The sequence below is a fragment of the Gadus morhua genome, unplaced genomic scaffold (assembly GCF_902167405.1).
Source record: "Gadus morhua unplaced genomic scaffold, gadMor3.0, whole genome shotgun sequence".
Classification (NCBI taxonomy): domain Eukaryota; kingdom Metazoa; phylum Chordata; class Actinopteri; order Gadiformes; family Gadidae; genus Gadus; species Gadus morhua.
This window is the reverse complement of record NW_021963956.1, coordinates 34,463-106,551: the sequence shown is the minus strand read 5'-3', so window position 1 is coordinate 106,551 and position 72,089 is coordinate 34,463. Positions and strand designations below refer to the sequence as shown.

The 72,089-nt window shown below is 44.6% G+C and overlaps 1 protein-coding gene across 1 annotated transcript; it reads right to left on the bottom strand.

Annotated features, from left to right (window-relative positions):
* Positions 1-38,525: 38,525 nt before the first annotated feature.
* Positions 38,526-44,415, bottom strand: LOC115538227 (ubiquitin-conjugating enzyme E2 E1-like). Its single transcript, XM_030349884.1, has 5 exons — positions 44,271-44,415; positions 41,413-41,456; positions 41,103-41,252; positions 38,996-39,054; positions 38,526-38,684 (listed from the first exon to the last, which is right to left on the bottom strand). Exons 1-5 carry the CDS (start codon positions 44,354-44,356, stop codon positions 38,526-38,528), a joined length of 498 nt encoding a protein of 165 aa, XP_030205744.1. The 5' UTR covers positions 44,357-44,415.
* Positions 44,416-72,089: the final 27,674 nt, after the last annotated feature.

The window sequence follows — 72,089 nt, the reverse complement described above, 5'->3', positions numbered from 1 at the left end:
CAACAACACAGCTCCTGATGGGTCGGTGGCCAGGGCGCTGGAAGGATTATAGTGCCTCAGATTCGAGTTTGCAGAGAACTATGGAATTAATAACCCCTTCTCAGGACGGATGGAGAGCCTGTGAGCAGTGAGCGCTCAAGGAGCACCAGGTGTCATCCAAGAGTACATGGAGATCAGGTTGAACCTGTGAACACAAATGAGGATCCAACAGAGGCCCAACCCGATCCTACTGGACGGGTGGGAACATATGCCCTTGCCAAGGAGGGACGAACATTGGACTGTGATATATCAAACACCAGGTGGAGGCTCACGAAATGTGCTAGTAACCTCTTCATGTGAGCCGGCCTCGTGATCTACAAGGCTTGATGTCAGCCAACAGGAGCAACATCTATGACCTTGTCCAAAACCCCCCACCTGTATCCTGCGCACCAATAAATGAAGATCACCTGAGCCATTCAGTTCCGTGCAAACCTACAGACAATCTCAAGATTTCGAATGCTGAAATGTCCATGTTTGGGTACATTATCATGAAGCATATTTTTAAAATTATTAATTTTTAGTTTATTATTATGTCACATATTTTGGAGAATGATGATTTTCAATGCATGCTGAAAACATATTGTTATGATTTTTTATGAGGGTATTTTAGGTACACATTTGATTTGGTTGTATTCTAAATGTGGAAACATTGTGGTGTTATGTTTAGATAGGTTTTTTGATCTTTTTATGAATACTTTGCGGGCGTCAAAAAATATTGAACATAATACACCACATTTGGCAATCTTTTTCATCACCGGGTTGCGATCCCTGGCTGCAGGTTGAGACTCCTGCTTTAGATTAGTGTTTTTTCTAGGTAGCCAGATGTGGTGCTAGTCTGATCCAATCGCCGGCACATGATCTCATAGACTAATTGATAGATAAAGGGGACATGGGGATAATTTAAATAATAGAGATGGTATTATTGTTTTCTTTTATTGAGGCTTGGGCAAGCCTCAAAGGGGGGATATGTGGTGGAAATTAACCTTACATTCTATGTTAAACTATGATTATTATTAGGCCTACATATCATATAGATACTTTAATAGTGGAAAAGAGCTGATCACCTTTAGCCTAGATGTTATGTGCCATGTGGTACCAGTGAGTAGGTCCAGGCCATTCCCACCTGATGTGCCATGTGACACCAGTGAGTGGGTCCAGTCTATTCCCATCTGATGTATTCTCTGAAGACAATGCTAACATTCACACGTGTGCATCATCTCTGTTTGTATAAGGATAATATATGTTCTAAGGTCACATTGGGATCCAGAAGACATGAGAATATGCTGACATCCACACAGTATGACCCAGAAAAACATTTTATGCATATCAATATTTGATGAAAGTCCAACTTTGTATTGTGTAAGAATTGGGGATATAAGGAGCTGTCCGGGATTCATTCGGTAGTGTGTATTAGCGAATACCATTCGGCTTTGTTGTCTCTCGTTTGCGGGTGGCAATAAACTCTCCATCTATACTTGACCTGGACTCCCCAATTCCTCTTGCTTATAGCTAGTTGAAGTGAATTAGATAAGTCGTTATTATTAATGCCACCACAGGAGCAACAGGCCAGGGTGGGGGGGGACCTGCCCCCAGTGGAGGGTTTTATATAAGCTTCCCCTCAAAAAACGGACAGCTGACCTCCAGTGGAGGGTACTACATGGTGCCATCGCCTCAAATACTTTTATCTCGGTTTTAAATCCTGCTGTTTCAAACACATGTCCGTTCTGTGGCCTACGGGAGACAGTTTTCCATATTTTTACTGAGTGCCCGAGACTCACTGTTTTTTTCTCTCTTTTAACTTTGGTTTTTAGTCTGTTGAATGTGTTTTTTTCTGAAAAAGTTTTTATCTTTGGTGCTGGATACAAAAAAAGTAATATTTTAAGTGGCAGCTAGTAATTATCTCTTAGGAGATGCGAAAATGGCTGTGTACATCAGCCAGAGAAATAAGGTGGAGGGCAGAGCAGGGCATGAGGCCCCTCCTGTGTTCCTCTGTAACGTCAGAGCCAGAGTCTGGCTGGAGTATATGTTTTATAAGGCGTTTGGGGATGTAGATGCTTTTAAACAGCGCCGGTGTTACAATAATATTATTTGCTTTGTTGAAAATGATGAGTTGCACTTTGCACAGGATTTTGATGGATAAACCAACAATTTTTAAAGACTGAACAAATAGCACATTTCCTGATGTATTGTACTCTCAGTTGATTGTAAAAAAAAGTGTTTTGGAAAAATCTAAATCAAATCTCTCTCTTTCTCTGTGTTTACGAATTGCAAACTGTAATTCGTCGGGCTGTGGCTGTGGTCACATGATGGAGGAGGAGACCGGAGGGGTGGAGGTCCTGGCCGACCCCCCCCTCCTGGGGGGCGCCCCTCTCCGTCCAGGAGTGCTTCGCCCTGCAGGGTACGGGGCTTTAAGTGTCTCTGCGTCCGCCCCCTACATGAGAGGGGTCAATGCTATTGCTTATTAGCCACCAGTTAAAGGGCTGATTATGGTTCCACATCGACGCAACGATGAACCCGCAGACGCTTCCAGGCAGTCGTGAACCTGCTTCGGTTCTGCGGCGGCTTTTAGTGAGCGGACCAATCAAAGCCCTCGCTGCTGCGTCGCCTCGACGGAAGGTTAACGTATCGGGGAGGCGCGCGTCAGGCCCTTGCTGTGGACGTAAGGAGGGTCCGCGAGGACGTGTTAGGGGTCCGTAGACCCTCTTGGGCTGCGTCGACGTGGGACCCCGATCAGCCCCTAACAGATCCTTGGTTGGTCCCCCCCCCCCAGACCACGGGGCTGGGGTCCCGGCGCGGGGGGGTGGCGGCGGCCGTCCCCCTGGGGGGCCCCAACACCAGCGAGCTCTGCATGTGGTCCGAGTCCCACCACCACCTGGACGGCATCCCCCGGGACCCCCACCACCTGGAGAGGGTCCCGGGGGGCAGCTCAGGTCTGTGCACACACACACACTGCAACATGTTTGCACACACAAGCAAACATCTTGGAAAGACCTATTACCAAGCTGTGTCTTCTCAAAGACATGTCCTGACTGACCATCTTACTGACACGACTGACTGACTTACACACTGACACACACTACACTGCTAACAAACATAACATTTATTTTGATAAAATACTGAAATCCTTTTCTAGTATATTTCACTTTTGAATGAGCAAGAGAATACATATGAATTTGTTGGATACTTACCTGTTGATGTTTATGGAAAAAATAAAGATTAAATGAAATGTATTAATGTGAAATTATATGATTTTGAAATGGACTATTGAATGGACTATCGAAAGGACTATTGAATGGACTATCGTAAGGACTATTGGATTATTTTTTGAGAAAGGACTCTGAATTCCCCTTGATTTTTATAAGGGTTAATATTATTGAAAGAAGAAAGCCTTTTCTGGCTGGACTTTTCATGAACTATTGAAACAAATATGTGAAAAAAAAAGAAATGTGAAACATGAATAATATTGCAATGGACTTTTGAACTGTGTGGCTGCCATGAATATCTTGTTATGAATTGCCTTATTATGGCCAATTAGGGGCCGGAGTGTTGGAGCCATTTGATATTTATGTTGCAAATTAAGTGTGTAAGATTGATAACACTGTAGAAATAATTATAATATATGAGTTTATGAAATATGGTTTAATAGTATGGTAAATTATGGTTTAAAAATAATGTAATTCTATGTGTGAAAACGGATTGACTGCTGCAATCTGTCTGGCCAATGGAGTGTGACGTCTGACGTTGTGACTTGATGTACTGATGGGTTACCTATGACCATGTGGGGCGGAAGTGGCAAACAATTTATCAACCGTGTGAATGCGATAGGGACATATGTTTATTATTGACCAAGAAGGAACAAATAAATAGACCTATCATTTACGACGCGCGTTGTCCGGTTGCATCCGCTCCCAGAAGTGGCCGCTGGAAAGCTGCCACTACACACGCATTACAACAGGTTTGCATGCACGCACACGAATGCACACGCACACACACACACGCACACGAATGCACGCACACGAATGCACACACACACACACACACACACACACACACTACAACATGTTAGCGCACACACACAAAAATGCTTGAACGGACACAGACACACAAATACACACACTCACTCACTCACTCTAAAGCCTAGTCTTGACACACACTAAAGCCTACTCTGGACACCCACACAAACACACACTCTAAAGCCTACTTGACACACACACACACACACACACACACACACCAACCCGGTCTCACGAAAATACGTGACACTGTCACGTTATTTAATCTATTGAAACGTGATCAGGGACACGTATTTTCAAAATTTTCGTGTCAAAAAGCACAAATTTCAAACCCATGTATTTCAATTGGGAGTATTTGTCGTGTCACTAAACACGATTTCCAAACTAAGGTTCTGTCCGGGAGCGTTCTCCCTAATGTCCCTTAAAGGCCCACTATGCAACTTTTTTAGCCAAAATTACATTAAGTATGCAGGTTGAGAGTTATGCTGATCCATTTCTGGGTCGATTGGTGGGTGTGTCATTTACCCATGTCGCCTCTCCAGTGAAAAAGCGCATATGCAACTTGCTCTGTTCGGACCGACACAATCCGGATGTGACGCAGCAGATATCCTCGAAAATGTAGTCAGATTGTAGTTTCGAAAATGCTTTACGGAACAGACACACACCCAAACATGGCACCGGCTAGATATAAACAGCCAGTTGCGAGGCAATTGTTGCATTCATCATGGATAAATCGACTGATAAGGGACCCAAAAGGCGACCGTCGGTGGAACAAAAGAAGAATGGACCAGAAAAGAGATCAGACACGAGTGAAAGGGGAACTATGCAACTTTTTTGGCTTGATTTACCTTAATATAACAGGCTAAGAGTCATTGCGATGGTTCTATTATACATTTTTGTTCGATTGTTCCTTGTTTCGACTCACCCTTGCGCATCTTGGCGGAGAAAAGGAATATGTTTCTGCCGGCGACCCGCCGCCCACTCTCGCGGGAGTCTCGGGTCTCGCAAAGTAACAAATTGTTTTACGGCACAGACCCCCAAACACGGAACCGGCTCGATATAAACACAAGTCACTAAGGGATTGTTATATTCATCATAGATCAGCCGACTAAAAAGAGACAGAGAAACCCAATGTCGGAGGAACAGAAGAAGAGAAAAGGGAGACCGACCGGCAGAGATGCCAGACACGAGTAAACGTTGGGCAAGCTTTTCAGGAATAGCGTGAACTGAAAGAAAAAGAAGACTGCAAATCAAATTGAAATTGAAAGTACCCTTGGGTGAACTTTGTCTTCGTGGTATTCTTGATGTTGATAGTCTCTGTACAAATGTGTTTGCTCAACCATTTTGTTGTGAGCCCTGTAAAAAAAAAATTCTCGACCGTTTTGTTGTGAGCCCTGTATGTTTCTGGCTTGCTTGGTTGCAACCATATAAACACCTTTGTTTCCATGGGTGTTTTGCTGTTCGTCTGTCTCGTCCCCCAGATACAGACTGAATCCCCGAACCCAGGTTCTTGTTTATTTAGATTATTATGTTGGCCAAACCTCTTACACTGATTGTTCTGTTCAACCTAAGATAAAACAATTATAATCTAGGATATAAATTCTCGCGTCAACTATGAAAAAGGATGGATTTATGTTTATTGCAATACAAATACACCCTTTTAAAAATGTATAACCTTGCCTACACTCTATGAACATCTACTTCGGACATGGCTCCACACATTCGCCGGCTTCTTTGAAAACAAATGCACATGGCTCGCGTAGAAGTGCATGGGGAAGGGTCGTCAACGAGTTGTTACGACAGTGTTGTGAAATATCTACTACGAAGCTGTAGAAATGCACGAAGTTGCATAGTGGGCCTTTAAGGAGCTCCGTACAGAACATTTATTGTTAAAAAATTGTCTGTGATAACTAACAATATGACAGCTTTTGGCCACCCGTTTCTACTTAAACTTGTCTGTGAACAATATGACAGCTTTAGGCCACCCGTTTCTACTTTCACCTTTGATTCTGAGAAATTGTGACAATTCAAGGATATATTAAATGCAGGTGCGCTGCTCTGTAGGCAAACCGCGAAGGAAAAAAGGGTAGCTGCTTCATCTGTTCTTTTTAGAATTGTATGTCTTGATGTTTTGATCTAGCCATAGATCTATTGTCTTGTTTTTGGCTATGTGAATGGAAGTCCGCGTTGATGCCTCGCAAATCCAGTGTCGCGAGCGGACGTGACATCTAGAAATCATACCGTATAATAATGGGTTATCATTAATATTGATGTGTAGGGGTTGATTATAACTCGTGAATAATATTGTTTAAACCACAGTCTGGGGGAATACTCGTATTCTGATTGGCTGCAGGGTGTGTATTATCTCCTGATATAGGCCTACAGACACCTGCTAAGTAGTTCCAGTCAGTGTTTAGATTCTCTGCCCGAGCCCGAGCCCGACCCGACCCGACCCGCGGACTTTCATAATCTTCGCTCGGTGAATGTGAAGGAGGTTTGGTCGGATAGTTATGACGAAGAATCATAATGTGAATCGGAATATTCTATAAATGTCTTGATAACATCTTTCGTCTCAACACTTCTGCTGCAGCCGCTTAAAGTCTCACTCCGAGAACCTTAAAATATGAATCAATCAATGCAATCGCCTGGAAGCGTAGATGTTGAAGGACACCTTGTTCTCCCTCTTACGCCATCGGGAAGATATTTACATACTTCTGATTAACTAATGAATTGATTCAGCTATTCCCTCAGAAGTCTGGGGTCAAAAGGTCAAAAGGAGCCGGCACCACGCCGCTCATGAGACAACAAAAGTTTATGTGTGTTTCTCTCATAACTTTTTGTCATTATTAAAGAGAGGCCTGATTCTCAGATATGCAGGTTGGATGGCTACGGTGTAGGTCTGGGAAGAACTTCAGGCCAAAATCTGGCAAGCGAGCCGCTTGGTGAGTCATTTCCTGTAAGCCACAGGTTGAAGCGTATATGCGTCCTTTGAGACCCCCTTTGATATATAAGAGACCCCAAGGCTTACTTAAATGTTGTCGACTCAGTCACCTATTGCGTCACTTCCTTTAGGGCTTCGGCCTCCTAATTGATCATTGTAGTATAATTGAATGCCCTCTTTCATATATATGATACCTCCACCAATGGGGCGTGGCAGCAATTATCCAAATCCATATGGGGAGGGGGGGGTGATGCTTGTGGACAGTAGGGTTGTACACTAGACATAAATAGGAAGCAAACTCAGGAGAAGGAATGACCTCTCATAAATATTTCCAGTAGTTCCAGTCAGTGTTTAGATTCTCTGCCCGAGCCCGAGCCCGACCCGACCCGCGGGCCGGGTCGGGCCGATATTTCCCACCACTATCCTCGGGCCGGGCCTTTGGTCGATCGTTTTTATTTTTATTTTATCATTGGTTTATTAGCCTAATCTGAGGAGAAATCTATGCCATGAACAGAAATATTATAGGTCTTTATTACACGGGTCTTCTCAATGCCGTGGAAAGCTCCGTTCACTTGCAAGGGTCCGGTGACTTGTCAACCCCTCTGCTGATCAACACTACGAATGCTGGTAACGAATAAATTGTAGAAAAGACACAGCATGTGAAGTTATTTTTTCGTTTTGGCAGTAGCCGTGTAATAAGCGGGCTAATGTATAGAACGTCGCCGGTCAATATCGAAAATAAGACCCTTCAGGGCGAAGCAAGACACCTTCGCTGCGCGTCGGTGTAGCCTACTGTTCGCCCTGGTGGGGCTTATTTTCCCGATAATGACCGGCGTTCTATGCATTACCCCTTACATATATATTCAGCAGAGTAGACTAAATGTGAACAAGTTACAAATGTATTAAAAAAAATGTTGGGTTGAAATCGGGCTCGGGCTCATAATTACAGTTAATCTGTCGGGGCGGGCCGGGCTCGGACAGAACGTGCACGGGCTCGGGCTTGGTTTTCTTTATTAATCGAAGGGGAAATGCAATAGGCCTATTTTAGGACCGAATCACCGTTAAACCTGTTTCTAATAACATTTCTGGCGAGAAATATACTTTTTACTTGCATAATCTTCAGTCAGTGATTGTGTCTAATCTTTAGTTTTATAGTTATTAGGAAGATTTTATCGGCTCGCTCGCATGTTTCAACGACGTCAGGTTGCTAGGGACGCTGCTTTCGCTAAACTAGCAGCTCACGTGTTTCCTGCGTTTGTGTTATTAAACCGTTACTTTATGTAGCCTAACTGTTAATGATATCATCTTGTTAGAAACACGTATATCTGAGAGCCAACCCAGTCGCCAAAAGCATACGTTGACAGTGTACGTTTTCGTGAACACTGGATTACGTCGCATTTCAACATAAAATAGCGTGTTATACACACACACACACACGATCTCTCTCTCGCACAATGTTGCTCTCTCTCTCTCCATCTCCCTCTCTCTCTCTGTCTCTCTCTCTGTCTCTCTCTCTCTCTGTCTCTCTCTCAATATCTCTCTCCATCTCTCTCTCTCACTCTCTCTCTCTCTTTCTTAATCACTCACTCACACAAACAATTGGTCTCTCCCGCACGCGCACACACACACACACACACACACACACACACACACACACACACACACACACACACACACACACCAGGTCTGCCTTTCTCTTCTATTACGTATTTCTTCGTGGAAGGAGGGGTCGAATCCAAAGGAATAGCTTTAAAGAGACTTTATTTGTATAAAGTATTTTCGGTATGGTAAACTGATGCTCTGAAGTAAAGAGAGATTGGAGATGTGCCTTAGCACGTGCGAGAGTGTTCTCCTAGCTGATCCTAGCCACAAACCCATGTATGGTAATCACTGCCGGGAGAGTTCTAAGGTTTTCATGGCCAGGTGGACTTCTTTATGGACTCAGCGAGGACCGGAAGACTTGGAGAGGAACCGGTGTGACGTAATCCTCGGTTTTCCTCGCCTGGTCTGTGATGCTGCCCTCTGTGGCTAAAGTATCTATTGCAGCCTTCAGTAATGTCCTGCTTTTCCTTGTGGCTATGTGTAGTATTTACGGCTTATATATTTGGTCCTACCCCCTATTAGTTAAGTGAGGGAAATACAGCTTGTGTTCCTAAAATACGTAACAGTCCCTCCTTGGTCATCTTAGATGACCATACAATAATATTTTAAATCATAAACACCATTTACCACACCGAAAACATAGTCAAAGTAGGATCAATCATCAACACCATCAACCGTCGCGGAAAGACCTCTTGAAGAGAGGGAAAAACCACTACGCGTCCCCATAATACTGAGACGGCATTCACCTTGTGGGTCTTATTGGAAATACAGGTCATTATTTAACAATACAACAATGAACATAAATCTTGTTAACATACAATCACATGGCCAAACAGCACACAAACAAAACTATCCATAGAAATCCTGAGCTAATACTTTTTGGTTGTGTGCAACAAGGTCATAAAATATTCAACTGGTGCAAAAGTAACGTAAAAATTGGTGGTCATAACACAATTTTAAAATTTCAAAATGATTGATAAACTAACATGGCTTTGGGGGGTTCAGGTGATCTTCGTGTATTGGTGCGCCGGTTCATGTGGGTGGTTTGGGCATGGATTTGGGGAGTTCAAGTGATCTTCGTGTATTGGTGTGCCGGTTCCTGTGGGTGGTTTTGGGCGATGTTATTATTGTAGTCATTGTTTTTTCTGTCGCCGTCGGGTCTGTAATTCATGAACCCAAGACTCGTCCCTCCTTGTCAAGGGCTCATCTCAGAGAGGTTACTCCTACACCATGGGAGCCTCCACACAGGTTCTCCGTCGTCGTGTCAGCAACAGGTGGCCTGTAAAACAATCGTCTCAAGGAAGATCAACAGTACCATTATCAATGCAGCGATTCAGAAATAACGAGTTGTACTCGCAACCAAACAATACTATATTATAACAAACACAACTTGTCTTGGTGGTTCAATAATTAATTATTCAAGTAAATCCGGGATATTGATTATCTTATATACAGGCGCTTCTACTAGAATAGTAGAGGTGTTGACTATTCTACATATTACAGCTGGATATGGTCGGGCCCCTCAGGTGATGTATCATTCACTTTCATCGGATCATATCTGATCCCCATGTAAGCCTGAATGGCACTTGGCGCTTCTGTAGCGCCCACTGCTGTGGGGATCAGCAGATGCAGTAGCCCTCGTGCACAGGGAATACAACGGCAGCCGGTGACAATTAACAAGGTCTCTGCATTTATTCCCGCAACGGGCACTTACTGGATCATGCTTTTCCACCTCCCAAACATATTCTCCATCCAACCTGTGAAAGGGTCATTAATGCCGGAGTTCTCTGCCAATTCTAACCTGAGGGATTGTAATTATGCCAGCAACCCATCCAGAGCTGTGCTATTGGGGATAAAGTACAACACGTTGTGCCTATCATCGCATTTATCCCTCCTTGCTCTGTCAATAACATTTCCATATCTATATATATATATATATATATATATATATATATATATATATATATATATTCCTTTTAACTTTATGTGTTAAACTGAACGAAGTGTTGCTGATTATGATACATGTAATTTATCTAAACAATATATATATACATAATTTTTATATGGTGGACAAGCAAAACAGAACCAATTCAACTCCTGTCGTTATTTGATCTCCTCATGTGACTGCTCCTTGCTCGGCGGAGGCAGTTTATCGGCTCCGGCTGTGTCTGCATCTGGTTCTGGAACTTTTGTTTCTATTGTAGAAATACAAACTCATGTACAGCAGTTAGTTGTTCAAAAACATTTCCTATAATTCTATTTTTAATTGTTCTAATGGAACTCCATTATGGGACCCTAGAAATGTAAGTGTAAGCATGAATCTAACCGTAAGCATTACGTGCAAAGTTAGCTGTGTCAGAGTGATACACTGTACTCACCTTGCTTCTGGAAACATAGGACCTGAAAATTGTATGCGTTTCAAACATGTTTGTATTATAATTGATCTATTTAGTGCTTGTGCGGATTTTAAATTTTTGTTTTGAGTGTCCCATTCCTTATTCTGAGCTGATTTCAACCTTCAACCTTGATTTAATATTCACACTACATCCCTCCTTGCGCATTGCTTCAGCCATGCGCATTAGAATTAACCAATTCTAACAACGGTGTAGTGCAATCAAGTTGAAGTTCCTTTCCTTAATCATCTGTACCTAAACCAATCCATTATGAAGATATATGAAGACCAGTACATACAAAACCAAAGGTCGATAGTTGTGGGTCTATGCAGCCGTCTTGAGACCACGCTGTTGTTAAATGCAGTAAACCGTAAATGTTTCATGAGTCAGATGCGCCGTAACTTATCAGAGTAAAAATAAATAGCAGACTATGAGACGCTGACGTTGTATCAAAGCGTTACAGCAGTAGCAGTGGCATTTGAAAGGTTAACCCTCTACTGCTGAATCTAAATTGAGCCTATGTTGTCCCTGGCGAGCAGATGTATTGCTAATCCCTTTCCTATCTTATAAACCTAAAAAGATGAAAAAAGGGAAATTAGAAAGTTAAAGTTTGTATGTTCAATATCACTTCTTTGTAACCGTATCTGGTTCCAACAGCTACCTTTATTATACTACCCGATTGTCCTACACTATATGCACATCTGGGCATTAAATATAGGGTGATATTCTAAAACAAAACAAAACCTGAACCTAAAATAAAAATTCAGAAGTTATTGGATAAGGCAAAGTTATTGAAAGTTAATTATAATGAACCATTTTCCAATTATCTTAGTTTTATATGTGGTATGCTTTCAATATCCCCTCGTGTATGTAACAGTCGAGTAACCTCCATTATTTTGGTGGCTCTGGCACACACAAGAGGACATTTACACATGGTATATGACTCCACCATTTGTTTTCATTCTATATTTTTACTTATTTTTATTTTCATTTTATTTTTATCTCTATATACACATTCGTAAGAAAAGCACGAACGAAGATGCATCATAACATGCATCAACAGACCTAAAAATAAGCATATTATTCAACAATTTGAGACCTCAGATGGGATTTCTTCCTGCGGAGCCCTTCATTTTCTAAAGGGTCCGCAGAGAGGTCTGCTGAGTGGCCAGGAGTTCTTACACATTCAGAAGTGTTGCTGAGGACAGCTGCCTCACAACAAACCAAAAGCCTTTGTTAACCATATGGTCATCTAAGTCATCATTCCTTAAGATGTCATAAATATGGGGTTGGCCGTTCCTTATCACTTGCGTCTCTGCGCTTCTCTGGGGATCAAGGATAACGGGCCCAAACCAACACAGGACAACAAAGGAACAGAGTGAGAACTGATTTCCACTAACCTCAAAGGATTTTGAACGACCCTGCAGAATAACAGGGTGACAAGACCACATGGGAAAATACAAACATACAAAACTTAAATTTGAACATTATCAAAAATATCTTAATATTAAAAATCTGCATTTCAATATTAGGCATCATACTTCTGTTGTTACCGTAACGTTTTTTATAGTTTGTAATGAAATATATATTTTAATCGTTCTTATTTTGGTATTTTTGGACCTCGTCAGGTTTGTTGAACTATGCATTTCTACCGCTTGTCCTCAGGATCCTCTATTGGGGGGGACCCTTCTGCTCTCCTATGAGGCAGGTTATCCCAAAACTCTTCTAATAAGAATTCCCAGGCCTGGTTAATCCCCGGACTTCTGTGGACGAGCGGTATGCATGCTATGGACAACTTTAAAGGTTAACCGTTCATGATGCGGAGTTTAGATAATTATTCCTATCTTAAGATCACCGTGTAATTGTCGTATAAGGATCTGGTTTGATGCAAGACCCCTGGGTTGGTGTCCTTTTGTAGGACTTCTTTCGGTTCTGGAATCCGGCATTCCTAATTGTTGAATACAAGATATTGCATGCATATTGGTGGTATGATATTATATCTATTGCAATCGCTCCAATGGAAGCAATAGTTGACCTTTGAACACCTCACGCAGTGTTATTCAGTCTATTCGTATGTAGTAGCTGATTATAGTAGAATTTAACCCATGTACCTTTAATATTCGCAAAAAACGTATTGTAATTGTGTCTACCGCAGTTGAGCTAACTCCCTCCTTGGGCACCGTTTAAAACCATGTGTACCATTTATTAATTAGACATATTATTCTAGCAGTTGAACCAGCCTGGTTCTCTACCTGTCTTGCTACACAAAACGCATGTTGAATAGACAGAAGCGCTCAGCAACCTGAAAAAAAAATAATAATTACTGTCGTGTTTGGCATTCGTTCTTATACTGCCATTTCCTGGAGAGAGAAAGAATTAAGATCAATGCAGAGAAGTGTGAGTGTTTGGCAACTATAATGCTTGTGTTGCCACCTCCTAAAGAGTAAAGAGAATTCATATTTTATGCACAGAAGTAAAATGATGATCGTGGGCAACTGATCGTTGTGTTGCCACTCCCTGATTAGAAAAGAGAATATTTGTAGTAATGTTAACGATTAAAAATGATGAATGTCGGGCATCCATTACTGCTCGGGTTGCCAAGGCCTGACGAGAAAAGAGAACAAATTTAGTACGAATGCAAGAGATCGGCTACTTGGAAAGCTGGGGGTCGTCTAGTTGGGACTCATAAGTTATATATTTGTGGTACATTTGGAGATGTTGAGATGTAATTGGGAATAATCTTGTGTTAACGAGTAGGCGGCACTACCAAGAACTACAAATATGGCTGCGGTGCATACTACATACGTATCAGCCGACTACAGAAACTTCTTTGAGTTCTATCTGTCCGGCTGAAAATTGTGGTACCTTATAACATAAGGCTACCACTTAACCGCAATTTGTGTTCTCAATACACTATGGCTCTGTGCTGTGTGTACATTTATATGTACACAAGTTATCATTGTTAAAAATAGCGACAGAGAGAGAGATGTGTCGTGGGAGAGGCTGGGGGGTGGTCTTTATGATGAGGGTTTAGAGGGAGGAAGATTGGTGGTGGGGGATGGGGTTCATTAAGACAGTGGAGGAGGAGACGCAGAGAAAGACGGGGTTGGAGTGAGAGAGAGATGGAAGGCCAGTGAGGGGACAGGGTGTTAGACTGGGCCTGGAGGGGGGGTGGTGGGGACTTTTACGAGTGTAAAGGGTTAGGAGGGACTCGTAGATTAATAATTCATCGTTTTTAATAACAAAATATCAACAGACTTGAATGTAAAAGTAATCATGCAGTCTTGGATGTTATTAGCGGATCATCAGATAGGTGGTATTTACTCTGACCGTCCGCAATGGAGCTATTGCTTAGGAACACAGACCGTGCCGGCCTCAGGAAAGTTCAGAAGAATGGGAGAAGTTAAAGATAATAATGATTGGAATGATCGTTAATGTTCTTTTGTGGTTCGATCTTTACAGAGACCGATAGTGGAGGACCTTACCTCGCACCCATAACCATGAACAATCGTTAACGACAAGTACTCAAAACGACGCCAGTGGGGCATTTAAGACAAAGCTATTCTGTGGGGAAGGGGGGGTCTTTATGAGGGGGGGTGGGAGACAGGGAAAAAAGGGTGGGGAGGGAATTTACGAGAGGGGGTTGGAGACAGGGAAAAAAGGAGGGGGAGGGAATTTACGAGAGGGGGTTTAGGCGGGGGGAAGAGACGAGGAGATCTACGAAGGGGGATCAAAGGGAGGGTACAGGGGGGGGGGTTTGATTCACTACCAAGAACTACAAATATGGCTGCTGGTGCAAACTACATGCGTATCCGCTGACTACAGAAACTTCTCAGAGTTCTATCTGTCCGGCTGAAAACTGTGGTACCTTATGGCATAAGGCTACCATTTAACCGCAATTTGTGTTCTTAATACACTCTGTTTCTGCGCTATGTGTACATTTATATGTACACAGATAGCCCTATGAGATCCTTGGATGATAAGGGGAACTACAAATAGAAGTCAATGTTGTTAAAAATAGCGACAGAGAGAGAGAGAGATAGAGAGAGGTGATGTGGGAAGGGTGGGGGTTCATTCTATTCTCTGGGGAAGGGGGGGGGGGGTCTTTATGGGGGGGTGGGAGATAGGGACTAAAGGATGGGGAAGTAATTTAAGGGGTGAGGGAGGGCCTACCTTTAGACAGGCAAGCAGACAGAGAAAGAGCGAGGAATTGGGAGTTACAAGATTGTACAACGTTAATTACTTTTCAATATTCCATATTGAAACTGTGGAACAACCTTCCTGGTTGCCCAAAAGCAATACGTCTGTACAAACAAAGTGGATTTACGGATTTATCACATGTATACATAAATATTGTTCTCCCATAGATGTTGAATTCTATTAGCTACAAAATTATAGCCAAAATATTATGCGTCAGAAACTATTGCTTCACTGATGGTTTTCAACTTATTGCTATTCATTTATTGATTCGTAGAGGATGAGGATGAGGGCACTTAATGAACGTGCGGAAACTGTAGTTATGAACTAGATATTGATATTTAAATCAAAATCAAACTAAATACCTCAAATATTGGAATGAAATATACAATCCAATACTTCCAGCTATTGACTAGTGAAATGTGACAATTATAATTGCACCATTGGCTGAATAAGTAGCTGCCGAAACACTGTTATCATTTGAAACAGATGGATCTTTAAGGGAATATATTTATGGAGAGAGAACATATTTCGACAGACAGACAGACAGACAGACAGACAGACAGACAGACAGACAGACAGACAGACAGAGCACACCGGGGGTCCCTTTGTGCAGGCTACTATTGCCTTATCAAAACACCCAGGTCAAAAATGACACTTGTTGCCTTCAATAAGTGTGTGCTTGGAGAGAGAGAGAGAGAACATATCTCTAGAGAGAGAGAGAGAGATAGAGCGAGAGGGAGGGAGTGAGATCTGCTTTTGTCCCAGGTCAGAGATCATGCAGTCTTAACAAAAGACTTACCATTGCAGACCCTACCTATTTGCAGAAGAGAGAGAGAGAGATAGTGAGTGAGTATCAAAGTGAGTGAGTGAGTGAGTGAGTGAGTGAGTGAGTGAGTGAGTGAGTGAGTGAGTGAGTGAGTGAGTGAGAGAGAGAAAGAGGGAGCTAGGGTGAGGGGGAGAGAGAGCGAGAGAGATCTGCTATTGCCCAGGTCAGAGGTCATGCAGTCTTACCAAAAGACTGACCATTCAGACCCTACTGACCTGCAGGAGAGAGAGAGAGAGATGAGAGAGTGAGTGAGTGAGTGAGTGAGTGAGTGAGTGAGTGAGTGAGTGAGTGAGTGAGTGAGAGAGAGGGGGAGAGAGAGAGAGAGAGGGTGAGAGAGAGAGAGAGAGAGAGAGAGGGGGGGGAGAGAGAGGGAGAGAGAGAGGGAGAGAGAGATCTGCTTTTGCTTACAACTATTCGAGTTGTTCCAGTCCTACCGGACTGTGCAACCAGGCAACAAGATGGCCCCGGCGCCGAGAGAGAGAGATCTGCTTTTGCTTAGGTCAGAGGTTACGAGTCTTAACAAAAGACTGACCATTTATCCCCTACCGACTTGCAGGAGAGAGAGAGAGAGAGAGAGAGAGAGAGATGAGTGAGTGAGTGAGTGAGTGAGTGAGTGAGTGAGTGAGTGAGTGAGTGAGTGAGTGAGTGAGTGAGAGGGAGAGGGAGAGAGAGAGAGAGAGATCTATTTTTGCTTACAACTATTCGAGTTGTTCCAGTCCTACCGGACTGTGCAACCAGGCAACAAGATGGCCCCGGCGCCGAGAGAGAGAGATCTTTTTTTGCTTAGGTCAGAGGTTATGCAATCTTAACAAAAGACTGACCATTCATCCCCTACTGACTTGCAGGAGAGAGAGAGAGTGAGTGAGTGAGTGAGTGAGTGAGAGAGAGGGGGAGGGGGAGAGGGGGAGGGGGAGAGGGGGGGGGAGAGGGGGAGGGAGAGAGAGAGAGGGGGAGGGAGAGAGAGAAAGAGAGAGAGAGAGGATGTAACACTTAAGTTGAGGCCCCCTGTTGCTCTTGAGCAATGGCGTTTGTTTCAAAAAGGGCTCTACAAAGACTGTGGAGGTACGAACAAAGGAAACGCACGTTTCCAAGACGCGTTGTCGCTTTAAATCATACACCACGTGGTACATCCAAAATGCTGCAGAAACAAACTAGTTTTGGATCTCTATAAGAAGTATGAGATTCCTGCAAGTTTGTCCCCACGGCGGGTTAGCGAGGCACTTGATAGCAGATGGGTTATACTGCGTAAGTCTACCTCTACGGCTGCGTTATATACTATACGATCTTGCAGTTTCGATTTTCAATGGACCGGGACTGGAGGAATCAAACCCATTCAAACTCCACAGCAAACAAAGCTACGCCACCGGTTTTATGCAAGTAAGCTAGATTAACGTTAATATGACCTTTCCTCGCTCCACCGTAAGAGTTTAGAAGTTTATGGTCGGTAATAAATATACCTTATGGTGGCCCGGTTGAACTCGAAGCTTATCACCAAATAAATAACACTTAACCACAGGTAGTATGTCTCCCACGTTGGTACAAACATTTAGATCTAATCAGGATTGGATACAGTCTATCGACAAACCCATATAAAACACACTCCCAGCCCTTTACTTCGTGAGCTCGTTATTCAATTTCAATCTGTTAGCGTATCCTAGGCCGTTCGTCTAACCGGCTGTATGAATTTAAACCAGTCCGAGATTACACGTCCCCGCAACCAGTCGAAGGCAGTACAAGCTATTCACCTAAATGTGACTATGTCTAACTATACAGAGTTCAGTCATGGACAACAGGTTCTGTTTACCTTTCTTGTGGCGCCTGTAAGTAGCTTGTACTGCTCCCGACGGCCCCGCGGTCGCAAGTCTCGGTCCGGGACCTTCCAGGAACGTCCGGGTCACCAATGTATTACGTATTTCTTCGTGGAAGGAGGGGTCGAATCCAAAGGAATAGCTTTAAAGAGACTTTATTTGTATAAAGTATTTTCGGTATGGTAAACTGATGCTCTGAAGTAAAGAGAGATTGGAGATGTGCCTTAGCACGTGCGAGAGTGTTCTCCTAGCTGATCCTAGCCACAAACCCATGTATGGTAATCGCTGCCGGGAGAGTTCTAAGGTTTTCATGGCCAGGTGGACTTCTTTATGGACTCAGCGAGGACCGGAAGACTTGGAGAGGAACCGGTGTGACGTAATCCTCGGTTTTCCTCGCCTGGTCTGTGATGCTGCCCTCTGTGGCTAAACTATCTATTGCAGCCTTCAGTAATGTCCTGCTTTTCCTTGTGGCTATGTGTAGTATTTACGGCTTATATATTTGGTCCTACCCCCTATTGGTTAAGTGAGGGAAATACAGCTTGTGTTCCTAAAATACGTAACACTTCTTACTGTCTTCTCTACTGGCCCTCCAGCCCTTCTTAGTGGTAGAAACACGGTAGAGACTCTTGTCGTGAAGCATCCAGCCCTGAAGTGTCAATTCATCTGTTGAATGTAAAAGAACATCCTGAACAAACAGAGAACTGCTAATCTTACAGTCTTGGTTACGGACACACAACCCTGAGACCTGACCTTAACAGACCACATAGAAGCATGACCTCATTAGACGACAATAGAAACCTGACCTTAGTAGACCACGATATGAATCACAGAAGCAAAGGGTGTTTTTGAAATTAATGCTAATGACGCGATTGATTTAATAACTTGGATAAAACCCTCACCGAGTTCATCCAGTAAGTGCTCTCTCCCCTCTATCCAGGGTGACGGTGAGCCTAGGACAGGACAGAGGAATAAAGAAGATATGAGCTCTAAAACAGAACGACATCGTCTCTAAACATCGCAGGACCCACAGCCAACCAAACACAGTCATAATATTAATACTATTTAAAATAGCAATAACTACAGTTATCAATATCATTATCGTTGCTATTGTTACAATTATTCATATTAGTAGGCCTAACACAAATTCTAACCTACAATAATGATCATTATCACTGCTATTAATACAACTAGAGGTTGAGCATTGCACGCTCAACCTCTAGTTGTAATTAAACCCATAGCTATAATGTGGAATCCCCAGTCGATTATGTAACACATTTCTGAGCACATAATATAATTACATTTTGCCTATAATGTTACTACGTATAACATTTAGCTTCAGCTATTACGTAATGAAGCAAGCATAATAATTTCCTCTCTACGTTATGAAGCAAGCATCTTTTGCCCGCCAACGGAGCTTCATGCCAATTCATTCTCAACCATGACTGAGATAACCACCGTAGCATGTCTCTACCTGTTGTGGAAGAGGGAGGGACGGCGGAGAACCAGACGCAGTCGGTCCATAATATCGTAATGACCACGGAAGAGGCAGTGAATGAAGTATTGATTACTATGTGTGTGTGTGAATTGACTATATGCTCTGTAAGGTGACCTTGGGTGTCTTGAAAGGCGCCTCTAAATTAATTGTATTATTATTATTATTAGACCGCGATTTATTAGATACCACCGCTAATAAACTGTTGGAACACACAAGACCGGTAACCATAGCAACGCAAGTAAACAAACCCCTCGAAGCCCAATCCCGACGCGCTACGGCCGTCCGGAGGCTCACACAGCCTTTGGCCCTGATAATATATATTATAGGATTTAGATATCTACGTACAATGTGATATTATTTATATATAGAGCTCCAAGACTCCCGCCGATGCACCCGGAGTGTTCTAGAATATATACAGAACACGGCCAAAGGCTGTGTGTGCCTCGCCATGGCGATACATCCATTGAAAACAGGTTGTGAGGGCAAGATTGCAGATTGTACATTGGCTACCTGACGGGAGAGATGTTTTTTTTTTCATTAACCGAAGAATGCGTCATTGAGATTAAACATCACTTCAAGTGATCTGGCCAAGACAGGCGGCAGTAGCCTACAGTCACGCATAGCCTACACATAAAACATAAGAAAAATAAAACAACTAATACAGTCGGCAGGGGGGAGGGGGGATTTCAATATCACAAGACATTTCGGGAGGCTAAAAGAGGTGGATAATGTTTAAAGAAAAATAACTGTTTTGCAAAAAAGTGTCTATGATAGACATAAGGCTCAGGTGGGAGAGTGTGTCGACGGCGGGGCTGTTATCTCAATCTTGCCGTTGTCTTGAAATATATCTGCATCCGCGCGTTTAGTGTGTGTATGCACGTGCATGTGTGCATGTGTGTGTGTGGTGTGTGTGTGTGTATGCGGCGTCCTGCGCTGCCCTTGTCTTCAAGAGAGTCTAGCTGCAGACATCCACCCACACGCTCCAGACATCCACCCACACGCACTTCTGCTGCAGACAGAAACATCCACACGCCGGAAATCGGATAATAAAAAATAGAAATCGGAAAATAAAATAAAAATCGGGCGTTACGTAATGTGTTTACATAAATGAACGGGCGTTAAGTAATGTGTTTACATAAATGAACGAAATAAGTTATAAAATCGGATAAACGCTTCCGGTTTTGGACGGAAGACCTGACACTCGCTGTTGACTTTAAACTGGAGATTATGGCTCTTCTCTATCTGTAAATACACACACCTTATTCAGAATTCCCTCTGTGTTATACTGCAATCATCTCAATTTAATATTTGATAGGACACAAACTGATACTCGTATTGTAAAGCTGAAGAGCATCAGAGATTGAGGCTAATAATTATTTTAAATACTATGTATGAGTGGACAGGAATAGTGAGAACAATTCCCCTTTAGCGTCACCTTTTCTGACATATTTATATTAGGTCTAGCTATGTTACATTCTGTTGTCTTAATATCATAAGGTTCGACTGCATTCCAACATAATTTATCATATGTTATTAGCACTTTTGCATTCCTAAATTCTTACTCTGAACCATCATTCATTTAATATCTGGCTCTAATTGTCTATAATATTGTCTTACCTTGTGCTGCTGGACCACCTTATTTGCCCATATTTAAATACGACAAACTCAAGTCTGTGTTTTAACTTAGCTCTGTGTGTTACCAAAGTGAATAAGTAAAGTCATACAAAAAATCTATACATTGTAAACGTTATAACACTTTATTAAGAACACTCAACAGATAACTGAACTCAGAACCTCAACACACACACACACACCCACACCAACACCCCCACACACCCACACCCCCACACACCCACACACACACTGTTACGGCTCCAGGACGTTAGCTTGCTACGTCTAGGGGGGGGAGTAGGGGAACCATAACACATGTTACTGTTAGGCTGACTGGGAGAACAACAAAACAGGGCACAACAGCAAACTGGGTACATAAGTGTGTTTCTTTAGCTAGCGATCCGCCAAGGGGAATAGGGAACTATAAGCGGAGCCAAATCAAAGAAAACAAGATAAAGTGACAACTAACTAGTGCACACATACAACCTAGCTAATACATACAGAGGCTGGCCCCGCTTCTAACCTGATGTGATAACAGAGTAAATCTACGTGATGGTAGTGTAAACCCAAGGGTATCTTACCTATTCACCTAAACCCCTATGGCATCTTACAAACAAAAGGCAACAGCACGACACAGCCAACACACAGGCAGACAATGGCTTCCCCCATGGAGACAAACAGGTGCAAGTTATCAAGGCCTGATGACACTGATTGGCCAACAGACAGCTCCCAGATTGGACAGGGGGTTGGACGATGGTGGAGGAACAGCCAATGGTGTGAGACCTACAGAGAACGAGAGCGGAGACACAGGAAAACAACCACACACGTAACGCACACACACACACACACACACAGCAATGTCACTGGCTGTCCACCCAGCGACCCAGAAACATGGCGTTGACCCGAAGATCCTCCTCAGCTGCCATGTTAAGGAAGACCTCCATGTCTTCCTGAAAATCAAATGTGAAGAGCAGGGGATACTTTTCTTCTTCATCAGTTGAAGAACGTATCCTTTCCAGGAGCTCCTGCTGTTCTTTTGCGTCCATATTCGGAAATGCGGGCTCGACCACCTTCCCCCTTAGCAAACCTGCATTCTGACGCAGCCAGGAAACTCCAGCCACAATGTTGTCAAGTGGCCCGTTTAATGGAAAATGAAATGCCACCAAGTGGGAATCATTTTATACTCAATTATATTATTTTTGCAACCAGTTAGTTACTTAAACTAAGACTTGGAACTGTAAGGTTCTACACCCCGGACTGCAGACAAGCCCATCCAGATAATAACACATCAAATTAGACAACAACGGCACTGTGGTGGGAAACATAACTGGAGGGGGTAAGTCTGTCTACAGAGAGGAGGACCTGAAACTGTTGAACACTGAGTGAGTTGAACACCAGAATAATTTTGTCCTCTTTAAATACTTAAAATAATGAAAGACCATCACACCTAGGAGGATGGCACATTCTTTACAAAAGATTATTGTCATGACTGAATGGTGGAAGATTCAGGGAAATTATCATTGATCTTTGTGTCTAAGATCAATGCAGGCAAAAGATAGAGGAAAAAAAGTCAGTGACTTATAAAAGTAAGCAGACAAACATTCATAAATATTGTCTACAGACATTTACACATACATTCTTATATTATTTCTACACACATACATATATCACCTTTAAATGTAATGGAATGTTTTATGTGGGATTCCAGGTGGCACTGAAGCTTCGTGTTTACGGTTGGTTTAAAAGTTGGGCATAGGGGGCAGTGGAAAAGTGTGCAGCGTTTGACTTCTGGCTTTGAATCATCCCTAAAAATCGAGTGATGCATCTACAAAAGACAGATTTTTTTTTTTACAATTGATGTAATTGTAGAAAAAATTAGATCAAAGACGATCAATTCTCACAGCACAGCAAACTATTTAAAGGCCGGTAATTCAGTAGTGGTTGTAGTCTAGACGAAAAAGGCTGAAATAGAAAAACTTAACATTTATTAGGGGTGTGCAGCAATTATTGTCCCTTCAGAGCATCAACTTTAACTATTATTGGCATATAAGTAATGATGAGATATATTTCTACCTCATACTCATCTCATCTCATTTTCGTCCGCTTATCCGGGGTCGGGTCGCGGGGGGAGCAGCTCAAGCAGGGGGCCCCAGACTTCCCTTTCCCGGGCCACATTAACCAACTCTGACGGGGGGATCCCGAGGCGTTCCCAGGCCAGTGTTGAGATATAATCTCTCCACCTAGTCCTGGGTCTTCCCCGAGGCCTCCTCCCCACTGGACGTGCCTGAAACACCTCCCAAGGAAGGCCCCCAGTTGGCATCCTTACCAGATGCCCGAACCACCTCAGCTGACTCCTTTCTAAGTAAAGGAGCAGCGTCTCTAATCCGAGTTCCTCACGGATGGCTGAGCTTCTCACCCTAAAACTGGAGCTACCTCATACTGTACTTTACATCTGTTTCTCTCTGTCATTATATGTTTTATGAACTGTCTGAGCCCCATTACCCTATTGACTGGGGGACATTGAACATTTAGAATCTGAGACAGGATAGTAGGCTATTACATAACAGTAATTCATTAACTTTTATCTGTTTTATTACATTTTTCATCTCTTTTACCCCTTTTAACTGAACTCAGTGCTATGATCTCTTAGCTATAAACAGATTGTATGAACTAGACAGGCAGATCGAATATTGAACGATCGATTTTGTCTATTATATGATATCACACTTCTCAGCCACCGCTGCGGAGATGAAAGCTGATAGGTGCAACTCTAGTTAAAGCGAAACGAGCTGCGTCAATTCAATTCGTGGTAATTATTTTATTACAACTTAACTCTGTTTTGGACTACAGATGACTGTCAAAAGGCCAAATCTTAAAATCGTTTATGCTCCCAACACATCTACAAATCTCTAAAATCGTTTAATAAGACCGACTATAGGCTACACAACGTTTACAAAAAACATTTGCCTATCTTGCAAAAATGACACCTAGCTAGCGTTTGCCACCGTCAGTGTGGAATAAAACAACAAATGCTTCATATTGGTGTAACGTTCTGTTATTTGTTTGATGAAAAAATCTAAACTTAATGAAACTAATAGATCGGTAAAAAAATGCAAGCCTCGTGCATTTATAATTGTATCGCTGTGTTTTGAATAGTCACCTACCATAACCTCCAAGTGCAGCTGAGCCGAACGTCACATCTTCGTGGCGTGCAGTGAGTCCCGTTGTTACACCGAATTCTGCGACCCACCGAAAAGTGTGACCCGAGGTGGCGCTGTTGAATAATGTGCAACTCGCGCTCCAGACATCCACCAGCACGCAATTTCCGGCGTGTGGGTGGATGTTTCTGTCTGCAGCGGAAGTGCGTGTGGGTGGATGTCTGGAGCGTGTGGGTGGATGTCTGCAGCCAGACCCCTCTCCTTGTCTTGAGAAGTCTGCATCAGCGCGCCCATGTGTGCAGTGTGTGTGTGCATGTGCGTGTGTATTCGTGCACGTGTGTGGATTGTGTGTGTGTATGCTGTGTTTATGTATGTGTGTGCGGTGTATGTGTGCTAACCCTATTATTATCACTAAATCTAACAAAAACTATATTTAACATTATGATTGCAATTAATACAATCAATGATATGATTATACTGTATTGTAATTCTATTCAGGATGATATGATTTAGACTCACTGAAGCGCAGGGAGATGAGGAGAATACTCAGCAGTCCGATGCTCACAATGACAGTGATGTGAAACCATAGAGCTGTTCAGGAGTAGGACGCACGCACGCACGCACGCACGCACGCACGCACGCACGCACGCACGCACGCACGCACGCACGCACGCACACACACACACACACACACACACACACACACACACACACACACACACACACACACACACACACACACACACACAAACTTTCACTTTGGCTAAAAAGGTTTTCTAAAAATAAATCATAAATGCATTTGGAGGAAATCATACTTTTTTGGATCATTGGTTTGGACTGGATTATTTCTTTTAAATTCTCTATGCAGGGGCACCTACCAAATCTTCTCTTCCTGGTCTCCTCCCGGTCCAAAGACGTGTCCTCAGGTTCCCCAGAGAGTCCAGGGTCCGGTTCAGAGATGGTGACCATTGTTACTCTCTGACGGCTTCCATGGCGTCTGGACTTAGCCTTCTTCTTTGCTCTACCAGCTGGAAAAACAACGTCCCTTGTTTTCATTCTGACCAATTATCAGCTTGCACTCTGATACCATCAGTGAAAGGAATTATTTTTCTTCTACTGCACACAGACTCACGAACGCACTCATGCACACGCAAAGGGACACAGAGTAATTTACACACTGATATATTCATACTGCGTGGCTGTCATTCACAGTCCAGACACCCTACGGTCTGCAGAATCCCTCCCCGTCTTGAAGAAATACCTGAAGACATCTACTGAGAACACCTCAGTAAGTGATGACTGGTACTGTGGCTCTCGTGTTTAGAACACACTTAAGCAGAGCAAGTACTGATCTCTAGCATACATATTATTATTCCCTCATTATTGTCATAAACGCAAACATAGGTATACAGTAATGCACACAGAATTACATACGTACACACAGTAATGGAAGGGCCTGCATGTGGCCTGCGTGTCACCAGGGTCTTTCACATCGGCCCACGCAGAAAACACAAGGACATGTATTGTGGGATGATTTAAGATATGTTCATATTAATGACAAATTTTATAGAATTATGTTCAATTCAAAAGTACACCTGATATAACTTCAGTTAAATGAGAAGCCATTATTAAAACACATAATTCTTGATTCAATTAACCATTGTCACTCTAATGTCACGTGGCACTACCATTAATAATAAGTCATGAGAAAACTAAACTTGTGTTCTGCTCCCTAAAGTTTCTCTGCAATCTGTTCTACGTATATAACGAACATATATCATGAATCACACACCTACTTGAGATGCCTATCAATAGTCTGTTACTCATGGGCATAATCACAAGTCAAGTGAGGTTAATGTGAGCTTTTTGTCTCAAACGCACAGATCTTTATTGAGAATAAATATATGCGGTCATTGGTTCATCAGGTCGGACCCTTTGGCTAAAAAACTTTCTAAAAGTACATTTTATATGCATGCAGTTGAACACACTTTTTTTTTACTGAATTATTTATTTTAAATCTTCTCAAAAGGGCACCTCCCAAATCTACTCTTCCTGGTCTCCTCCCGGTCCAAAGACGTGTCCTCAGGTTCCTCAGAGAGTCCAGGGTCCGGTTCAGAGATGGTAGCCATGGTTCCTCCCTGACAGCTTCAAATGCGTCTGCTCTCAGGAATCGGCTCTGCTATATCAGCTGGAAAAAACATGTCACTTGTTTTAATTCTGACCAATCATCAGCCTGCAATCTGATATCATCAGTGTCAGGAAGTAACAATTTTTTTCTTCTACTTTTATCAGATGTCTTCATTTGACTCACGGACAAATGCAAACACAAACACACACAAACCCACACGATTTTTTTTTAATTGAATATAAAGATAAAAGATATAGCAGACAGCTTTTCAACTTTTCTATCACAACTTTGTGATTGAGTGAGTGAGTGTGAGAGAGAGAGACATTGGCCCTCATTTATCAAACGAGCGTACGACAGAAAACGTGGGTAAAATGGACGTACGCTCATTTCAACGTTGAGCTTGGCATTTATCAATTTGAACGTGAGCGCAGGCTGCGATGAAATCTCACGTCAGGTCTGAGCTCGTGTACGCAAGTTTTTTTGACGCAACATACGGGTATTTCAATGATGAATAGTGCAGCACAAGTAGCCCATGTTCAACATCTGTATTAATTACTAATAAATTGGAATTAGCCCAGCCGTTCAAACAATTACAATCAAGTCAGGCCTAATTAAAAACAGTATTGCTATGAAAATAATTAGAATGTGACAGGTGAAATGTTTATTCAGCTGTCTATATTAACAGGAGCTTTGCCAAATAGGTGATCGTGTCTCAGCGATGGCATATCTGGCTCTGTTAAGGACCTCAACGCACAGACGAGAGATTTTTTCGAGACCGCGCCGATTTTTTTAAGGAGGGCGATATGGCTCTTGAGTCGTTTTCGTCTCCCAAGGCATCTCCTGATGGAGCTATGCAATGCTTTGGAGCCACAGTTAAGGCGAGAAACTAGGCGATCAAACGCAATACCTGTGCAGGTTTGCTCTACCTTGGGATTGTTGGCCACCGGGATCTTGCAGCGGGAGATCGGGGACAGGTCTGCTATTTCCCAGCCAAGTATTAGCCGAACCATGCCAGCAGTTTTGGCAGCTATAATGTCCCTCTCCGAACGTTATATTAAATTCCCATATAATAACGATCAGCAAACTGGAATCAAACAGGATTTTTATGCTATTGCTAGGTTTCCAAATGTGATTGGTGCGGTTGATTGTACTCATGTGCGTATGAACCATCTATTAATGATTACGCGTACATCAACCGCAAAAGCTACCATTCAGTTAATGTTCCGATTATTTGCGATGCCAGAATGTCAATCCTGAACATGGTAGCCCGATGGCCTGGGGGCACGCACGATTCTTTTATTTTCCAAAATAGCAACGTTGGGCATCGTCTACATCAGGGCGCACTACATGGTCAGAGTCATCTCGTGAGTTACGCTGCAGTCGCACTGCACCGGCCTCCTCCCGTTTCTTGCTTGGCCGGCTTCACAGCCGCAACACGTTTTTTGGTGCTGAGCTTCATGTCGGACCATTTTTTCTTCATCTTATTCGGAATTAAATAACTTTAACGGAATGCAAACAATAGCATATATGTGAAATGTTTTAAGCTGGATAACAGAAGTTGTACATTTAATTTATTATTTAATTAATTTAATTAACAAACCTCTTCCGTAGCCCGACGAACATTGGAAACACTATTCACTGCAACAGTTATTTCCTTCCATATAGCATTCTTTTGCTGGCCTTTAATGCCAGCTTTTAGGCTACCAAATAAAACCAGACGGTTCGCATCCACCAGTGACCCGAGCGTCTCCATTTGGGTCTCGGAAAAATTCCTCTATTTTACCGTTGGACGTTTCTCCATGTCGTAAAAGTTAGGGGCGAGACTTCTGAAGACGTGCTTTATATGGGCGTGTTACGTTAATTACGATCGATCTCAGCCGCCGTATTTATCAACACCAAGATCCTTCGTACGCTGGGATTGGTGTGATACGAAGGTTTCGTAAATCTCACATGGGTCCTATCGTAAGATGAATCATGCGTTCAGATTTGCGCTCATTTCTACGTTTGTTTGATAAATGAGGGCCATTGTGTGTATGGTCTAAAAGCAGTACGGGTTGTTCCAGTACTTGATGTTAACTCATTTCTGTGAAGCCTATATCTTCTGCTCACAGGGAATTAACATCCACGCAAACCACGTTTATGTGGAACTTCAATCATTCACTCCTGTGTGTTTGTGTGTGTGTGTGTGTGTGTGTGTGTGTGTGTGTGTGTGTGTGTGTGTGCATGTGTGCGTGTGGGTAACACTTTAAAACAAGATACGCAAAAAATTGGGTAGTTACTGAGGAACGAATAAGTAAAGAATGATTCATAACTCCTCAGTAGTTACTGAATAACTGTCCCTTAGGGCCCCAGTTAGGGCCCCAGTTGTTCATCATTCGTTACTCAGTAACGAATACAGTATCCCCTAGTCTGTTTACCAGTAACTCCTCAGTAGTTACTGAGTAACCGCCACTTAGGGCGCCGTTAGGGCCCCAGTTAGGGCCCTGGTCGTTCATCATTTGTTACTCAGTAACTACCCACGTTTTTGCGTACCTTATTGTAAAGTCTTACCAAAGCATTTCTATGTTTGTGACACTGTTAGGATGTATATCATGACTTCATCATTAGTCTGAGTAACAGCTGTGTTGTGGTGACGCCCAGAGCAGCAGGAGAGAGCAGACTCCCCTGGACCCAGCTGTGTCTCCATGAAGGGTGACTGGTCTATGGGACTTCCTGAACAGTTTAAAGATGGAAAGTCGATTGAGAAGAAGTGAGGATTTAAACATTGCTCAGAGGTGGTGTGATTGAGAGGAGGGATGTGGCTGTTTTAGTGATGTGGTTGACATGGTGTGAATGATTGCAACTGTTGGTTCTTTTGAATTCAAACAACATGAACTTTTTTTGAAATGTAAGCTGACAAATTTTTACTCGTAAAAGTGACTTTTGTGCTTTGACAAGTAAAAGGTTAATGTAGTTATCCGAGGGAAAAGGCCTCATAAAAAAGTTAATGTTGACACACACACGCACACAAACACACACAAACAGACATCTTTGCTGTTGTGCAAGCTGTGATGGATACTTGCAGACTTGCAGTCTTATATGGTAATAGTAATGAAGAAACGTATTTACCTTGAGATCTTCATTTCCTCCTTTGCACCGTTGCGTCTCCAGATACGTAGAGCTACAGGACGCTAAACCCTTTGATAACCCCTTGTTATCTGTGGTCTGTGTGTGTGTGTGTGTGTGTGTGTGTGTGTGTGTGTGTGTGTGTGTGTGTGTGTGTGTGTGTGTGTGTGTGTGTGCGTAATCTTGTTTTTTTTTCCATGTCGTCAGAATAATTATTGAGTGTATTTCACAATATATTCTCAGCCATGGCAACATGTCTGTGTTTGGGGGGATGGCTCTGTGGGGGAAACTCCCCGGCCGTCCGAGCAGCCTTGAAACACCACATCCCCATCAGGTCAAACAGTTTAGAACGCCCTGGACCAGAGATCTGATGGGCTTCGCAGGCCGCTTCTTAAAGGACGCCCCCTGACCCTAGCCCCCCAAAGGGCAGGGAAACCCCCCCTAATGTCAGGGAACCTGGAGAAGGAACCCAGAAGAGGGATCCCCAGGGATGGTAAGAGTGCAATAGGAGACGTAATAATGTGCAGGCGTAATGGTAGCATAACAAGTGCTATCTGAGAGATAGCCTTTATTAATGGCTATCTCTTGTCTTTATAGTCCAACACTTAAAAGCCGTTGCTTTAGTTATTTCATGATATTGTTTTATTTGTACTTAAAGGATTCATTAAGTACAGAGAGAAAGAGAGACAGAGTGATAGAGAGAGAGGGAGAGAAAGAGAGAGTGAGAGTGAGAGTGAGAGTGAGAGAGAGAGAGAGTGAGAGTGAGAGAGAGAGAGACAGGTGTTCATTCTTGAGTGAGAATGAACACCTGGACCTGGACTTGTTCCTCCGATTCCTCCTGGGCCTGACTGAAGTCCAGTTCTCTGTGGTTTCCCCGATAAGGAGACAAAAAATGTACGAACCCGACGATCTGAGTCATTCGGGACCGCGTTTCTCTCTCACAGCGCAGAAGAGAAGAGAGGAGAGGTAGAGAAAGAGAGAGGGGAGATGAGGAGAAGAGATGGGAGAGAGGGGAGAAGGGGAGGGAGAGCGACAGACAGAGAGAGAGAGAGAGAGAGAGAGAGAGAGAGAGAGAGAGAGAGGGTTTAAATCGGTTTAAATATCAGAACCATACTGTGGATTAATTGTTCGAGTTTGAGATCGTACACAAACACAGTTTCACATCAAAAGGAAAGAAAACGAAACCAAGCACTGCTTCGGGACCACTATAGTTCTAGTTCTAGTTCTATATATAGTTCTGACCGAGACGCTCTGAAGGGTCCTTCCTGCAGACCCCCCGGAGAGGAGCCCCAGCAGCAGCAGCAGTTCCCCCCCCCCCCCCCCCCCCCCCATGCTGAGTGTGGAGGGGGGGCGTCTGGTCTCCTGAAGGTCTGAACCGGGACTCGAGGGGAGGGAGGAGGCGGACCCGCTCGACCAATGGGAATTCAGAAAGGCGGTGGCGTCATTAGTTACCAGGTGGACCTCAACAGTCGAAGTGGAAATAAGTGAAGCAACCGAACGGACAGAAGAGCACCTTGAGGCTTGGTAGACCTCTGTGTTAACAGATTAAACACACACACACACACACACACACACACACACAAACACAGATTAATTTGACTTTTGTAGGAAAGTCAGCACTAAATCATCTAGGACCACCACTCGACTCAGAGACGAGGTGACGGCTGTCGGGTCCCACTGACCGTCCCAACCCTCAGCCTAACCTTAACCCCTCCCCTCTCCCAACCATAACCTCTGACCTCTCCACACACCTAACCCTAACCCACAGACTCCCCTCACTACCATCCTACACTTCGTCACCACCTTCTCCCGTAGAACCCTCTCCCTACACCACAGCATCAACTCTCACTTCACAACCGTACAAGAACATGCAACAACACAAAATCATTTCTGCGTACAGGAAAAACAAAAACCTCAAAGATCTCCTGGTCACCTCCACCTTCTCCCGCAAAGCCACACAACCACCACCGTCTACCACACACTTCAAACCACACAACTCCATCACCAACCCACATAGCCACACCACTCTACCCATCCTTCACCCCCAAGCATTGATTCCCCCAACACAGTCTACATCATCACATGCACACACCGCCATCAACAATCCATTGGAGAAACGAAACATCTCATGATCATCTGACTGAAACATCAACTCCTCGACATCAAACACCAGCACCCACAAACCACTCTGGATCAACATTTCACACAACAACCCGTCACCCACCTCAACATCGCTGGATTAGAATCAGACCCTAGATTGACCACCCAACAACGCAAACACATAGAATACCAAAGGATGACCCGGTTACATACACTCACACCCACAGGCCTGAAGGAAAAATCCTGAACCATAACACACATTCACCACAACCAGCATACACCCTTCACCTATTACACATCTACTACACCCACTCTATACGTCCATCTTACACTTTACATACATTCATCATTCACCATCCATTACACTTTTATCACTTACTATCCACATCACATTCACCCTACACCTATTACACATTCATCATACTCCCATTACACATTCATTATTCATAACACACCTATTACACATTCATCATACTCCCACTACACATTCATTATTCATAATACACCTATGACACATTCATTACGCCTGCATTACACCCACCACGCACATTATTCACTCTGACCTCTGACCTCCCCCCTGGAGCCCCATGCGACCCGGCCAGAGGACTGGCTCTGACCTCTGACCTCCCACCTGGAGCCCCATGTGACCCGGCCAGAGGACGGGCTCCTGATCAACTCTCATCATCACATCACTCATGATCACCGAGCGTCGTGTCCAGGAATGTTTTAATAAAGCGCTGAGAGCAGAACGCTGGGACTCCTGTGAGCTCATTACACCCAACATACACAACGCCTTTAGCTTCATGTTAGCTTTAGTGATAGCCACCTCGGAATAGAGCGCCATCTAGAACGACCTCACACTCTAGCCTCAAGGTCAAGGAGACCAACTGGAAATACAAGCCGGTATTAATTATAATTGTTAAACTGGGATTCTGAAAATATAATTTCAGTTCTGATGAACACTATAACAATATTACTATCACTGATGAATACTGTTAAAATATTACTATCACTGATGAATACTGTTATAATATTACTATAACTGATGAATATTATCACAATATTAGTTACCAGGATGGCCTTGCGGCGGTGGAAGGATTGGAGGCAGAGTGAACGATGTTAGTAAGGCCGTTGGCCTGAATTTATTCAGGCACAATAATGTCCATCAGGAGGCAAAAATGAAAAATGAATAAACAAAAACAATCAATAATTCAAAATAACTTTCAATTATCTAAACTTTCAATAATCTGAAACAACCGTCTTCCCCTCGGCATTAATTAAGCCCTTGGCTGATCTAAGGGCCAGGTGTTGTCACCCGCTCACCTCAGACTAGTGGTGGTTCGGTCGCGAACTGATTCGTTCGAACGAACGAATCGTTAGAACGAACAAACCGAACTGGTTCTTCTCTCTCGTTCGCCTCGTTCGTCTCGTTCGTCTCGTTCGTGATTCAGAATTGACTCCTCCCAGACCCACGACTCGCTGACAGTTCGTTCACTCACTCACTGTGTGAGTGGCGAAGACGAGAGACCGAGGCGACTCACGAGAGCCAGACAATCGTATGCAAGCCAGAAATAAACCGATTCCTTGGGGAAAAAAACGAAGGGGCTTAGTGAGCGTACGATAATACGATTAAATATCAGTGAAATGGTAAATGCATGTTGTCTTTGTATTTTCTGTGTCGTGCCAGATTAATAAAATATTTGAACGTCTCGTCAATCTGTCTTGTTCTTTCGTGGTTCGTTCTGCTGCACGCGACCTGGGACCCCCACCATGGTGGATCTTGATCGATTCTTGAGTGGGGGTGGCCATCTTCACAATAGTGTTGTTACTGTTAACCCAAGAAAAATCAAATATGCCCAGAATAAACACAACTCTACACAAATTACTTTTAAACTCCATCATTGCTAAATCAAGTCTATTATCTTGCTGATTTGTTAAGCTTCCGATAATCAACTACCCCCCCCACCCACCCCTCTGGGTTTGATTTGTCAAACTTCACCTTGAATGTTGGGAAGGGGGCATTTTGATCCTTGGCCTATTAATTTAAGGACATGTCATTATGCATACATTAAATAAAGCTGTTGAATAACTCAAAGGCCATTGAATAAAGATGCTAACATATTTAACCATACACAATGTTGTATTTGCTAGTTTCACACATTTTTTTTAACATCCATCACCCCCCCACCCCCAACAGTTGGTGGGTCTCAGTTGAACTATAACTTAAACTCTGAACTTTAACTTCCTCTTGTCTCGAGTCTCTTGATCTTCATCTGCGTTATTATTATAACAAAAGATAAGAGGTCAACCATGTCGGGACGAAAGAAGAGCATCGTGTGGACTCATTTTAACACAACCGAGGGTTCAGTGTTAGCTACCTGCAATATTTGCAAGAACAAAATCTCGTTTAAAGGAGGGTCCACAGCCAATTTGCACTGTCACATCAAGACCAGGCACCCTGGGGCCCGGCTTTGCGAGGTGAGGAGAGAGGAGGAAGAGGAGGAAGAGGAGGCCGAGGCACCGTCTGCGGCACCGTCTGCGGGATCATCGCAAACCACAGACTCCAGGGGCAGAGGCCAGGCTACGCAATCCAGGCTGACCCAGTACATGTCGCGGCCGATAACACCGCAACGGCAGAAAAACCTGGATGAACAGCTGGCGAAAATGGTGGTCTGGGACCTACAGCCATTTTCATTTGTGGAGGACCGGGGCTTCAAGGCATTTACAAAGGCCCTTAATCCCTTTTACACCCTACCAGGTAGGAAGACCGTCTCCAAGGTCCTGGTTCCTCGGTTTTATGCCACCTGCCATGCCGGAGTCAAGGAGAGAGTGGGACACGCTGCAGCTGTGTGTCTGACAACAAACTGTTGGACATCCAGGACGACCCAGAGCTATATGTCCGTGACATGCCATTTCGTGGAGAATTATGAAATGGTCAGCTGTCTCCTGGATTGTTTTCAATTCAGTGAGCGACACACAGCGGACAATTTGTCCGGACATCTTTTGAGGATCACGCGGGAGTGGGAGATCCAGGACAAGGTGGTCGCCTGCGTTTCAGATGGAGCGTCGAATATAACCTTGGCGATTCAGAAATGCCGATGGAAGCACCTGCATTGTTTTGCCCATACATTGAATCTGATAGTTAGGGGGGGGTTGAAAAAGCTGTCAGAAACAGTGGATATGGTCAAACAAATTGCGGACCACTTCTGTAACGAGTTCAACGAGCGCTGGACACAGGCTTGGCTTCTTCCACCAGGAAGTTCTTTTATTGTCTTTCAAAAACGTGCAACCAAAGACAATTGGCCAAAATGTAAATTATATTCTGCTCAACGCGATCTCCGTTGGCGATCGGCTCCTTTCTGCTGCCAATCCTTCCTGGATTCCCCCCCCACTACAAGACAAAAGCAGGCACATAAGTACAAACACTCCCTGATTGGCCTGAGTGCCGACACCTGCCCGCACTCAGGTCTAATCCCCCCAGCCAAGACGTCGCACGTCCCCCCACACTTCCATCGCTCCTTGTCGGCGGAGAAGCTAAGGGCCACTCTGCTTCAAATGGGTCAGCCAGACCTGAAGGTTCTGCAGGATTGCCCCACCCGGTGGAACTCAACCTACTTCATGTTGAAGCGTTTTGTGAGACTGAGGGAGGCCATCATCACCACCCTGGCTTTGGTGAATCCAGCAGTGACCACCTTGACCTATGATGAGTGGGCGGCCATTGAAGAGGCATGCGAGGCGCTTCAGCCATATGAAGAGGTGACAGTGGAGATCAGTGGAGAAGGGTATGTATTTTATCTATTTATTTAATTTATGTAATTAAATTCATTGGGGAATAATAAATGACATGACATATATGACACATGGTAATGGCAATACATAGATAAAAGGTCAATAGATAAAAATATGGTCAATAAATAGATATACATACATAGTATTTAAATAAATACATAAATACATGGATAATAAATAGAGAAACCAATTCATAAATATTTTATTCAAAACACATTTAAAAAAGGTTCCACATAACAAAGATGACCCACTGTAACTGTGTCCTTTCCGTGTCCTATCTGTAGCTACGTGACTGCCTCCAAAATCATTCTTTTGGCACGGGGTCTGCAGAGGGTCAATGCAAACCACCTGAGGTCCGGATGCTTCAAGCAGCCTGTGGTGGTGTCCCTTTTAACCTCACTCAACGCTGAGATGGCAAAGCGTTTCCACAGGATCGAGTACAACGCCTTGCTGTCTGATTCAAGAAGAAGACCTTCTCTGATGACCAGGCAGCCACCGAGGCCATCCAAAGGCTCACAACTGCTGCAGCACAGGCGACTGTCTCCAATCCATCCCAGCAGGAAGCTCTGGTGGAAGAAGGAGCTGCGGGGGGACAACCCACAGAAGAGAGCATGGTCTGGGGTGACCTCGTCGAGCAGGTCTCAGGGCTCGTTAGTCACCTTAGTGCAGGTGCGGAAGCGTCCCTCGAGATCCGGTCCTTCCTGTAAGAGGCACTGATCCCTAGGTCCTCCAACCCTCTGACCTGGTGGAAAAGTAGATCGGTGATCTATCCACGGCTCACTCAGCTGATGCTGGAGAGATTGTCTGTAGTCGCCACGTCAGTGCCATCTGAATGCGTGTTCAGCAAGATGGGGCTGATCATTTCAGACAGGCGCAGCCGTCTGTCTCCCTCCAAGGCGCAACAAGTCATGTTCCTGAATGCGAACCTGAAGTGAACATTCAGGCTTCTTCAGTTCCCAGAGGTTCTTGGGTTTTGTTTCTGCCATCACTGTTGGTCAAAGGACAAAAATGTTTGTTAAATGGCAATGTTCGGTTTTGTTCCCTACCCCTGAGGATGGACACTGGGTTACAGCGCCCCTCACAACCCCCCCACCACACCCCTTTCAAGTGTATATTGTATATAGTTCACTGCAAACCTATGGTGGCATCATGCCTTCAGTGTGCATATTGTAAATAGTTCTCTGCAAACCTATGGTGGCATCATGCCTTCAGTGTGCATATTGTATATAGTTCACTGCAAACCTATGGTGGCATCATGCCTTCAGTGTGCATATTGTATATAGTTCACTGCAAACCTATGGTGGCATCATGCCTTCAGTGTGCATATTGTATATAGTTCTCTGCAAACCTATGGTGGCATCATGCCTTCAGTGTGTATATTGTATATAGTTCTCTGCAAACCTATTTTGGCATCATGCCTTCAGTGTGTATTGAACAACCGCACATAAAAAGGTTGCACATATTATATTGATATTTTATCGTATTTGTCTAAGTGCATACTTGACTCTTGTGTATAATTCCCAATTATTATTGATGTATTTGCACTTTTAATCTTGCTGAATTCTACAAGGCAAATAAATTAAGTTACAACTTAGTTCCCCTGCTCCATTCGTCTTTGTAAGGAAATGTTCTATTTTGTCTTTATTATTTTGTCAGAATGCACCAGAATGCTTAGTTTTATGTGAAAATCACAATAAAATCTACTGGGAAGGATGCCCCCAGAACCCCCTACAGGGGTTTGGTTTACAAACTTTTAGCCCCCCCTAAAATAAAATTCACCAACCGCCACTGTGTGTGTGTGAATAATTTTATTATTTATATATTTTGATATTATTAAAACGTTTTTTTTTAATCAAATCTATTAGATCTCAGAATGATTTCATAGTCAAAAATATGTTAAAGTTTGTGTTCCACAGTTGACACAGTAGCTCATTCAGTGTTGAGGGATAGGCCTATTGTAGCCTACGGTTAAAAAGGAAAACTCAAATGTGTTATATTGGCTTTGATAATATTAATAATAATACACATACTATTACGTTCTTAATAGGGTAACTAACTTGTAACAGTATCGAATTACATTTTCAAAGTAACCTTCCCATACTGTAGCTGAATAAATGGCACACACTGTTGCATGCACTGCACCAGGAGTAGGTTATAGTTATAACTAGGCTTTACTTAGTTAGCTTCAACGATACATGAAGTAAACATACTTGGAACGTCCATGTAGGCCTACGCAGCAGCACTATGCGCAGATGCCGCATAATATGCGGCACGGCATATCATTATTAACTAACGCATTATCTCTGAGGTAAAGTAAAGCCTCAGGTGGTTCGTTACATTTTCTTGTCGAGTAGCCTGGTGTTTACATTTTAGGGTTAGGGTTACACATTGTTCGTTTATCTCGGGTATTTTTTTAATATATACAATTAAGGATATTGACTCACCTTTCAGGATAAAGTCAGCAGCTGATGACCGACTTAAGTTCCACGATCCTTTGAGAGTCTGAGTCTGACAGACTCAGATTCGATTCACCATTCGATTCACCGGAAACTCGACTGAACCTGTTCAGTCGAGTTTCCGGTAGCACTGAGTCTGACTGACTCAGCTGAGAACCATGCAATGGGTGCATTCCATGATGCGATTCACCGCTACCGGAAACGGAAACTGGACTGACCGAACAAACAAACAAACGAACGATTCGCGAACGACTCATCTTGGCGAACTGACTGACGCGAACTGGTTCACGTAAACGAATCATTGAATCCACCATTAGTGTCGAACAGCTCGCGAGAGATGTACTCCTCCGGCACCTGATAGGTGATCTTTGGGCCGAGAGTAGGGTGAAACTCATGGCTGCGGCTGCCCACTGTGAACCTTGCACGTGTAGGGGTTGCATACTCTCTCGTTGCGTTGTGTGATTGAGACCACGATGGAACCATTGGCAGCCAGCCGTTTATTCTGGTGGAATATTTGACAAAGAAAATGTCAAATATTTTTTAATACAAATGCAGCACAGAACTTTCTATTGCTGTTCAGAGGACCCTCTAGTGGCGCTTGAACACTAGTCCTCTAGTAGCATTTGAGCGCAATTGGCGCTTGAACACGTCAGCATCCATCGGGAGAATCAAGTGAAAACACAAGGACATAAACCGTGAAAATGAAACATAAATAAGAAAATTATGCAAACGATTATGAGAACATTGAAAAAAAAAAAGGGTCCCTTTTGTATTACAAAGGCATTCTTACAACATATGCTCACACACTGTTTAAAAAAAATAATTATCAATATACATGGCTTTGGGGGTAGGGGGGCCGGGTCAGGCCACGGTGTCCCTCTTCAGGATCCTCCAGCGGTCCTTCAGCATGACGCCCGTGCGGCCGTTGTAGTCGTGGTCCAGCAGCATGCGCTTCCAGTTGCCCTCGCCGTGCTTCCTCACGGCCTTGGTCAGAACCTCGTCCAAGAAGGGTGTCCACTTCTGAAAACAAAATACCATCAGCACATAAAAGCAGAAGCTTTCAGCAGACCCTCGTCCATGAAGGGCGTCCACTTCTGAAAACAAATTAGACACAATCGTCACATGCATCGTCTGGTCGATTAGCAGAAGCTTTCATCAGGAGTCTCCAAAAAGAAGTCTCAGTCCTCGGCACACTTCTTTAAATCAGCCTATTCTATATTCTGTATTCTATTCCTCGTGCAATAATACTCTTTGGGGTGAAGCATCTCCACACAGAACCTTATTGCCAAACAGGGTCCTCAACACGGATCAGAATCCCACTTGAGGCTCACCTTCCGGCCCTTCTTGGGCGGCGGGGCGGTGGCGGACTGGGCGGACAGCCGGGGGCTCTCTGCAGAGACGGTGGGAGGGGAGAGTGAGGGGAGCTCAGCTAGCACCAATCAGCTTCAAATACTTAGAGCAGGGCTCTTCAACAGGGAGTCCGCGACCCCTAGGGGGTCCGCGGAGGTACTGCAGGGGGGTCGCGAAAGTTTTTGTTGATTCGACTTTTTTTTTATATTCCCCCGCAATTGTTTCCACAAATCGAAATGTCTTTAACTACACATTAACATGATCCAACACATTAGCCGCGTTTACATGGACACTTTTGATCCGATGGAGAGAGCTTTTCTCTGCCTGCTCCTTCAATTAAGAAGGATAGTTTAATATGAAACACAATTTATCTTCAGTTTGGGGGTCCTTGGCTGGGAAAACGTTGAAGACCCCTGGTTTAGTTTATTCGTTTAACAAAGAATTAGTCTCACCATTCAACATATTTAGATTTCGAAGTTGTAACATAGATTTGGAATTTCCTTGTGCTGGCTCCTTGAAGAAGAGGCCCTCTGTGGCCCAACGGTTGGCCAGAGAGGTAAAGGAGAGAGTGGGGATTTCTCCCAGAAAGAGCAAGAGGGCAGTCATTGCCCTGAGAAGACTAACCGTTTAATTCACAGCGTGGTCTTACCTTCACAATGACAAATTAACAACACAAATGAAAAGATTATCCATGGAATAGTCCCTTCCATTTCGGTGGAAAACTTTCCAATTCTTCTGTAAAATATTAGCAGTGATACATCCTTTTAGAAGTTCACGTGAATGTAAAAGCTCCAAGGTGGATAGGCAATCTTCATATATTGTATTTATTTTTTTTAGCTCAAAGCCAAAAAACAGCCAAGAAAGCGTAGGTCCAATCCCATAATATCCTCTGCAGCACTGGGACTTTAGCTACAAAACGATTTATATGGTTTGAGATTTTCTGGATGTGTCGAAACCCGTCAATATAGGGAGTGGTCTTGAATCCTACTTCCTTCTGAGGCACACTTGGTGAGTGGGGCTTCAGTTTGTAATGTAAACTAGATTTATTTTAACACACTTATATATATATATAAATGTTTCACCCTACTCTCGGCCCAAAAATGGCTCTACCACTACTTTAAAAAATTATTGATACATAGATAGAGTACACAAAAATTCAAGTAAAGGACGGTGTACATCAGTAATAACAGGTTTTGCAGTCATATAGATATTCAGAGCTCTGAGAGAAGATGGGAAACATGATGCATAAGGGCACTTTTCCATAGAGTGGTCAGGTCCCATTGGGATTTGATAAAGTGGTCTTTTTTATCTTTAGCAAACACTGGATTTAGGGCACATTACTCCTTGCAGAAATGTCTTGCAAATGTCTTTGTACCGGTCAATCCAGAGGTCCAGAGCTGCTCCTCCTCAGAGTCTGTCTCTTCAGGTGAGCAGACTCTCACCTGGCCGGACTTCTCTCTCCTCATGAAGGCTGGAGCCACAAAGGACAGGCCTGAAAACACACACACACACATAGTGCAAGAATATGATGATATTCTTGCACTATTGGTGGATCTTTCCGTTGCTCTATAGCCTTAGATGGCAATTAAAGTGGCACAGATACACTGATTGAAGATAAGCAAGCAACAAAGTACATCTTCCTCGGCTCTGTGACGAGGAAGATGATAAGAAGATAAGCCCTGCTTCTCCACTTGTTCTTCAGGTGCTCTATATATTGGTCAGGATATTCATCTTTTGATTTCCCTAAAATTGGCATTGGACATGATGATAATCTATTGCCGTACGGGGAAGGTTCGGGACTCAAAGAGAAATTGTTCTTCTTTTCAGTTTGTATTCAATTTTTTTCCTTTTTTTTTATGTTTGTTTACACAACCTTGTCCATTGGTAAGGTGCATGCCCCGTGGTCGTGAGTTTGAGTCCGAGACAAAAAACAATCTGTGTTTTCTTGGGAGTATTTTGTATTTGAAAGGTGGACAAAGTAGTGTTTTAGTCTCGTATCATCTGTCTTCCTGTGGTGGTTTAGCAGCGGATCCAGACGCGGGTCCTCTCAACATCGTAGCCAGAGAATCGCTTTTGTAGGGCTTGTGCGAAACGTCACCTTTGGGGGTTTGAAGGGGTAGTCTGGCGTGAAAGCGATGTCCAGGAAGAAGACTCCTCCCTCGTACACGGAGCCCGGGGGTCTCAGGATGGTGGAGCGCCACTCATAGATGTTGTCTCCCTTGGGCCCGGCGCTGCAATTTGGCGAATTGACACAAAGACCGCAAATGCTTTTGAACAAAGACCGCTGGACTTTTCCCTCTTCGCTCGCCGCTAACTAACCAGGGAATCCTGGTTAGTTTATTTTCCTCCGCTTAGCGCCACTCATAGATTATGTCTCCCTTGGGCCCGGCGCTGCAATTTGGCGGAGGGTCCAGTGTGATGTCTGCCAATTCCTTCTGAATCCTTTTGGCACTGGTGGACGGTAACTTTGAGGTCTTGTTCATGTTGGCTTTGCTTTCCCGTTTCTTGCAAGGAGTGCAGGAGCCCATTGAGCTGTTCTCGGCGATGCACTGGTAGGCGCTGCCCCGGTCGTATTGCGATGGTCGGCCGTGATCTTTGTTCTCTGGGTGACCAGAACACACAAACAATAAAGAACCCACACCCGTTAACCCCACTTAACCTAATAACACAACAAGTTATACAAACGAAACATGACAACAAATAGGCAGTTTTTCTTTTTGAACAAAACATTGAATTCGATACATTCAATGTCAAATAAAACAAGTAAATACATTTTTTTAATCTGAAGCCAGCATGTCCTACTTAAACGGTTTAATACTGCTGGCTTTTCTGCAGCAACGTCTTCCTTTCCAGCGGTTTGAGATTTGTGCTCCCATGCTTTTGGTTTAACAAAGGAACCCAATCGATGAAATTAATGAACAAAGACCGCAAGAGAAAAAGCGTGATTTTGGAGCTATTGACCCGACATCATGTGTGGGTGTAGTTTTCTATAGAAGTTTACATGTCCCTTAACTTAAAGAAAAGAAAAGAAAAAGGAAATGCTTTTGAACAAAGACCGCTGGGCTTTTCCCTCTTCGCTCGCGTTGAGCTGTTATCGGCGATGCACTGGTGGTCGCACCCGCGGTCGTATTGCGATGGTCGGCCATGATCTTTGTTCTCTGGATGACCAGATCACATTTGAAACACGTGCAAGGGTCCCATTGAGCTGTTCTCGGCGATGCACTGGTATGCGCTGCCCCGGTCGTATTGCGATGGTCAGCCGTGATCTTCGTTCTCTGGGTGACCAGAACACACAAACAATAAAGAACCCAAACCCGTTAACCCCACTTAACCTAATAACACAACAAGTTATACAAAGACAATAAAACCCCTTTTCCCCAAACATTATGAATGTTTGGGAAAAAAATCCTACTTTCTTCTGAGGCACACTTGGTGAGTGGGGCTTCAGTTTGTAATGTAAACTAGATTTATTTTAACACATTTATATATATATATAAATGTTTCACCCTACTCTCGGCCCAGAAAGAGTACACAAAAATTCAAGTAAAGGACGGTGTACATCAGTAATAACAGGCCGGACTTCTCTCTCCTCATGAAGGCTGGAGCCACAAAGGACAGGCCTGAAAACACACACACACATAGTGCAAGAATATGATGATATTCTTGCACTATTGGTGGATCTTTCCGTTGCTCTATAGCCTTAGATGGCAATTAAAGTGGCACAGATACACTGATTGAAGATAAGCAAGCAACAAAGTACATCTTCCTCGGCTCTGTGACGAGGAAGATGATAAGAAGATAAGCCCTGCTTCTCCACTTGTCCTTCAGGTGCTCTATATATTGGTCAGGATATTCATCTTTTGATTTCCCTAAAATTGGCATTGGACATGATGATAATCTATTGCCGTACGGGGAAGGTTCGGGACTCAAAGAGAAATGGTTCTTCTTTTCAGTTTGTATTCAAGTTTTTTTTCCTTTTTTTTTATGTTTGTTTACACAACCTCGTCTATTGGTAGGGTGCATGCCCCGTGGTCGTGAGTTTGAGTCCGAGACAAAAAACAATCGGTGTTTTCTTGGGAGTATTCCATTCCTTGGGAGTATTCAAGAAGCCTTCTTGGCTTTAGGGGCAGCAGCCTTCTTGGCTTTAGGGGCAGCAGCCTTCGCCGCTGGCTTCACAGATCTCTGTGGATGATGCCATTCCTGTGGAGGTACTCCACTGCCATCAGCATCTGGTAGAAGTAGAGTTTAGCCACAGCCTCATCCAGGCCTTGTCCCGCCTTCACCCTGTTAAACAGCTCTCCCCCCTCCATCAGCTCCAGGACAATGTAATAAGTGTCCTCTGTCTGGTAGAAGTACTCTGTCCTCTGAAAGGTCAAATAAGTTAAAAGATCCATTTACTTATTTGAGTTGATAGAATTGCTCAAAATATAATAAGTTAATAGAATTGCTCAAAATATAACCGTTCATAAAGCCCTTTCAATAACCCAAAACAAATAAGGTTACAACGGGAATCCCGTGGAGAAATGAATAGCCATAAGTGTAATACTAATATTCATCCAATGATTGACAGATCCCCGTACCCGCCCTTGGTTAAAGACTAACTTTAATAAAATTCTGTCCGATTTATGAATTCGTATTGTTTCATTAAAAATATAAACATTTCGGACCAGTTATTTCCAGCGTTTCTTTTCCTCCTCTTACCCATTTAAAGTTTGAGAATAGGTCGGCCTTGGGGCCGAAGTTTTCCTGGTAGTACTGTTCTGGCTCATACGGTCGCTCCTCAAACGCATTCCTTCTTGGGGCCCTTTGACCCTCCACTGCTCCGCCTCGGCTCTCACTGGACATGGGCTCCCGTGTTGGGGGCTTTTTCACCATAGGAGGAGCAGGTTGCTCGTCGACTCCCGCGCGTCTCTCCTTCTGAGATTCCTTCTGGCCAGGCTTCTCCTGCTTTGCTTTCTTAACGTCTTCCTTCTTTTTCTTTGATTTCTCCGTGCTCTCTGCCATGCTGAGCAGGTCATTCGCTTTACCAGATAAAACTGCGAGTAATGAGCGCCTTCGGAGGGAACCAGCTACTAGATGGTTCGATTAGTCTTTCGCCCCTATGCCCAGGTCGGATGACCGATTTGCACGTCAGGACCGCTACGGGCCTCCACCAGAGTTTCCTCTGGCTTCGCCCTGCCCAGGCATAGTTCACCATCTTTCGGGTACTATCGCACACGCTCAAGCTCCACCTCCCCGTAAGAACTGTGCCAAATCCTTTTGGCACTGGTGGACAGTAACTTGGAGGTCTTGTTCATGCTGGCTTTGCTTTCCCGTTTCTTGCAAGGAGTGCAGGAGCCCATTGAGCTGTTCTCGGCGATGCACTGGTAGGCGCTGCCCCGGTCGTATTGCGATGGTCGGCCGTGATCTTTGTTCTCTGGGTGACCAGATCACATTTGAAACCCGTGCAAGGGTCCCATTGAGCTGTTCTCGGCGATGCACTGGTATGCGCTGCCCCGGTCGTATTGCGATGGTCGGCCATGATCTTTGTTCTCTTGGTGACCAGAACGCACAAACAATAAAGAACCCAAACCCGTTAACCCCACTCAACCTAATAACACAACAAGTTATACAAAGACAATAAAACCCCTTTTCCCCAAACATTATGAATGTTTGGGAAAAAAAATCCTACTTTCTGAGGCACACTTGGTGAGTGGGGCTTCAGTTTGTAATGTAAACTAGATTTATTTTAACACATTTATATATATATATATAAATGTTTCACCCTACTCTCGGCCCAAAAATGGCTCTACCACTACATTAAAAAAATATTGATATTGTCACAAACTGGCTCAGCATATGTGACAAGGAGGGGAGACAAGTCAGGTTGAAAGTGATAAATGAACAGGTTTTATTATAACTTAAACAATCATATTTACCAATAGCATGAGGTGTGGAGAGTAGTGGCATCAGTGGTGAATGTAGTGCATGGATGAGTGAGATGTGTGTGCTGCTGTTGAGTGTAAAAGGAAGCCATCAAAAAGAACCAAGAACCAACAACCTGTAGCAGCGTGGAGCCTAGGAGAGAGAGAGACAATGAGACCAGGCTGGCTTATATCACCTTGGGTAGAGGCCTAGCCAGGTGTGAGCAACTTGCCCTAACGACCCTCCCTTTCAGCCAACTCCTGCAGGAAGTAATCAGCTGCCGAAAGGGAGGGGTCGTTACACCCCCCTCCATAAGAACGAGGTTCCACCTCGTGTTATACATCAAACAAAGTGCGAATATGTCCCAAACTGTCATGGTTCATACGTTACCAATAATTGACAGTCAGTACCGCACTCCCTCCAGGCTGCATCCTCCAATCTACGATTACAGTTTAACAAAATCAATTCAAAAACAACAAAAAGCCATTATACAGAGGCACTTGCATGTATGAATACGATTCAATATGCTCAGGGATCACACTTCACCCAGTTCTATGGTATCCATTTATCAAAACAACACGAATGTGAAGAAAGCAGTGGGGGCGGGGCGGGGAGAGGGGGGGTAATGTTAAGTCCTCTAACTCACAGCTATGGGAAGTGAAAGCCAGTCGATACATAGCAGCTCATTACCTATACATTCCACACACTACACTATACAACGATGTTAGTTTAACCAATGATACCATCTGCGTTTACTGGGAGGGGGGGACATGGACCACAAAGAGTGTCCATTTAAGTGATCAGTCTTTGGTGCAGAGACGAGTAGAATGCCGGTCCGTTCAGGCAAGGTACTGTCCATTAAAGAAGGCATACCCCTTACCACACACACACACACATTACACAGGTGTGGGGGAAATGGGGAAAAACTCAAACCATACACAAGCAAGGCTATGTCCAACAACAAGTAGTGTACACTCCAACAAAGCAAACCAAAAACCATTGTCTGCAAGAGGAGGAAGCACACACCAACCTAAACCGGGCCAATTTACCAGTACAGTCAAAATTTAAGCTATTTTAATCCTAGTACTGGATCCCGGACGAGCCCCCACTTGTCACAAACTGGCTTAGCATATGTGACAAGGAGGGGAGACAAGTCAGGTTGAAAGTGATAAATGAAAAGGTTTTATTATAACTTAAACAATCATATTTACCAATAGCATGAGGTGTGGAGAGTAGTGGCATCAGTGGTGAATGTAGTGCATGGATGAGTGAGATGTGTGTGCTGCTGTTGAGTGTAAAAGGAAGCCATCAAAAAGAACCAAGAACCAACAACGTGTAGCAGCGTGGAGCCTAGGAGAGAGAGAGACAATGAGACCAGGCTGGCTTATATCACCTTGGGTAGAGGCCTAGCCAGGTGTGAGCAACTTGCCCTAACGACCCTCCCTTTCAGCCAACTCCTGCAGGAAGTAATCAGCTGCCGAAAGGGAGGGGTCGTAACAATATATAGAAAGAGTACACAAAAATTCAAGTAAAGGACGGTGTACATCAGTAATAACAGGTTTTGCAGTCATATAGATATTCAGAGCTCTGAGAGAAGATGGGAAACATGATGCATAAGGGCACTTTTCCATCAACTTAATAAAAAGAGTTTGAGGTTACAAATTATAATTACATTTGACAAAGTACTCATTCTTAACAGACAATTCAATTAAACATTGAGTAAAGTCACCCTAGACCCCTGAATCAAATTTGTTACCATCGTCCCCCGTAACCAGGACACCAGGGTTCCCTTTTCCAGCATTTCTTTTCCTCCGCTTAGTGATATGCTTAAGTTCAGTGGGTTGTCTCGTCTGATCTGAGGTCGTATTCGAGATTGGTTGTGGTGTGGCCTTCCTTCCCAGAGAGTTAACAAGTGTCTGCTGAAATATGTTTGAAATGATTTACACTTTGTTAGTGATTCAGCCTAAGTAATACAGCTACAGTAGTTATATCAAGGTCAACTACAAATAACACTTATGATTTGTTCAAACCGAAGAAAACTGCATGACAGTACAGACTCTCCACCTTGAAAGATTTACTCAGTATAGGATAGGATAGGATATATTTATTTGTCATTGGACAGAAGTACAACGAAATTCAGTGCACTCACGTACTGGTCTCATTTAAAAAAGGTAACATAATAAATAATAAATAAATAAAGAAAATACGTTCAACATTTCATTCACTCACTACATTCATGTCGTCACACACTATACCGTTAACTTAGTGCCATTGTATGCCTAAAAAATAGTAAAAGAAAATAGTATGCCTTAAAATAGTGGTACAAATATGTAAAGTGCTGAGCATTGCATTACATGTGGACGTCATGGATTAATACTGTCGGAACTAGTGGATTTATTTTCAAGTCAGTTAAGTATGGTGACTGCTTTGGGATAGAAACTGTTTATGAATCTTGTGGTGCGTGTTCTGATGGACCTGTAACATTTCCCTGAGAGCAGCAGTTCAAACAGATAGTTGGCAGGGTGGTATGAGTCTTTCATAATGTTGTGTGTCTTCTGCAAGCATCGGGAGTTGAAGATGGTGTCCATGGTAGGTAGCTGTTGGTTGATGATGTTTTGGGCGGTTTTAATAATCCTCTGCAGTGACTTCCTGTCTGCAGCAGAACTGCTACCGTACCAGGGCAGGATTCCATAGGTGAGCACACTCTCGATGGAGCAGCGATAGAAGGACCTTAGGTGCTGTTGTGAGAGATTGACTTTCCTGAGTGTGCGGAGAAAGTATAGCCGCTGCTGTGCTTTCTTAACTATTGCTGTTGTGTTTATTGCCCATGATAAGTTCTCTGGGATGTGTATGCCCAAGAATTTGAAGCTGGACACCCTCTCCACCGTCTCCCCGTTGATGTGTAGTGGTGTGTGTGTCCTGCTTCTTCCTGTAATCAATGATCAGTTCTTTTGTTTTTTTGATGTTTTGGCTCAGGTTGTTCTCTGAGCACCACTCTGTCAGCCTTTGAACCTCCTCTCTGTAATTGGCCTCATCACCTTTGGTGATCAGACCCACCACAGTTGTGTCATCTGCGAATTTCACTATGGTGTTGGTAGTGTGAGATGGGGCACAGTCATGTGTGTACAAGGAGTAGAGTAAAGGGCTAAGTACACAACCCTGTGGGGCCCCTGTGCTGAGTGAGAGTGGGCGAAAGGTGCGGGCCCATTCTGCAATGTAGGATATTGATTGTACAGGTACTTTCCAGGCGACGTCACCTTTTAGCATTGGCTCAGCTCGCTTGGAACCTAGAGCGAGGCGGTACTAAAAAAAGCAGCCACTTCAGGTACCAGATACCAAGTTTTCACGGTGGAAACTCAAAAAATGCGAGCTGAGTCGAGTCGTGTCGAGCTGGTACCATGCAGTGGAAAAGCGGCATAACCGTTCAGTAGTTCAGTTCAGTTCTATATATTTATTATTCGTGTTAGGGTTAGGTTGGGGAGCATAAGACTCAAAGAAGCTTTGGGCATAGATTTTTCGTTCGTGCTCCTCGGTTAGTTTTAAGATAGGATAGATTTCTCGTTGTTCGTTTGGTGTTAAGATGGGAAAGATTCTCGTTAGTGCTCCTCATTTGGTGCCTCATAAGGCTAAAGATTAAGGTTAGGGGTCGGGATAGCCACTCGGGTTAAGGTTAGGGAATAAGGCTAAAGGTTAAGGTTAGGATTTAGATAAGTGGTGGGGATAGCCACTCGGGTTAAGGTTAGGGAATAAGGCTAAAGGTTAAGGAAAGGATTTAGATAAGTGGTAGGGATAGCCACTCGGGTTAAGGTTAGGGAATAAGGCTAAGGGTTAAGGTTAGGATTTAGATTTAGATAAGTGGTAGAGAAAAAGTCTAAAGAAAATAGTTCCATACACTGCATAACCCCAGGAAATGTTAAAACAATTACAAAATAACCTGCACCTCATACATAGCATAGCATCAGGTAATTGAATATTGTTTAGTTTTAAATAAAGCAAGAAAAACTTGCCCCAGATTTATCCTTCGCCTTCGTTGGTCATTTTGGTATGATAACTATGAAGTCGAAGGGAGGGAATAGTATCTAACGTGTGTGTGAGAGAAATATAGTAGAGCTACTTCGAGATGCAGGCTCTCTGCGGGTCTGGCTATGTGTTCTGCCCTCCAATCTCTCTGTCGACTTTTATAGGGTCAAGTGGGCGTGGCCAACGTGACGTAATGGTTCCTCCCTCCTCGCCTGTTTAATGGTGTTTGATCCCGCTTCCTAGTGGCTATGTGAGGGTTATGCAATTTGTGTGTTAGATCCTGCTTCCTAGTGGCTATGTGGGGGCAGTTTATGTGCTTAAAATCCGTAACAATATCATTCTAAATAAATACAAAATGGTTTTAGGGGTGGGTTTAGGGAATAAAGCTAAAGGTTAGGTTTAGGATTAAAAACAAACTTTTTAAATTTTAAATGTTGAAGGGTTTAGGTTTAGAGAGAGTGAGAAGAGTGGTGGGGGGAAAGGGTGGGGAGTCAGAGGTAAGGAGGTGTGGGATGTCTGTCCCTACATTCTCCCCTGCCTTTCTGGGCATCTCTGATATCCTATTCACATCTCAAACCCAGAGGGCAGAGGGGTGATAGGACGTTGAAGGGTTTAGAGTTAGAGAGGGTGAGAAGAGTGGGGTAAGGGAGAGTGGGGAGTCGTATGGACTAAAATGTCCTGTAGGTTTTTATTACGGCGGTAGGACATTAGTATTTTAAAAGAAGCGAGTGGGGCGGTTTGAGGTATGGCAGAATTAAAATGTTGCTTTTTAGCTTGCTTGAGGGGGCCTAGTTGTCGCGAAAATGTAGTAATTAATGGAATTAACTTTTGTTCTGTGTTCTTTTTTTCAGGGAGAACGGGCCGGCCTGGCTGGAAGAGGGCGGTCACTTCCCCTTTAATAGTCAGAAAAAAACGTTTGGAATAGCCGCGAGGTCTAAGGGCCTTAAAGGGTCCCGGTGGCCTCCTCTACGTGATGGGGTAGAGAGCAGATGCGGTGGAAACGGATTAGTTGGGACTTGATGATGGAGCTGAAAGTATGCCGGGGATGGTAGCTGGTGTTAAATAATAAGGAATGCCTGTCAGTGTCTTTAAAATAAACCTTGGTTGCTAATGTTTTGTGTCCATCCTTCGTGTCTGTGAAGAAAACTACTGTGTCTAGGAAGGGGACCTGCTGGAGATGGAGGGTGTGTTTGAGTTTGATACGGGGGTGGTGTGAGTTAAGGATATGTATAAAATGGTTAAATTCTGTTTCTGATTCGTCCCAGAGGCCAAAGATATCATCTAAGTAATGTTGGGCAAAATAACCTGCTGAGTACATCACATGTACATTATAAGTATAGCTAACTCCTACCCTAGCTTAATGAGCACATCACATGGCAGTCACCTTACAATATAGTCAACTTTTAACACATAACACATACATGAGAATATAGTCAGGTCAAGGCCGGAGCCGAAGGCCCCATTTCCCAGGCTGGCAGCATCTTCAAGAACGGGAGAGCCGCACACAGGAGACACTTTGAAGCTCTCCCCCGTTATCTGCCCATACCAAGGGCCTGAGAGACACGAGGAGATCTCCCCCGTTAGGAGGCATACACAGCAGGGCCTGGGAGCCAAGGTCAAGTAAAACACACAGAACCACACACATCTCAAACGCACACACCTCATCAGGAGGAAGATACAGTATAAGACTGTATCACACAGAGACTCTTCACCTTCTTCTGAAGCAGACCTTCCACGGAGGCGAAGCTCCGGACGAACCATCAGCGCTGATTAGGGACTTAGACATATTCGATTTCTCACGCTTATGACTCTGTATAACCGTTGCCACTTTACTTAATAAATCCAAGGTCCTCGTGCCGACAGACTTTATTACCTCTCCGTCTCATTTCATCTGGTCCAGTAACTAGACAGACCGTTTTTCCCTTCAATTTGGTGACCCACGACGTGATTTTTCTGAATTGGACCGCAACTGGGAAACGAGAGACGGAGAGCGGCACGGCCTCGGGACCCCGGAGCACCGGACCGATTCCTGCAGTCTCACCTCGCGTACGCCCAACAAAAGGTAGGCAGAACCTGTTGATAAAATCCAAACTCTGCATAGTTATATAGGAACCACATTAGGAGGTGAGACTGTGAGAACGGTTCGCTACGGGATATCTCGTGGGGACGAATAGGACTGCACCCCAGCATTTCCCCATAAAACCCGATTGACCCTGAATGCGTGACACATCGAATATCGGCTCGTTGCATGGTGAAAGAATACCCTCGAGACCATAGGGCCTATAAGAATCGGTCATAGTGATACAAGACTACCGATGGCCAAAGTAATAAATGCCTGGGCCATAGAGTGGACTCAGAGGGATGCCTGGGCCGCGGGTGGAACCCAGAGGGAAAGAGAAGGGCCTATAAGAATCGGTTATAGTGATACAAGACTACCGATGGCCAAAGTAATAAATGCCTGGGCCACAGAGTGGACTCAGAGGGATGCCTGGGCCGCGGGTGGAACCCAGAGGGAAAGAGAAGGGCCTATAAGAATCGGTCATAGTGATACAAGACTACCGATGGCCAAAATAATAAATGCCTGGGCCACAGAGTGGACTCAGAGGGATGCCTGGGCCGCGGGTGGAACCCAGAGGGAAAGAGAAGGGCCTATAAGAATCGGTCATAGTGATACAAGACTACCGATGGCCGAGTATTGGATGTGTATTAAATAATTCTATGTGGTGAGAAGGTTGGAGTCCTTTATCAGGGTTAAAGTCCCTTTGCAAAGAGAAACAGTGTGTGTATGCGCGTGAGAGAGAGAGAAAGGCTGTGAGCGACTCTGTGTGTGCGCGGGTACGCAAGAGGCGATGTTTTTGTGTGTGCGTTTGGAGGAGACAGAATGAGAAAGGTCTGTTTAGGTGTGTGTGTGAGAGGGAGCAGAGACCTCTCACCCCCACCTTCACGACCAGAGAGACAGTGTGTGTGTGCGGGTGAAAGAGAGAAACAGAGAAACAGTGTGTGTATGCGCGAGTGAAAGAGAGACAGCGTGTGTATGCGCGAGTGAGAGAGAGACGGAGTGGCTGTGTGTGTGTGTGTGTGTAAGAGGCCCAGAGAGAGAGAAAGAAAGAGAGCGAGCGTATTTTTGGGCCGGCTGAAATATGGAAATAAATCAATCAGTGATAACCCGGCTATGTGTGCAACGCTTGCCTGCTTTGCTATGCTTAACGCTATTTTGCTGTGTCTGATGATTGTGGGTGCGGGACACAGAATGAGAAGTCTGTCGATATGTTTCCGTGTGCGTCTGCGAGAAAGAGGGAATCTGTGAGTGAATCAGTGGGTGTGTATGCGAGATCCACTCTATCTTTGTCCGTTAAAACGGGTAAATGTAGGAATAGATAGATTGATAATAATGAATAAATGTCTCTCTGACGTATTGCGTTGCTCTATGGCGTAACCTGCGGAAATAGATAAATTGACAATGATAAATAACCTTTTTTACTGTGTCGCTTCAATTTACTGTTTGAACCGTTAAAACTAGACCTAGATAAGTTGACAAGGATAAATGATATCTCTTTTTTCTCTGTGTTTCTTTGAATTACTGCCGGACCTGTCGCATTGATAAACTATGATACTAAACAACATCTCTTTGCCGTGTTGGTTGACGGTTTAGTCTGTTGAAGCAGATTAATCAATAAAGATAGATAACGATTATTGGCTATAAAGAATATCTGGATGTATTGAATAACGTCTTTAGGCCCTGTTGTTGTTTTTTGCTTCCCTCCCCCCTGTTTTTTCCTCCTTTTTCTCGTTCTCCTCCTCCAAGAGTGACAAGAGTTACCCCCTAGTCTCTCATCCGCTCTCGTGTGTTAGACAGGCCCCACAGAGTTATAGCATCACGGCCGCCATTTTTTGAGTTCTCTCACTCAGTCCCAAGCCACACCTCCCCCTCCGCCAAAGTTGGTCCACTCCAACTCTACCCTTCCCCAACTAGACTGCCCCCTGCTGGACCACTCCAACCTTACCCTTCCCCAACTAGACTGCCCCCTGCTGGACCACTCCAACCTTACCCTTCCCCAACTAGACTGCCCCCTGCTGGACCACTCCAACCTTACCCTTCCCCAAATAGACCTGGCCTACTGGACCACCCCAACCTTACCCTTCCCCAACCACAGCGCCCCCCACTGGACAACTCCAACCTTACCCTTCCCCAAATAGACCTGGCCTACTGGACCACTCCAACCTTACCCTTCCCCAACCACAGCGCCCCCCACTGGACAACTCCAACCTTACCCTTCCCCAACTAGACTGCCCCCTACTGGACCACACCAACCTTACCCTTCCCCAACTAGACTGCCCCCTGCTGGACAACTCCAACCTTACCCTTCCCCAACTACAGCGCCCCCTACTGGACAGCATCAATACCAATCCAACCCCAACTCTTGATCACCCCCTGCTAGAAGAATTATCCCAGTTACTAAAAAAGTTAAGAAGACAAACCTCCCCGCACCCGGCCTTCAGTGCACGGGCGTCCACAACCCCGACCACCCCCATTTGTCGACCTACACCATTAAGGCAGTACAGAGAGACACACTAACACACAGTACAGAGAAAGGAAATAGAGAATGTGTTCAACTGAAAGCGTGTGGTGGCCATACGCCATAAAATACCACATATCCAAGGAATACAGGTAGAGCTCTGTTGAGTTTTCAGGCTTTGATAAATTTGTAGTTCCCCGTCTGCCATGTTTGAAGTTCTTTGTAGTCTCTGTCCGTAGGTTTCACCTGAACAACCCCTCTGCTGGCCGAGAAAAGGAACTACCACTGGTTTCTCCCACACCCAGCCCCCGGAGCACGCTCGCTTCAAGGCGTTATGGCCGCACCCAAAGTGGGAGGGAGACACGCAGGGAGAGAAAGCGTGTTCTCCTCAAGGAGGGAGAGAGTCACAGGGAGACACGCGGTGGATTTTCACATTATGGCTAATTTGTTTTTCTTTAAGTTTAGTTTTTATTTTGTTTTTTGTCTTCCTAGGACCACAGTAATGATAATCTAATGCAATTGGACTAAAGAAGGTGTTGCTATTAACTAAGTGTTTATTATTATTTTCACACAGGAAAGAATAATTGAATAAATATGGGATGATAAAGATGAGGATAATAATTAAAAATATATGCATAAAGTAAAAACGTAATCTTGATAAACTGTACAAGTAGGACTACACCAATTAAAATATAGGGTACATCTCTTTGGTCAAGGATGACGGGGATTGGCGCTACATCTGCTGGGAAGGGATCCCACATGCTATGTTGTCAATTTGGATTCGGAAGTAGTGGGTTTACCTTTCAAATGCCACTACTGCTGCTGCAACACTTTAATAATTTTAACTCTGATAAATGACCTTTTGTTTTATAGTTTCCCTGAGGTGTATCTTTTACGCACACACACGCTGCATAGGGCAGAAGCGGCTGTCTCCATCCCTCCACCTTGCGATCTATACCACCATATAGGTGGGGATTGATCGTATCCCAGGTACGGCATCCTGCAGCGAGCCAGTATGGAAGGCTGGTTAGCCAACGACGGGTAAGATCCCACCTTGACACCCGGGACGACCTAAGGCAGGCACAGTCACGATTACTTGGCAGAGTCGCTGTGGGCACTGGCTTACTTGATCATGAAGTCACAAGCTGCAACAATCATAGGAAGTGCCGGGTGGGGTGTAGGGTGGAGGAGGAACAGGAGTCAGATATGTCAGCTCTTGCAGCAGAGGTGGTCTTGGAACGGGGCATGTCGCGTTTTATTTTATTTTATTTTACCTTTGTGGTATAGAAGGCCACTAACGCATGTAAGTTTTTTCGGTTTAGTGCATGACTTTGGAACAGCGTGGTTTCAGGCGGCTGATGGTAAACCCACCCATATTGGGCTTTGGATTTGGACATACTGGTTTCGATTTCCCTTCCCAAAAGATTGGCTTTAATTTGCTGATGGTTAAGGTTAGACGTTTCGACGTTGGTTGCACCAACGGCGTTCTTAGATTTGCTTATCATTTAATGCGCATGGTTTTGACCGTTGCGCAAAGGGGAAGTATTGAGGAGAATTTAAAAAAAAAAAATAATAATAATAATAATTAGAAAACAAGGTTTTTCTTCACCATACTTGCAAACAATGATTGACATCCAGCTAAATGAGTGTGAAATACAGTGTTCAACAGATGGGTAGAAGCAGTCCCATCAAAAGACCAAAGTGCGACTACAGTAATCAAGTTTCTGACTGGAGAAGTCAAGACAAGCAAGAGAAACACAAAGTTCCAGGGCCAGAGGAGGAGCCAGATGCAGACACGCCCGGAGCCGACCAACTACCCAAGGATGATGCCATCAGATTTCGGCAGGGTTTGAATCAGTCCTGTTTTGGTGGTCCACTATTAACAAAAATGTTGATTGGATAAATAATATATACTATAATCAGCAACGGTTTGTCAATTTTTCCACGGATAAGGTCAAGGGACTTTATAGATATAGATATGCTATTGGCAGAGCAAGGAGGGGTGTGTGGGATGATAAGGACGACATGTTGTACTTTTATCCCCAATAACACAGCACCGGATGGGTCGGTGGCCAGGGTGCTGGCAGGGTTACAGTCCCTCAGATTAGAGTTGGCAGAGAGCTCCGGCATTAATGACCCCTTCACAGGATGGATGGAGAGCCCAATGAGTGATGGGCGCTACAGGTGCAGCAGGTGCCATCCAAGCTTACCTGGGGATCGAGTATACACCAGAGAGTTTGGACGAGGGACCACCAGAGGGGCCCGACCTGATCTGGCTGGAGAACACAGAATAGACCTCCTGCACCATTGTCCAAGAGCCCCCACGCCATGCAGCGCACCAATACATGAAGATCCCCTGACCCCCCCCCCCCCCCCTTTTCCCATCCCAGCCACTGCAAACGGACCCCACCACCAACTACGGAGGTAATTTCCGACCCAAACCCCTTGGCCGTCACCCTGACACTGACTAGCCCTTACACACACACAATCACGTCTGAACCAGGCCCAAAAGACTGTCTCTGGCCTGGGGAAAGATGAAGCCTGAATCGACATCATTCAGTATGGATACCAGCCCTGGATTGTGGTTTATGCTGGGATTGATAGTGTGGTAGAACTTTTCATTTTTTCCAGGCAATGTTAAGTGATTTTGTGCTACCTTCCATAAAAGCGAACGGTGGTGTAGATATCTGTGCAGGAAAACCATGGTCGGACAGGATAGATGGTGAACACTAGCATGTTGTGGTTATTTGATAATTTTTGTGGTGTTGACTTTCAATGCATGCTGAAAGTGTCGGACTTTGCGTCACATATATTTTGAGTTATTTGTTGTGATTTTGATTCTTATTTTGTTTATGGTTACACCTATTTGTATGCCCTCTTGGATTTACTTATTGATTTCTTATTGCTTTGCTATTTACTATTTGGTTAATGATTTCTTCTTGCCTTATTACTGATTATTGATTTACTATTTGATTTATTATTGCTTTACTATTTCATTATTCATTTACCAATCATTAATTGTTGACAGTGGTCTGTATTTCCTGTGCAAACTTTGACTGTGAGTATGGCCTCCCTCACCCTGCACCCTTTGACTTTGAGTACGAGCTCCCCTACACACTCCAAGCCCCCGCCGACGACTGTGTCCCCGCCGAGCCGGACATCTACCAGTGAGTGCGAGTGGCCTCTCCAGATGCACGGCCCCGGCGTCCTGTTTCCATCACCGTCGGCTGACACCCCACCGCGACACCCCTTCCCTCTTCCCCCCCCCGCCTGTGACGTGCTAGTAACCTCTCCAGGTGGGCTGCCCCATTCCCGTCCCCGCCAACGGCATCACCCCCCTCCCACCTGAAGCACCCACGACGCCCGGACCAGGGATCTGCGTTCCGGTACCAGGGGCTGCGGCCCGCTCCCTTAAGGCTTGAGGGCACCCCTGGCTGTATTCGCTTCTGTACGCTTCACTGTTTTTAGCCGCTCTCATATCTATGCCCGCGTCTACGCAACCGACGCCGGGAACGTAAATGTTGTTGTTTATATCGCTGTCCCACTAGATGGAGCTCGGGGATACACACGGGCGAGATTCCAGGGGCCTTGATTGCCCGTTTATCAGATGAGGTCCTGAGCGCAGTTGAATAAAAGGGTCTAATGCTCAGGTGGCGCCTTGCGACCACCTGCCCATGATGACGCTCAGGACTATTCCGTGGTTTCAGTTGTTCCCGTGCCCCGAGCCTACCCTGGATACCCCATGCGTGTGATTGCTTATTGTGACACGACCAGTCAACTCCTCCTCACATCCTTAGTGTGTGGTCATCTAGGGATGGGTTGAGGGGGATTGCCATTCGTTGTCTACCTCATATCTTCGCTATTATTTAGGGACACGTTTCATGGTTACATTTCTTTCCTGTGATCGTTAGTGTAGTATTTGTGTGATTGTTGCATTTTATATTGTTATTGTTTACTGTTCGTCTTATTGCTGCTTTTGCTGATACTGTTATTGTTTGGAGTTTGTTTTATTGTTGCATTTTGTTGTTATGTTTGGAGTTTGTTTTATTGTTGCATTTTGTTGTTATGGTTATGGTTTGGTGTTGGTTTTGTTATGTGGCCAGCTTTGTTGTTGGTTGTCGTTTTTTTTTTGGTATTTGTTTTTGTATTATTGTATGTTTATGGTATGTTTTGTGTATTATCTGCTGCTAGTATTGTTGGTATTGTCTGCTCGCGATGTAGGGCCGGGGTGGATGCCACCCCCTAGGTGGGGTGTGTATGGCATGCCCATGTCTGAGGCATGGGTGGCGTTTCTCCCACGTGGTTCCCCATACACCCGGTCCAGCGAGCTGTTTTCGTCCCAAGCTCATGGTTGTTTGTTTTTATGGTCATTTGCCTTCTTTCTGTTATTTCTAATAATGTTATAATGGTAGTCCCGCGCTGGAGTCCTATCCCTCGTACCCCTAATGAGTAAAAGTCGTCTTGCGACGACTTGAGGGGGATATGTTGGGCAAAATAACCTGCTGAGTACATCACATGTACATTATAAGTATAGCTAACTCCTACCCTAGCTTAATGAGCACATCACATGGCAGTCAACTTACAATATAGTCAACTTTTAACACATAACACATACATGAGAATATAGTCAGGTCAAGGCCGGAGCCGAAGGCCCCATTTCCCAGGCTGGCAGCATCTTCAAGAACGGGAGAGCCGCACACAGGAGACACTTTGAAGTTCTCCCCCGGTATCTGCCCATACCAAGGGCCTGAGAGACACGAGGAGATCTCCCTCGTTAGGAGGCATACACAGCAGGGCCTGGGAGCCAAGGTCAAGTAAAACACACAGAACCACACACATCTCAAACGCACACACCTCATCAGGAGGAAGATACAGTATAAGACTGTATCACACAGAGACTCTTCACCTTCTTCTGAAGCAGACCTTCCACGGAGGTGAAGCTCCGGACGAACCATCAGCGCTGATTAGGGACTTAGACATATTCGATTTCTCACGCTTATGACTCTGTATAACCGTTGCCACTTTACTTAATAAATCCAAGGTCCTCGTGCCGACAGACTTTATTACCTCTCCGTCTCATTTCATCTGGTCCAGTAACTAGACAGACCGTTTTTCCCTTCAGTAACGGAAATAGACTAGGGGGCGTGACGGGCATTTAAGGAATGCAGATTCCTCCCAGTCTGCCAGATAGACGTCCGCGTAGGCCGGTGAATATTTCCTTCCCATTGCGCAGCCGCATATTTGTAGAAAGAAGGATTTTTCAAATAATAAGTTGTTGCAGGTAAGGGTAATTTCTAAAAACTTTAAAATAAATGTGTTGGGACGAGATGAATCCGGTGACGAAGACAATGCTTTCTTCACAGCCTCGAGGCCCAGGACAGTGTCGACGTTCATGTACAAGGAGTCAACGTCGATTGAAAAGATAAACGTGTTATCAGGGACGGTGAGATTCTTCAACTTGTTGACAATGGTGTATGTGTCCTTAAGGTAGCTCGGGTGAGTGTGAGATAGGGGGTTAATGTAAAAGTCTATGAACTCCGCCAGGTGGTATGATTCGGAGCCACAGTCGCTAACTATGGGGCGTCCTGGAGGAACCACGAATGGAACAGTCCAATTCTCTGGGGGTTTATGTATTTTGGGGAGAAGGTAAAATAATCTCGCCCCAGGGAGATCCGGGCCGTATAGGTAGTGTGCCTGTTTTGCGCTGATGAGATGCTTTTTCCTCATCTGGTCAATTAAAAGCCTAACCATTGTCTGAATCTCAAGGTACAGAGGATCCGTGAGAGGGCGATAGTAGACCGGGTCATTAAGTTGACGTGTCGCCTCCAGAATGTAATTAGTACGGTCCTGTATTACAATTTGCCCTCCCTTATCCGCCGGTTTAATAATAATCTCATGGTGAGATTTTAGTTTGTTGAGGGCCTGTTGTTGATGGACAGTAATATTGGCCTCCCCTTACAGGACGTCGAGGTCGGAGGTCACGGAAGGAGCGGAGGTCCTGATCGATGAGCTGGCGTATAGGCTTCGAGACGGACTTCAAGGCTGGTTCCCAGATAGACGGCGTAGTAAAAGGTAAGTAAAAATAATCTGTGTTATATTTAAAATAATCGAGAATTTTTAACCGTCTGTGGTAAGTATGTAGATCTCGTCTCAATAGGTCACGGTCTGGGAGTGACGGTGTCGTGATGAAGGTGAGGCCTCGTTCGAGGATCTCCTGAAATAGTAACATAGTTACGCCATTAAATGCGTTTATGTAAACATTTTTAGCGAGAAATGTGCATTTTACTTTTGTTACGTATTTTAAGAATCTAAGCTACCCACACATAGACCCAATGAAGCAGGACCAAACATAAGCCGTAAATACTATACATAGCCACAAGGGGAGCAAGACCTTATTGGAGGCTGCTCCAGCCACAGATAGCAGCGCTTTTATATATAGAAGTAGATCACGGTATTTTCCTCTCACACGTGTTCTACACGATTCCTAGAATTCCCTCCGTATAGCTTCACTTACCATGCCGAAACATGCCGACGACTTTATAATAAATGAAGTGAGTTAAAGCAACCCGGGATTGGACAACTTTCTTCGAGACTATGCAACACTTTCATAATGTTCGCTCGGTGAATGTGAAGGATGTTTGGTTTGATAGTTATGACGAAGAGGGAACGCTCCATTCACTTGCATGGACAGCGTCTCTGGTTGCTATGCAACCTCAATGTCTTGGCGGACTATATCTCTGCTGATCAACACTACGAATGCTGGAAACACACCAGACACACCATGTGAAGTTATTTAACCCGATTATTGTTATTTATATCTGAGATTATTTAATCTAACCCGATCCAAGCTCTATCATGCACCCAAACACGGCGGCGTTTGGGTTTCCTTCCTCGGACTCCTAAATCAAGCGCAGCCACAGGCGCGTAGCTGCGTACGTAGGACCATTTTTGACACAAAACGGTCAAGCAACATTTTAGCTGCGTTACGCACGTGAATCTTACGCGGGTTACGCGTTTGGTGTGTTCGTACCTTAAGCTAAGGTGACCAGATTTCTGAAATGAAAATCGGGGACATTTTCAATGCGGCGGGGGAAAATCCTTACATATTATCATTATGAAATAAAAAATGGGGACAAGTACTTTTTCATGTATTTTAACCAGCTTTTATGACACAAAAGGTCAGAGGCGCCATTAGGGGGCGAAAAGTTAGGACAATTCTGTGGGCCAGTGACTGACAGGGGCCCTTAAAAAATATTAGAACATTAGTTATGTTAAAGATCCCATGCCATGCTATTTATGGATGCTTTAATATAGGTATTAGTGTGCTACAAACACAGTATTCAAAGACGTCCCCGAAATTCAGCCGTGGTGCAGAGTTACAGCCACTCCAAACCAGTCGCACATTGAGCTTCCCCCAAACGCGCTGTTTCGGTGGGCGTGTCAAGGCAGGTCAAGGAGGGGGGTGGGGGTGTGGCCCTGAGCAGCTTGTAGCCACAGTACAATAAGCTCTGGTTACGGTGGGCGTGTCAAGGAGGGGGGTGGGGGTGTGGCCCTGAGCAGCTTGTAGCCACAGTACCATGCGCTCGCCGCTCTGTTGACGGTGGATGTATCGCAATGGCTCGTAGAAACCCATATTATACATAGATATCTATATAATATAATATAATATATGATGTATATTATCACCTGGCCCTGCATGCGCTCTGTTTACGGTGGATGTATCGCAATGGCTCTTATAAACCCATATTATACATAGATATCTATATCATATAATCTATAATATATATTATCACCTGGCCCTGAGCAGCTTGTAGCCACGGTACCATGCGCTCTGTTTACGGTGGATGTATCGCAATGGCTCTTAGAAACCCATTTTATACATAGATATCTATATCATAATATATATTATCACGGCCGAAAGCTGTGTGAGCCTCCAGACGATCAAACGACCGCGTCTTCTTCAGATTGATGTGGAAGTGGAAGAACCAGAGACGTCGGAGAACCCGACGAAGTCCTTTGCGATTCATTATATCGTCTGCACACAGGTTTTGGCCGTGATAATATGTATTATTTGATATAGATATCTATGTATTATATGATATTATTTAGATGTAGAGCCCCAGGACTGTAACGCTGCTGGAGTTGTTATTAGGATCTAAACAACACGTCGGACTCTCGTCTCTGGTATTTCTACAACGAGACTCGTAGTGGGGGTTATCTCAGCCATGGTTGAGAATGAATTGGGGGAAAGGAACTTTGGCTTTGACTCCCTGAAGTACATGAACCACGACATGGAGGAGAAGGGGATTGTTGGCCGCGAATGTATCCCGCTTGAGCCCTGCTTCCCGCCGCCTCGGCAGCGGTCAGCGCTAATCCCCGCCTCCTGAAGCGGTGGTCCATCGGCAGCGAGGCTCCGGCGGGAGACGACCGCGGTCAACAATCCCTTTCTCCTCCATGTTGTGGTTCATGCCTACTTCAGGGAGTCAAAGCCAATGTTCCTTTCCCCCAATTCATTCTCAACTATGGCTGAGATAACCCCCACTACGAGTCTCGTTGTAGAAATACCAGAGACGAGAGTCCGACGTGTTATGCGCCATCACACCAACAGCAGAACGGTTATCCAAATAACAAGGAAGTGTACAACACTTGCGTTACAGTCCTGGAGCTCTATATCTAAATAATATCATATAATACATAGATATCTATATCAAATAATACATATTATCACGGCCAAAAGCTGTGTGCACGTCCAGACGATATAATGAATCACAAAGGACTTCGTCGGGTTCTCCGACGTCTCTGGTTCTTCCACTTCCACATCAATCTGTAGTAGACAGAACCGCGCGCTGCCTGCTGCCTGCTGCCGGCGCAAGGCACCACCGCCCGGCTGCCCGCTGCCGGGCGGTGGTGCTTCGCGGCGGTGGTGCCTCGCGCCGCGGCAACCGGCGGCAGGCAGCATGTCGCAGTTCATGTACTTCGATGTCGTTCTGCCATTGCATTCAAAATTCTGTAACTAGCCTGTTACTACGAACTAAGCAACTACCATACACGTATTAGCAATCACGACTCCTTCAGAATTCTTGTGGGTGGTTACGAACCAACCAAGTGGGCAGGGCCATGAATAATAGTTTGACAACGCTACGTCACAGTGTCACCTTATCCAGATCGGCTCATTTCTTCTGCCTTTTTCCTTTCATTGCCTATTGCATTCAGCAGACACACTGCATAGATTTCAAACTTACCACAGCTCACAAACTTATTCAGACCTATGTTATTTAACAAACAACAGGAAAAATGTGATTTTAATGGCATGGGCTCTTTAAGGGAACGGGCCGCAGCCCCTGGTACCGGAACGCAGATCCCTGGTCCGGGCGACGTGGGTGCATCAGGTGGGAGGGGGGTGGTGCCGTTGGCGGGGACGGGAATGGGGCAGCCCACCTGGAGAGGTTACTAGCACGTCACAGGCGGGGGGGGGGGGGGGGGGGGGGTGTCGTGGTGGGGTTTCAGCATACGGTGGTGGAAACAGGACGCCGGGGCCGGATGATCTTCATGTATTGGTGCGCTGCATTGCGTGGGGGCTCTTGGACAATGGTGCAGGGGGTCTATTCTATGTTCTCCAGCCAGATCAGGTCGGGCCCCTCTGGTGGTCCCTCATCCAAACTCTCCGGTGTATACTCGATCCCCAGGTAAGCTTGGATGGCACCTGCTGCTGTAGCACCCATCGCTCATTGGGCTCTCCATCCATCCTGTGAAGGGGTCATTAATGCCGGAGCTCTCTGCCAACTCTAATCTGAGGGACTGTAACCCTGCCAGCGCCCTGGCCACCGACCCATCCGTACTGTGTTATTGGGGATAAAAGTACAACATGTCGTCCTTATCATCCCACACACCCCTCCTTGCTCTGCCAATAGCATATCTATATCTATATAGTCCCTTGACCTTATCCGTGGAAAAAATTGACAAACCGTTGCTGATCATAGTATATATTATTTATCCAATCAACATTTTTGTTAATAGCGGACCACCAAAACAGGACTGATTCAAACCCTGCTGAAATTTGATTGCATCATCCTTGGGTAGTTGGTCGGCTCCGGGCGTGTCTGCATCTGGCTCCTCCTCTGGCCCTGGAACTTTGTGTTTCTCTTGCTGGAATTACAAACTTATGTACAACAGTTAGATGTTCAAACATATTTTCCTTAATTCTATTTCTAATTACTCTAATGGAAGTCCCTTTTGGGACCCTCGAATGTTAAGTGAAGGCATGGGTCGACCCTTAAGCATTTCATGCGGGGTTAGATGCGTCGTTCTGTTAGTTTTCATGCGATAACTCATTAGTGTCAGTCGTAGTGCATTAGTCCTTTAATTTAGTACTCTAATTTAATTCTGTTAATCTTTGTCTGAAGCGTCCCATTCCTCTTTCCACCATACCTTGTGGTTGAGGATTGGGGCGTAATCTAGTCTTTATTTGACATGCAAATGTTGAATCACTTGTTTGAGTGTTCTCTGAACAAACGTTTTGTCTGAGCTTATTTCTGACGGAATTCCAAACCTTGTCTTGACTTCTCCAGTCAGAAACTTGATTACTGTAGTCCCACTTTGGTCTTTTGATGGGACTGCTTCTACCCATCTGTTGAACACTGTATTTCACACTCACTTAGCCGGATGTCAATCATTGTTTGCAAGTATGGTGAAGAAAAACCTTGTTTTCTAATTATTATTATTATTATTATTATTTTTTTAATTCTCCTCAATACCTCACCCCTTGCGCAATGGTCAACACCATGCGCATTAAATGATAAGCAAATAAGCAAACGCCGTTGGTGCAACCAACGTCGAAACGTCTAACCTTAACCATCAGCAAACTAAAACCAATCTTTTGGGAAGGGAAATCGAAACCAGTATGTCCAAAACCAAAGCCCAATATGGGTGGGTTTACCATCAGCCGCCTGAGACCACGCTGTTCCAAAGTCATGCACTAAACCGAAAAAACGTACATGCGTTAGTGGCCTTCTATACCACAAAGGTAAAATAAGATAAAATAAAACGCGACACGCCCCGTTCCAAGACCACCTCTACTGCAAGAGCTGACATATCTGACTCCTGTTCCTCCTCCACCCTACACCCCACCCGGCGCTTCCCATGATTGTTGCAGCTCGTCACTTCATGATCAAGTGAGCCAGTGCCCACAGCGACTCTGCCAAGTAATCGTGACTGTGCCTGCCTTAGGTCGTCCCGGGTGTCAAGGTGGGATCTTACCCGTCGTTGGCTAACCAGCCTTCCATACTGGCTCGCTGCAGGATGCCATACCTGGGATACGATCAATCCCCACCTATATGGTGGTATAGATCGCAAGGTGGAGGGATGGAGACAGAGTCTTCAGCCGCTTCTGCCCTATGCAGCGTGTGTGTGCGTGAAAGATACACCTCAGGGAAACTATAAAACAAAAGTCATTTATCAGAGTTACAATTATTAAAGTGTTGCAGCAGCAGTAGTGGCATTTGAAAGGTAAACCCACTACTTCCGAATCCAAATTGACAACATAGCATGTGGGACCCCTTCCCAGCAGATGTAGCGCTAATCCCCGTCATCCTTGACCAAAGGGATTTACCCTATATTTTAATTGGTGTAGTCCTATTTGTACAGTTTATCAAGATTACGTTTTTACTTTATGTATATATTTTTAATTATTATCCTCATCTTTATCATATCCATATTTATTCAATTATTCTTTCCTGTGTGAAAATAATAATAATCACTTAGTTCATAGCAAACCTTCTTCTTTAGTCCAATTGCATTAGATTATCATTACTGTTGTCCTAGGAAGACAAAAAACAAAATAAAAACTAAACTTAAAGAAAAAACAAATTAGCCATAATGTGAATATCCACTGCGTGTCTCCCTGTGACTCTCTCCCTCCTTCAGGAGAACACGCTCTCTCTCCCTCCTCAGTACGGGGTGCTGTTTGGTGCAAGGTAAGGCTGGAATGTGGCTTCTCTCTCTCTCTGCGTGTCTCCCTCCCATTTTGGGTGTGGCCATAACGCCTTGAAGCGAGCGTGCCCCGGGGGCTGGGTGTGGGAGAAACCAGTGGTAGTTCCTTTTCTCGGCCAGCAGAGGGGTTGTTCAGGTGAAACCTATGGACAGAGACTACAAAGAACTTCAAACATGGCAGACGGGGAACTACAAATTTATCAAAGCCTGAAAACTCAACAGAGCTCTACCTGTATTCCTTGGATATGTGGTATTTTATGGCGTATGGCCACCACACGCTTTCAGTTGAACACACTCTCTATTTCCTTTCTCTGTACTGTGTGTTAGTGTGTCTCTCTGTACTGTCTTAATGGTGTAGGTCGACAAATGGGGGTGAAATGTGTTCTCTCTCTTATTCTTCCTCACTCCCCTTAGGGTCCAGCAGCACCTAGGACTGTTAAAAGATAAGCCTGGAATGCAACATCCTGAACTCTCCATCATGGAACAACGGCCTAATAACTATCTCTCACACTCAAAAAGACCCTTCTGTCCCTTCATTCACAAATAACTTTTCACTTTATTATATATAACTTAATACTGCTCCCCCTTTCCAAATTTCTATATACACAAAACTACGAAGCTGACCACCGAAATTGGTACAGGCCTTGTCAGGCCGAACCAAAACACCCTCACAGGTTCTAACTTCCATACAATTCTAGGGAGGGGAACTACAACATGAGGTGGAGTAGAGGACTTCAAATATGGTGGACGGGGACCTCAAATGGGAGGACTACACATATGGGAAAGGGGATTACACTCTGGGCCTGTCTAACACACGAGAGCGGATGAGAGACTAGGGGGTAACTCTTGTCACTCTTGGAGGAGGAGATCGAGAAAAAAGGAGGAAAAAACAGGGGGGGGGGGGGGGGGCAAAAAAACAACAGGGCCTAGAGACGTTATTCAATACATCCAGATATTCCTTCATAGCCAATAATCGTTATCTATCCTTATTGATTAATCTGCTTCAACAGACTAAACCGTCAACCAACGCGGCAAAGAGATGTTGTTTAGTATCGTAGTTTATCTATGCGACAGGTCCAGCAGTAATTCAAAGAAACACAGTAAAAAGAGATATCATTTATCCTTGTCAACTTGTCTAGGTCTAGTTTCAATGGTTCAAACAGTAAATTGAAGCGACACAGTAAAAAAGGTTATTTATCATTGTCAATTTATCTATTTCCGCAGGTTACGCCATAGAGGAACGCAATACGTCAGAGAGACATTTATTCATTATTATCAATCTATCTATTCCTACATTTACCCGTTTTAACGGACAAAGATAGAGCGGATCTCGCATACACACCCACTGATTCACTCACAGATTCCCTCTTTCTCGCAGACGCACACGGAAACATATCGACAGACTTCTCATTCTGTGTCCCGCACCCACAATCATCAGACACAGCAAAATAGCGTTAAGCATAGCAAAGCAGGCAAGCGTTGCACACATAGCCGGGTTATCACTGATTGATTTATTTCCATATTTCAGCCGGCCCAAAAATACGCTCGCTCTCTTTCTTTCTCTCTCTCTGGGCCTCTTACACACACACACACACACAGCCACTCCGTCTCTCTCTCACTCGCGCATACACACGCTGTCTCTCTTTCACTCGCGCATACACACACTGTTTCTCTGTTTCTCTCTTTCACCCGCACACACACACTGTCTCTCTGGTCGTGAAGGTGGGGGTGAGAGGTCTCTGCTCCCTCTCACACACACACCTAAACAGACCTTTCTCATTCTGTCTCCTCCAAACGCACACACAAAAACATCGCCTCTTGCGTACCCGCGCACACACAGAGTCGCTCACAGCCTTTCTCTCTCTCTCACGCGCATACACACACTGTTTCTCTTTGCAAAGGGACTTTAACCCTGATAAAGGACTCCAACCTTCTCACCACATAGAATTATTTAATACACATCCAATACTCGGCCATCGGTAGTCTTGTATCACTATGACCGATTCTTATAGGCCCTTCTCTTTCCCTCTGGGTTCCACCCGCGGCCCAGGCATCCCTCTGAGTCCACTCTGTGGCCCAGGCATTTATTATTTTGGCCATCGGTAGTCTTGTATCACTATGACCGATTCTTATAGGCCCTTCTCTTTCCCTCTGGGTTCCACCCGCGGCCCAGGCATCCCTCTGAGTCCACTCTGTGGCCCAGGCATTTATTATTTTGGCCATCGGTAGTCTTGTATCACTATGACCGATTCTTATAGGCCCTTCTCTTTCCCTCTGGGTTCCACCCGCGGCCCAGGCATCCCTCTGAGTCCACTCTATGGCCCAGGCATTTATTACTTTGGCCATCGGTAGTCTTGTATCACTATAACCGATTCTTATAGGCCCTTCTCTTTCCCTCTGGGTTCCACCCGCGGCCCAGGCATCCCTCTGAGTCCACTCTGTGGCCCAGGCATTTATTACTTTGGCCATCGGTAGTCTTGTATCACTATGACCGATTCTTATAGGCCCTATGGTCTCGAGGGTATTCTTTCACCATGCAACGAGCCGATATTCGATGTGTCACGCATTCAGGGTCAATCGGGTTTTATGGGGAAATGCTGGGGTGCAGTCCTATTCGTCCCCACGAGATATCCCGTAGCGAACCGTTCTCACAGTCTCACCTCCTAATGTGGTTCCTATATAACTATGCAGAGTTTGGATTTTATCAACAGGTTCTGCCTACCTTTTGTTGGGCGTACGCGAGGTGAGACTGCAGGAATCGGTCCGGTGCTCCGGGGTCCCGAGGCCGTGCCGCTCTCCGTCTCTCGTTTCCCAGTTGCGGTCCAATTCAGAAAAATCACGTCGTGGGTCACCAAATTGAAGGGAAAAACGGTCTGTCTAGTTACTGGACCAGATGAAATGAGACGGAGAGGTAATAAAGTCTGTCGGCACGAGGACCTTGGATTTATTAAGTAAAGTGGCAACGGTTATACAGAGTCATAAGCGTGAGAAATCGAATATGTCTAAGTCCCTAATCAGCGCTGATGGTTCGTCCGGAGCTTCGCCTCCGTGGAAGGTCTGCTTCAGAAGAAGGTGAAGAGTCTCTGTGTGATACAGTCTTATACTGTATCTTCCTCCTGATGAGGTGTGTGCGTTTGAGATGTGTGTGGTTCTGTGTGTTTTACTTGACCTTGGCTCCCAGGCCCTGCTGTGTATGCCTCCTAACGGGGGAGAGCTCCTCGTGTCTCTCAGGCCCTTGGTATGGGCAGATAACGGGGGAGAGCTTCAAAGTGTCTCCTGTGTGCGGCTCTCCCGTTCTTGAAGATGACTGGTGCATTGTCTGAGTGTCCACCATCTGCCAGCCTGGGAAATGGGGCCTTCGGCTCCGGCCTTGACCTGACTATATTCTCATGTATGTGTTATGTGTTAAAAGTTGACTATATTGTAAGTTGACTGCCATGTGATGTGCTCATTAAGCTAGGGTAGGAGTTAGCTATATTTATAATGTACATGTGATGTACTCAGCAGGTTATTTTGCCCAACACTACTCCTGTGTTTGTTACCTTACATTAGAGCCCACCTACTCCTGTGTTTGTTACCTTACATCAGAGCCCACCTACTCCTGTGTTTGTTACCTTACATTAGAGCCCACCTACTCCTGTGTTTGTTACCTTACATTAGAGCCAAACTACGTTTGTAACCGGACCAGGAATCTGGAGGACTGACGGAGAAGCCATACATCTGGAAGGCAAATCCTGAGGACGACCAGGACTCTACCATCAAGGATTCCTCGTAAGTTTGCATTATCTGAACATAGTGGACCAGGTAGGGGGTTGGGGGTTCAACTCTCAGACCATTGGTGCCTGGTTCAAGTCCTCAGAATACAGTGATACGTCCTTGAGCAAGGCGCACTAAAGCCTGCCTGCTCCTTAATGACTTATCTTTGGTTCAGATAATGTTGCCTCTTTTGAATATTGAACGTAATCCATGTCCTTGTTTGCTCCGGGCAGACACACCTGAGCTGAACCTCACCTGATCCTGTTTGGTCGGGGTCAGACTCACCTGAGCTGAACCCCACCTGATCCTGCTGGTCCCGTCTCCTCAGTTCATCTTAGCCTCGTCTTCCAGAAGACCTGCTGAACTCAGCGGTCTGATCCTGATGGATCAATGACCTCCAGTGGGAGTGATCTTCTTGACCCCACATGTACCTGTGTGCTTCCACACGCCTTACCCTCACGTCTGTCACAAACCTCACTACTTCACTAATCTCTACTCCTTACCTTCTTCTTCCTTCTCCGTGGTTCGAACCTTTACTCTGAAGGAGTGTCTTCTTGAAGCTTTACACTGAAGGACCGTCTTCCTGCCCTCAGAGGGTTCAGCGTTAGGGTTGAGAGTCAGGGTTTAGAGTCAGGGACAGAGCTGGTCAGGGAGGATGGTTTTACACAAACCCCTTCATTTGCTTTTGTAAATGGTGGTGACATTTTGAAATTATTAATTTGGGAAATTTTTTTCCTCTGCTTTCCTTTACAAAAGTATGTATTCAACTTTGTCAAGTGTTTTTGTTTATACTGTATATAAAAATCCTACATTGACTTCTGCATGTTTGGTGCGTTTCATTAATTGTCCTTTGACTTGGTTAATGTCAAGCTAAATATCAAACAACCATATTACTACTAAATTCAAGCCTATTCATGTATTTAACAATGTACATACTGCCCCCGCAGGCCATTCTCTGCTACTACAACACGTTCAAACCACCAACCCGGTCTCCCATCGATGTAGAATAGCTTTGTTGGTTCAAACGGAAAATGTAGTTTGGTGTGAGGCTGTTGTCCAAACTGTCCAGCAGAGGGAGGTGTCTTACACCTCAATTAATTGTACAGGAATGTGTGTGTCTGTAATTTTAAAAGTTCATGTGCTGGTCTATGTCTGCAAATAACTCTGCCTCCAGCAACAGGTTTGGTCGCAGCATAGGAAGCAGTAGTGTGCGGTGCCCCTTCATCTCGGTGGGGCAGAAACGACCGGCGTATGACCACACCCACAATTTATATCTATTTTTAACAAGTATATTTTGAGCTACATTAAAACATGTTAACTAAACTCATTGTGAGTAAGAATTAAAAATAAACCAATAGTCTAATGTTACTGCACGCTTTTGAAGTGCCATCCGCAACACTCTTCATATGATGTCGGGCTAATTAGAATAGCCCGACATTATAGGGAAGTTATTTCTTCAATATTTTATTTTAACAATCTAACAGGCTTAGCGAGTGCATTGCAAATACATGAAAAGTTGAAATACCCGTTGGCCCGACGATGTGTGCAATTCTCTCAACACTTTTGAAATCAGCTATTTCTCAATACAGTAACAGCTGTTTAAATCAGGTATACAATTTTAATACCTGCTGAAATAAATAAATAAATAGGTTTCAATGCCGAAAAGATAGAGGCGGAGTAATTCGATTTTAAACAGTCCTAGAATATGACCATGGGGCAGACTACTTTACGACCATATGGGCGTCTTATAGCGCGGATTGCAATTCTTATTGCAGCCTGCAGGGTTATGCGAGAAACATACGGAGGGACGCGGGTCGTTGAGCTCCGCTGCCCCACATTGCATGACACGTTAAACTCAACTAGAATCGCCACCATCAATTTGATATCAACAGACCAAAAATAGTCGGAAAGCCTACAGAAACTATAGATAGTTAATGTGACAATCACATTATTAAAAATAAACTTGTACAACAGTTGTACAACAAAAGCAATATGTACAACAAAAAATTTAATTTAATTTCAAACAAATTTGCATTAAGCTGACTTGGTTGGCTGATTGGGCAATCAGATTTATCCAGCCTACGCACATTAATGGTGGATTCAATAATTCGTTTCCGTGACCCAGTTCGCGTGATTCAGTTCGCCACGAGGAGTCGTTCGCGAATCGTTCGTTCGTTCAGTCGAGTTTCCGGTAGCACTAACTCCACCGAGTCTGACTGACTCAGCTGAGAACCGTGCAATGGCGTGCATTCCATGATGCGATCTACGGCTACCGGAAACCAGGCTGAACGAACATACGATTCGTGAACGACTCCTCCCAGTACAGTCGAGTTTCCGGTGAATCGATTCACCGCAAACTCGACTGAACGTGGAGGAGTCGTTTGCGATTCAGCCTGGTTTCCGGTAACGGTGAATCGCATCACGCCATTGCACATCCAACGCACGCCATTGCACGGTTCTCAGTTGAGTCAGTCAGACTCAGTGGAGTTAGTGCTACCGGAAACTCGTTCGTTCGTTCAGTCGAGTTTCCGGTGAATCGAATGGTGAACGAGACGACCGAACGAACGAGAGAGACGAACCGGTTCAGTTCGTTCATCCTAAAGACTCGGTCATTCGAACCGGTTCGCGAACGAACGAGCCAACACTACCGCACATAGCATGCACGCACACTCACAGAGCCAGACACGACAATGACGAACACGTTTGTGAGTGGTCTGCAGAATACAGTGTAACATAGATTCTTTAGAATTATATAAACTATAGCCTACGTGGACCGTAACTCTGCACCCCCTGGCGAAAATATCTTCCTGCGCGTCTGCATCCATGCGTTTCTAGTCCTCAGTCCAAACGTAACGGTCGACTCACGTTGCAACCTAGGGAAAGCATTTCG

Excerpts from the sequence above, each read along its gene's own strand:
- LOC115538227 (XM_030349884.1), bottom strand. The coding sequence starts at position 44,356 with ATGGGCTCCTGCACTCCTTGCAAGAAACGGGAAAGCAAAGCCAGCATG. Across the intron at positions 41,457-44,270 it reads CTGTCCACCAGTGCCAAAAG|GATTCAGAAGGAATTGGCAG; the intron begins GATTTGGCACAG and ends CAGTGCCAAAAG. Across the intron at positions 38,685-38,995 it reads CGCCCAAGAAGGGCCGGAAG|AAGTGGACACCCTTCTTGGA; the intron begins GTGAGCCTCAAG and ends TTTTGTTTTCAG.